Source organism: Daphnia carinata, chromosome 5 (assembly GCF_022539665.2).
Source record: "Daphnia carinata strain CSIRO-1 chromosome 5, CSIRO_AGI_Dcar_HiC_V3, whole genome shotgun sequence".
Taxonomy (NCBI): Eukaryota; Metazoa; Arthropoda; class Branchiopoda; order Diplostraca; family Daphniidae; genus Daphnia; species Daphnia carinata.
Window position 1 is genome coordinate 7,075,589 of NC_081335.1, and position 72,089 is coordinate 7,147,677.

At 39.9% G+C, this 72,089-nt stretch overlaps 3 protein-coding genes and 4 long non-coding RNA genes across 10 annotated transcripts in view; 4 read left to right on the forward strand and 3 right to left on the reverse strand.

Moving 5' to 3' along the window:
• The window catches only part of LOC130703006 (uncharacterized), a 20,415-nt gene extending 16,988 nt beyond the window's left edge, over positions 1–3,427 (reverse strand). Inside the window, exons 1-2 of the mRNA XM_057524627.2 lie at positions 3,130–3,427; positions 741–870 (exon numbers count right to left, since the gene is read on the reverse strand). Coding sequence (XP_057380610.1) covers positions 741–870; positions 3,130–3,288 — 289 coding nt within the window. The 5' untranslated portion in view covers positions 3,289–3,427. The remainder of the gene's footprint in view (positions 1–740; positions 871–3,129) is intronic.
• A 5,442-nt stretch (positions 3,428–8,869) lies between these two features.
• Positions 8,870–9,688, forward strand: LOC130703065 (probable methyltransferase-like protein 24). The gene has a single exon (XM_057524685.2). The coding sequence runs from the start codon at positions 8,903–8,905 to the stop codon at positions 9,686–9,688; it is 786 nt and encodes a 261-aa protein (XP_057380668.1). The 5' UTR covers positions 8,870–8,902.
• Positions 9,689–29,718: 20,030 nt separating this feature from the next.
• On the reverse strand, positions 29,719–33,081 carry LOC130703066 (uncharacterized). Its single transcript, XM_057524686.1, has 3 exons — positions 32,989–33,081; positions 30,562–32,828; positions 29,719–30,493 (listed from the first exon to the last, which is right to left on the reverse strand). Exons 1-3 carry the CDS (start codon positions 33,079–33,081, stop codon positions 29,719–29,721), a joined length of 3,135 nt encoding a protein of 1,044 aa, XP_057380669.1.
• A 7,697-nt stretch (positions 33,082–40,778) lies between these two features.
• Positions 40,779–42,576, forward strand: LOC130703018 (uncharacterized). 3 transcript variants are annotated; one of them, XR_009004515.1, is made up of 8 exons: positions 40,779–40,967; positions 41,046–41,143; positions 41,209–41,367; positions 41,519–41,734; positions 41,801–41,927; positions 41,993–42,115; positions 42,197–42,464; positions 42,540–42,576. It is a non-coding gene; the product is annotated as an uncharacterized LOC130703018 (long non-coding RNA). The 3 variants fall into 3 exon arrangements; XR_009420991.1 differs by lacking the exon at positions 42,540–42,576 and having other exon boundaries at positions 40,790–40,823; positions 40,891–40,967; positions 42,197–42,465; XR_009004516.1 differs by lacking the exon at positions 42,540–42,576 and having other exon boundaries at positions 40,780–40,967; positions 42,197–42,465.
• A 2-nt stretch (positions 42,577–42,578) lies between these two features.
• Positions 42,579–43,007, forward strand: LOC130703019 (uncharacterized). The gene is made up of 2 exons (XR_009004518.1): positions 42,579–42,702; positions 42,776–43,007. It is a non-coding gene; the product is annotated as an uncharacterized LOC130703019 (long non-coding RNA).
• A 19,577-nt stretch (positions 43,008–62,584) lies between these two features.
• On the forward strand, positions 62,585–64,808 carry LOC130703017 (uncharacterized). 2 transcript variants are annotated; one of them, XR_009004514.2, is made up of 10 exons: positions 62,590–62,622; positions 62,690–62,766; positions 62,845–62,942; positions 63,008–63,162; positions 63,318–63,533; positions 63,600–63,726; positions 63,792–63,914; positions 63,996–64,263; positions 64,339–64,503; positions 64,577–64,808. It is a non-coding gene; the product is annotated as an uncharacterized LOC130703017 (long non-coding RNA). The 2 variants fall into 2 exon arrangements; XR_009004513.2 differs by having other exon boundaries at positions 62,585–62,766.
• Positions 64,809–68,228: 3,420 nt separating this feature from the next.
• LOC130703034 (uncharacterized) lies at positions 68,229–69,810 on the reverse strand. The gene is made up of 4 exons (XR_009004523.1): positions 69,757–69,810; positions 69,528–69,695; positions 69,281–69,412; positions 68,229–69,070 (listed from the first exon to the last, which is right to left on the reverse strand). It is a non-coding gene; the product is annotated as an uncharacterized LOC130703034 (long non-coding RNA).
• Positions 69,811–72,089: the final 2,279 nt, after the last annotated feature.

The following is a 72,089-nucleotide window of genomic DNA, read 5'->3' on the forward strand; positions in this document are numbered from 1 at the left end:
TGCCACTGTTCGGTATTTATCAAGTGTATTTCACGTTGAACCACGTGCACCTGTGGGGGTTGTTACTAATCTTATCTTTTGACTTGTCGACCTTAAATTTTTAAATTGTTTATATTGAAGCTTATTATTGTTTACGACTTACTTTTCTTACCCAAACATTATTCTTGAATTTTACTTTCAGTAATATTGTTCTATTTTGTTTTCAACATCGATGTTAACAAGAATTCTCATTTGAAATACGTGGCAGCAAGTACAAGTTACCCCGTTAGAGAGCCTAATTAACAACAATTTATAAATTTTTGCAACGTTTATTTCGATATTGAATTCTTAAACATAGATCCAATAAAAAATTTCTACTAGAAAGCTGATTATAGGAGAATGATTATGGATAATTATTATTATTGAATGATTATGGAAAAATGGGAGACGAAAATATATAGAAAGTGCCGATTACACCCACCATCCCCTATATTACGTGGCGAAATGGAAAGACATGAACCTGCGAATCTAAGATTGTGTGTCATACACCACACGTGAAGCGTAAAAGAGATAATGCAAAGAGGTTTGAAAAACAGTCGATGGATTACAATTGTATTCCGTTGATCTTAAGTGTCTTTCAGAAATTTAGTACGTAAAAAGCTGATTTAGTTGGCTAGCCTTTTTTAAGTAAAAAATTATGTGTTGGTTTGCGGCGACTCAAAACTTATTCTGTCTCGTGTACTAAATAAATTTTGTCTTACCAATAGTACATTGTTGTAACTCAGGTTGTTCTCCTGCTATCTTGGTCCATTGTGATCCATAAAATTCTTCCATCAGGTTGTAATTTTGGGGCGTTTGTGGTTGCGCGTTCAGCATTGTGCTACGATTCACCTTAAGTCAAAATGATGGGATGAAAATTTCGTCAATAGGAAAAAAATCTTACTTCGTGGATTCAGCATAAAGTAAAATTACTTCTCGAAGAGCACGGTGACAATTTCGGTATACTCACAATATTTGGTTTCTACCTTTTTCTAGTTTTCTCTTACCTTATGCAGTAGAACCAAAAAGGAAGACAAATGGTTAAAACAAACTTTAAACCTATAGCTACCAAAGGACTTAGATATACTCCACTATATGGTAGACAAATGCGTATCAGCACAAATCACAACAAAAATGGAGGGGTGATTCCAAGTTAACTTTGGGCATTTTGCTGGACACTAATACAACAAAACTAAAGAATTAAAGGTGCTTTTCTTCAGAAATTTTGTACACGAATTTTGTTTCTCCCTCTAACTTTGCCATACAGTATTAACTTTATTTTTACACAATTGATTTCACTTGTGCTTTTTAAATGTGTTATGGTATATTACATTTTTTTGTTATTTGCAAAGATTTTGACTATTAACGATGGAACATAAAAAACTGGAAATAATTGTCTACAATAGGTTTCTATTACTGAAAATAGGATGTAACTATAACAACGTTTTCGTACGCGCTAAATGTCACTGTTAAAAATAACAAAAAATTTTAGTGTGAAAAACCCCTAATATTGTGTTTTACCAGAAAATAGTTAACTCTATAAAATTGGTGACAAATTGTACAAAAACAAGAGGTTTGGTTTATCAAAGCTTGGTGGCTTACACTCCAAACTTATCAGAATTAAAAAAAAAAATTGTTAGCGATAAAGCAGTAACCATATATTATCGAATTGGTAGCCCAGTATGTTACCACTATGTCACATCGGATAAAAATTAGAACGCTATTATCTATTAAAACTGGATTCAAGTGTGTTGGATGACGAAAATTTTGAAAATATTTTGAAACGTTTCATTTTAAATGCTAAAGTTTTGTTTTCGAACATTGCCGATTTATAAAAATTTATTTGGTAAATCTGATAATTCTAACTTGGTTAAAATTGATGTAGGCAAAAAAACAATTAGCGAAAGCGAATATGAAAAAACGCAATTAAATTCATTTATTTAAATTTGTATGATAACACTATACATACTGTATAAATTGATATTATAAAGTATGTTTTACGCATTTATACGGAAATTTGGATAACAATTGGCTGAACAAAAACAATACTAAATTTTAGACTTCATTCTTCCAATCTTCCTGATTCACAAATTATTCGAAGCTTATGCTGGTGTTACAACCTCTTTCTAAATCTATCCAAAGTTTCCCGAAAATTTTCCTATCACACTTCTTGTCATATTTGTAAATGAAAAAAAATAATTGTCATCAGTGTACCAAATGTGGTACAATGGTAAAACATTAAAATAAATTTAAGGAAACCAAATATGTAATTCTGGGCTCCAGTTGCGTGGAAGAAAAATTTGTTTCAAAAAAGTGGTTTTATCATTACATTTTTTTGGCGTAAAATCCACGAATTTTCGGGGTTCAAAACCAGAAAAATTGCCATTGCAATTTTTTCGAGGCTAAAATCTACGAAACACATATAATTTCTTTCGGGGTTATACCCCCGGAAAGAATTATGAATGAAATAAACAGTGGTTACTAGAAATCCGGCCTAGCCTACTGCCAGAAGATACTGGTACGAAGCATAAAATAAAAGCTGAAAAACAAATAACTTTTTACGTGTGTGCTCCGCCAATACCTCCCGGTAGTAAACCGCGTCTCGGAACACCAGCGGATGAGCCATACAAACAACAGTGTTTCATGTTCCCCCTGAATGGGTGTTGATGAACAATTACATATAATTTAAAAGATGTCTAGAAAAACAACAGTAGACCTATGACGAGTTTGCAGAGCAATGAACACCAGAATCCTTTAATACTGCTTAAAGTAATTTATTTGAATTCCTTATTAGTAAAGTTTAAAAAAGAAAAAGGCAAAAGGTGTAAAAATTTTTTTTCTGCGACGTCTTGAAAACTGTTAAGGTCGCCAATTTGAAATTTTTACTTAAAATAAAGAACTCATTTCCCTATTACTCTTATTATTTTGAAGGATTCATTTTTTTAGTTAGGAGCTTGAATTTTTGTTTCAACTGCACCAAGTTTCAACTGGCCCAACCATTAGTTATGCGCAAATTTTGTATCACAATAATTTCATTGTATAAAAAATTTTATCGCGTCTTCAAGTACCAGGCGGTCAGTTTTGAGTATTTTTGTCAACACATGAACATACTTGCCGATTTCGCAGTTCTTCTATGATCAATGAACACTTGCTGGCGTCGAAATTTATCTTGAAAGGATTGAAATGGTACAAAACAGTAAACAACAAAGGAGCAATTAGTATTGTTTGTGTAACTCGTCCCCAACAACGAAAAGGCAAGTATTTCCACATGTTTAAGACAAGCACTAGGTATGGGTTCTTGAATTTTAAATGAACTACAAAAACTATGGTATGTTAACAAAGGCAATGCGTTTGTTGAAGTTCAAGAGCAGTGAACGAAAAGCGAATGAAACTGTTAAACCGAAAGAAGATGCTGAACTAAACAAGGCTAGATGCTAAACTGGTCTACCATACACCGCTCATACAAAATCAAAATTTTAGAAAACAAAAAATTTTCTGGAACTAGGCGGGGTTTTGGTGAACCCACTCTAAGAGCATTTTACGAACAGATAAGGGGGAGTGAGGCTTTTCAGCCTAGGGGCACTTAGCTCATGAGAACTATTTGAATAAAAATTTGAAAATTGTGCCAACGTGTCTAGGGGAGGTAGGGCGCAATTGGAACGCTAGGCAATTGAAACAAAAATTCTACCACTTGAAGTATGTAAGAGATTTATTTGTAAAAAATTTGAGGTAACAGGAATTAGGGTTGTACATTTTTAGAAAAATTGGAGGCTTTAGACTCTAAAAGTTTTCGAGTTATCCCAGAAAGTTGTTTTTTGACTGTCCATTTGTAGTTTTTTCGAAGATAATTTTTTCGTTTTCACATCTAAAACGATGGAGGAAATCATTAAAAAAGGTCTTGATTCATTCATCGTTCATTAAGCTATAAATTGATAACATTAATTTTTTCCTAGCTAAATTTTATTCCCTATAAACATTAAAACTCCGTAAATACCCATGCTAGGGGCAATTGGAACACCGTTTTCCAATTGCGATTTCCGTATGCGCGTCCCGCTTACTGTAGTCTGGCAACGGTGTTTTAGCCCTATGCAGCGTATTAGCTGTAATTCAGGAAACTACCGAAATTCATTAAATAATATTTAGTTACTACATAAAGTTATAAAACATCTTAAAAAATAAAGATTAAAATTCTTTGTATTTCTGTAAAAAATTCATCAAAATACATATCCCAGATTCTGAGATATCGTCATTTTAGTTTCTTCATAAAACCGGGAGCTCTCTTATGGGGAAACCCACGTTTCAATTGCCCAGACGCCCTGTTTCAATTGCCGAGCAGGATTGGCAATTGAAACATCTTGAGGTACCTCCAGTTTTTTACCCCATAGCAGATGTTCATCTTTGCCGAACCCACCCAAAAAAATATTGTTATGTAGCTGAGATAACTGGCTACAAATCTATATATTTTTTAGTTTAGGTACGTCGTAGGGAACAAAAATGAGGTTTTAGTTTCAACCACGCCCTACCTCCCCTACCTTTGCCATCCGTAGAATCAGGATTTTTTAAAATTTCACCAACGGTTTCGAGAAATAAAAAATAAACAAATTTTCCGCAACTCTACTGAAAGATTTAACGCAAATTATACTTCTAAAATATTTTGTTTTTTAAACAAGGAAAAATTGAAAACAAAATTTTGGTAAAATAGAGCATTCTGATTACTATTTTTTCTTTTTATTTACTTTTCCAGTGTGATAATTAATTATTGCATAGTATTGATTTTTCGTCGACACTCTAGACTGGAGCAAGTTTTACCTTCCAAGATGGGGCAAGTTGCCTTCGGTTTTTTATAGCTTTCAAGACCTGAAATAGTTGTCTGACAATCAGTTTTATGTGGTAGTTGTACAGTGTAAAAAAATTAGATCTCAAGTTCATAAAACCATGAAACCCGAGAGAAAGTCTCCGGCATAGATGAAGAATTGCTGTTGTGATGAGGTACTGGAACCTATTACGTTCACCTTAGTAACGGTAAGGTAGTGGATAAAACTGTAAAAAAAAATGGAACATAAAAAAAAAAAAAAATTTCTTATGTGTATCGCGCAATACCTTCCATTAGTAAGCCTGGTCTTGGTTAACCCGATGTCGAGCCTTCGTCTGAATAATTTTACGTTTAAGTTTTTACGTTTGTTTTTGTATAGAAGCTCAATACAGCGGGCTACAGATCGGTTTCTATAGTTTCTCCAGTTCTATTACAGATCAATCATTTTTTAAATTCCATTCCGTTTTGGGGTATAAACCACCAAATTTTGGTTTTTAAAACCCTTTTATTTGTTTTACAATTCTAATGTACTTATTCCGTCAGTTTTGGGGGGTTTTAACGCCTTGTCTGCTTGAACACAATATTAGGGGTTTTAACACCCAAAAATAGTTATGATAATGGAGTACTTCTAGGCTACAACTACTTCTAATTTTTAATTTGGCACTAATGTTGAAAAAGCAGATGATAATATTTAAAAAACACAAAAACCGCATTAAATTTTTGTAAATGGAAGTAAATTACCATATTGCTGTAAAAATAAAAATATGTGACTATCAGTGATAAATTCAGGGCAACAAGAGCAACATGGAGTGATCTTTTAGTTATATCCACTGTGATTTGCTGATGAATGCTGAAAAAAAAAATTACCGTAATAAAAAAGTTATGGAATACTTTTGCATTACCTAATCATAACACTTAAATTATAATCACAACTGTAGAAATAAATAAAATTTTCTATTAACAAAAAGCACTGTAAAAAAAATTTGGGCAGCATACTGTTAATTTTGGGTTACGGCTTTCGTCGGTTAGAGGCAATTAGTATCGAGCGGAGTTTGCGATATTCACAGAGATAATCTCTAGTTAACAATGCGATTAATAGTCCAAAAATTGTTGGAATCGTTGAAAAATCAGTTTTTGTTGATTTTTCTGTGGGGAAATCAGTTGAAATAAATCTTTACCGAAAATTTTCACCATTTTTACCACCAATTTCGGTCAAGAAACTTACCGAAAATCGTAAAAAAACCCGTCGATTTTCGCATTCGGAAACGTACCGTCAGTTTTCGTCGGTTAAATCGTACGTCCCATGCCCACCGCTTTTAGAGTTTTGGGTACGAAGACCCCTAACAAAAACCAATAGTGTAATGGAGGGTGGGCGAATTAGCACCTGGGCATGTTGTCATATCTCGTTTTTCAGGAATACCAATATGTAATTTTTACAATCCTACAAATAGTAGGAGTTATTAACGTTAGAATTCCATATCTTTTAAAAGAAAAATCAGCACAAGTTTAAACGGTGCGTGATAAAAAATATTAGAAAATTTTCGTTCTAAAATGGTGTTACTGACCTTTTTATTATTTTCGCACAGGTAACTTACGAAAACTTTTCAAATTTCCAAAAATATGCCCACAATAAACATTGTTTCTATTTTCAAAAAACTTGAATTAGGTTTTCTTAATATATAATTTTAAATAGCCTTCTAAAAACATACATGTCTAATACATCCCCATTTCGGAGCTAGGCGCCTGTGTGAAATATACGCGTCATCGTAACAAATCACGATAAGTGCTATTTAGACATTTTATTCAGTACACTGTTAATTGGGGTTTCGGCTTTGATCGGTTAGGGAGCAATTAACAGTGCACGGAGTTTACGATATTCACAAACGGAATCTCTGGTTAACATGCTTCGTTCGTAAAAGAGCAATGAAAAAAGTTAACAGCAAGTTGTTTCCGCAAAGTTGCATTTAGTTAATGTTTTTCGTCCGTTTTCGTGTGTAAAAACTGGCAAGCGAAAACAGTTCCTGCATCATACCCCAGCAAATCCAACATTGGAAAGAAGGCTAAACAGCATCCTTTGTCATTTAATCCAAAGCGTCTATTGTAGGGGAGGTAGGCCACAATTGGAACGGTAGGCAATTGAAACAAAAATTATACCACTCGAAGTATGATAGCGATTTTGTTCAAAATATTTGAGATAATAGGAATTAGGATTGTTAATTTTTAGAAAAAATTTGAAGCTTTAGACTCAAAAAGTTTTCGAGTTATCCCAAAAAAATGTTTTTACGGCCCATTTGTAGTTTTTGCCTAGGCAACTTTTTCTGTTTAACCCTTTAAACTATAGACGAAATTCTAAAAAAAAAGGTCTTAAATCATTCCTAATTCATTTTTCTATAAGTTGATCACATTATTTTTTTCCTAGCTCGTTTTTATATGCTATAAACATTAAAACTCCGTAAAGACCCATGCTAGGGGAATTTGCAACACCGTTTTCCAATACGATTTCCGTATGTGAGTCCCCCTTACTGTAGTCTGGCAACGGTGTTATAGCCCTATGCAGCGTATTAGCCGAAACTACCGAAATTCATTAAATAATCTTTAGTTACTACATAAAGTTATGAAGTATCTAAAAAAATAAAGATTAAAATTGTTTCTATTACTGTAAAAATTTCATCAAAATACGTATCCCAGATGCTAAGATATCGTCATTTTGGTTTCTTCATAAAAATGGGAGCTGCCTTATGGGAAAACCCACGTTTCAATTGCCCAGACGCCGTGTTTCAATTGCCCAGAGGCAATTGGAACATCTTGAGGTACCTCCAGTTTTTTGCCCATAAGAGATGTTTACCTGTGCCGAACCCCCTCAAAAAAATTATTTTTAAGTAGCTGAGATAACTGGCTACAAATCTATATATTTTTTAGCTTAGCTGGACGATTTTTGTAATCGTGGGGAACAAAAATGAGTTTTTTGTTCCAACCATGCCCTACCTCCCCTACATATCGCCTGCACAAAAAAAAAAAATATAAAAAAAATTTACAACATTGATTAAATTAATTAATTAGTAAAATTTAATTATTGTCCTCAATAACAATTGTGATGTATGTTTGAACATGCAAGATATACTATTATAAAAATTTAGTCTTCTTACTAGCAACCGTTTTTCTTTATTAGTGCCCGTATTCTGAAGCTAATTTAGGAAATTACCAAAATTCATCAAATAATATTCAGTTATTACAGACAGTTCTAAAATATCTTAATATCTTAAATATCTTAAAAATATAGAACAAAGTTTTTTATATTCTAGTAAAAATTTTGTCAAATTATGTATCCCAGATTGTGCGATATCGTCATTTGGTTTCCTCATAAAAACGGAAGCCTCAAAAACGAAGATCATGGGAAAGCCCACGGTTCAACTGCCCCGGCGCCCTGTTTCAATTGCCCAGAAGGATTGGCAATCGAATCATTTGAAGTACTTCCAGTTTTTATCCATAACAGTGTCACCTGTGCTGAACCCCTTTCCCCCCCAAAAAAAAATTATTTCAATGTAGCTCAAATAACTTGCTACAAAACTATGTATTTTTTTAAAGCTTAGTTTGACGAGTTTCTTACGCGTGGGGAATAAAAATACTTTTTGTGCTCCAACCACAACCTCTCGCCTGTACTGTGCAAATGTTAAATTGCAAAAAGACCACAAACCGATATAAGTCCCAGTCAAAAAGATACATTTTTTTGTGCTAAATTTTTTTAGAGGTTTTCCTGAAGAACGCCCTTCAGGTAAAAAAAAAAGAACACCTATGGCATGCTACATTTTGAACCACCAAATGCATTAAATAGTTTTTGCATCATTTGTAAGTTAGCATACTGAATATACAACTCACGAAGTTATCATGTCACTGTCTCCCAGAAGCTGGCATTTCGGTAACCGGATCACTATCACAAAAAAAAACGTTTTACTTCCCTTTTGTATTTTAGTATTGTGCATCGCACTTCTTATCTTCGGTTGGGCATGGTATCCCAATACAAAATTTGTAACAAACAATCGTATCAAAAATTGGCGGAGTCAGTTCTCATCGATGGAATGGCAGTATAACGTAAATTGTGATTCTTGTGTCACCAACTGGGATGCCCATTTAGCATCCGACACATTAACTGCTGATGGACTCCTACAATACTTTCTGTGGACCAATCGATCTTCTTGTCAGTTATCCCATGACTTTGGCGGTGTCATGATGAGTAACCCTTCAGGATTGGCTGGACAGAAGGCCGTATGTATTGATGCAAAAATAGCGCCACAGCCTGGAAAATGTCTTGTTTACTCTTTTGGAATAGACAACGAGTGGTCTTTCGACGAAAACATGGCACGCTACGGATGTGAGGTGTTTGCTTTCGATCCATCAATGGGGCTAAATAAACATAATCATACTCCCGGAAACGTACATTTTTACAACTGGGGCCTAGGCGACCGCGATGAGTATGACAACCATTTCAACTGGACAATCCGTTCCCTCTCCTCTGTCTACGAAACACTTTCTCCCGTTCATGGCAAAAAAATTATTGACTACTTGAAAATCGACATTGAATACTCAGAGTGGATAGCTCTGCCAGATATCATAGCTTCGGGTATGCTGTCTAAAATCCGACAAATGGGCATGGAGATCCATTTAGATAATCAAGATACCTTAGAACAACTTCGTGAACGGGCTATGCTTTTGAGATCGATTGAGAAAATGGGTATGATTCGCTTTGATTCTGAATATAATCCGTGGTTTGTCAGAAACTTCACGAAATATTCGTTAACAGGATCTTTGGGTTATGAGATCGCTTGGTATAATACCCAGCTTTTACATGTTCTCACTTGACGAAATCACATTAGAAATAAATTTGGTTGTTCTTGAACCTTCAAATATTTTGCTATTTATTTTCAAGTGCTACTATTTTTTTAAGTGTTAATCGTTACAACTTTTGACACCTAACTAACATGATTAACAGAAGAAATACAGCAATGAGAGCTGCAAAAATAGAAGTAAAACATTTATTCTTACGGCAAATTTGGAGAGAAATAGGAACAAAATGTTGGACAAAGCTGACGACAAAAAGAGAAAAAAACGCTCTTCGTGAGCGACGTAAGCTGAGCTGAGAAGAGCGTAAGCTTTTTTACAATAAAAAATATTATATTATAATATAAATTTATTTCATAATATAAAGAAAAATGGGTCCTGAAAACCTTCCGTGATACCATTCGAATGTAAAATTTCAAATTTTGCCTACGTGTACACTGCGTGTTTTTCGCTATAAGCCAGGGAGTTTTGACAGTTGTTCGGGAAATAAAAAACATTTCTCGCATATCCCGATACCCGATTTTGTTTCAATTAGGCTACGTTTCAAATAATTTGTACCACAACAAAAAAAATATTTTAAAGAATTAAAAAGTTAATGCAGAGCTGTGTTTGTAATTTTGTCTTTGTCTTTATGTTTTCAGGTGATAATTTTAAGTTACGAAATGTAAGTTTTTCAACAATACTCTTGAGGGTGTCGAGTTTAGCCGTGCAACACGGGTAAGCTGCCTTCTAGATTTATAGTTGTTATGACGAGAAATCGTTACCTGGTTATCAGCTTATGGTTGTAAAGATATATTTCTTAAAACGGTTGAACCTAAAGTCCGTAAACACCACAAAATTGTTTGGAGAAGGAATCCCGCCTTGGGATGAAGAATCATTTGTTGCGATATGACAGGCGAGGGTGGGGCTAGTTAGCAGAAGGGAAAGTTTGACAATTTTGAATTTTGAAGAATCGAATCCAACGGATCTTATTTAGGTAATTGGTAATCAAAGGTGTTTATTTGCGCAAATTCCTGTAACATTTTAAAGCTTTAATAGTAAATAGTTCAATAACGAAAAATAACGAAATTTTTAGCGTCAAATCAAAAATTTTTCCCGTTCGTTCTTTATCAATTAGGGGAGGTAGGGCGTGGTTGGAACAAAAACTCATTTTTGTTCCCCTGGATTACAAAAATCGTCCAACTAAGCTAAAAAATATATAGATTTGTAGCCCGTTATCTCAGCTACACAAAAATATTTTTTTTTTTTTTGGGGGGGGGGGGGTTCGTCAAAGGTGAACATCTCTTAGGGGTAAAAAACTGGAGGTACAGTATGTTCCAAAAAAATCCGACTTCCCCCCTTTAAAAAAAATGCCCCCTATCAACGTATACCTAAGTTACTTAGTAGTTTAGGGGGGTTATGTTAGGATACGGGAAAATGCGGAAAAAAAATGCAGTAGACGTTACCATAGAAACGAGACATGAATTAGCTAGTGTCTTGAATCTCTAAGAGGTGAGACAAATTGCCGGCAGGCAAAGCCAAAAATTTTTACAAATCTACTACAAATTGTATTTGCAGTAGGCTACGGGAGACAGACTTTGGGATGGGAAGTCTCGCTTCCATGGTAACAAATTTAACGAATCATGGCTTACGCGCCTTTTTCTAAATATTTGTTCTTATGCGTTAAATTAGCATAAAAACGGGGGTTCGATTATAAAACTGATACAGTTCATATAAATGTTTCGCGAAAATAGCGCAAAACAATTAATTTTCGGGAAATTTGATTCGTAGTTGTGAGTACCCGGTTAGGCCTAACGATACCACACCCCTTCTTTCTACAACAGTTAATGAACTGATGAATAACTAATGAACTGTGGCAGTTCTATAATCCAACCCCCGTTTTTATACTAATTTAACGCATAAGAACAAAGATTTTGAAAAAGGCGCGTATGCCATGATTCATTAAATTAGTTACCATGGAGACGAGACTTCCCATCCCGAAGTCTGTCTCCCGTAGCCTACTACAAACACAATTTGTGGTAGATTTTTAAAAATTTTTGTCTTTGCCTAACGGCAATTTGTCTTACCTCTTAGCGATGTAAGGACGCGAGCTGATTCATGTCTGGTTTCCATAGAAACGTCTAGTATAGTTTTTTCCGCGTTTTCCCATATCCTAGCATAACCCACCTAAAGTACTAAGTAACTTAACTAAGTGTTGATAGGGGGCATTTTTTTTTAAGGGGGGTAGTCGGATTTTTTTGGAACATACTGTACCTCAAGATGTTTCAATTGCCAATCCTTCTGGGCAATTGAAACAGGGCGTCTGGGAGATTGAAAAGTGGTTTTCCATAAGGACTCGCGTATTTATCGGGGAGCTCCCGTTTTTATAAAGAAACTAAAATGACGATATTTCAGAATCTGGGACACATATTTCGATGAAATTTTTACTAGAATATAAAAAACTTTTTTCTGCATTTTTTAAAAGGTATTTTAGAATGTTGCCAAATTGCAAGAAAGAGGACGCGCATTGGTGTTCCATTTGCCCCTAAAATGGTTCTTCTCGGAAATTAATTTTTTATAGGACACAAAAATGAGCTAGGAAAAAAAAATGTAATCAGTATATAGAAAAATGAACTAGGTATGATTTAAGACCTTTTTATAATTTCCTCCATCGTTTAAGGGGTTAAAATGAAAAATTGTCTGGGCAATAACTAGGAATGGACCGTAAAAAAAACTTTTTGGGATAACTCGAAAACTTTTAGTGTCTAATGCCTCTAATTTTTTCTAAAAATGAACAACGCTAATTCTTATCATCTCAAATTTTTTGAACAAAATCCCTGTCATACTTCGAGTGGTATAATTTTTATTTTAATTGCCTAGCGTTCCAATTGCGGCCTACCTCCCCTACATATTTATGTAATATGTGAATTAAATGAAAGAAAATGTCAATAACCTAGATAATTTATTTTTCTACTGTGTAGTTGCAATGGTCTTATCTTGAATAAATTCTAAATCACACTGAAAAAAATTTTTTTTGAGGGGGGGAGGTGGTTAGAAGGTTATAACGTTCTATTCCTGTTTTTTTTCCTGTTTATTTTGTTTTTTATGTTTTTTGAGTCTACATTTTTTCGTATTGCTAGAAAACTACTTAATTGAAAAGAGCTGTGGTAGTTTCAAAGAAAGTTAGTTCTTCCTTTTAAATTCCCCTGTTTATTTTCATTTTTAGGACTAGTAGTTGAAAATTTATAAGTGACTTAAAAAATGACCTTCTGTTGGGGGATAATGGGCAAAGTTTTGGGGGTGATATCGGACGCAAACGATATTTTTGGGGCGGGGCCTAGGTTACTTAGTTACGGAAGAGAATTGCAAACAATGTCTGAAACCTGAGAGTTCAAAAATGTTGTATGCTATCTCCTTTTGAAAATTCTTTTAATAATAAATACTTGATACTAAACAAGCCCTTCCTATTTTCTTTTTTTTCAAGCTACTTTGTCCATTCCACCCCCACCCCAATCAATCATTGACGAATTCCTATGAAATTAAATTCAGTTTAGGATTTTTAAAACACATACATAAATAGCTTAATGAATCCTAACGTCATACTATTTTTGCGAAGCATGTATCTTCAATACCTTAAGTTTTAAGGACTATGTCTAATGTGGTACACCGGATGTCCAATTTCCCCCCCTTAATATTTTTTCCTTCAATTTTTTCATTTTCAAAAAATGTGTACGACTAAACTACAAAAGAAATTTGAATGAAAAAAACTTTGAACATGTATTTAAGTACACTTTACAATATCATACTTCACAATATCAATATCAAAGCGCTAAATTTCATTTATTTTCAGATATCAGTAAATGCAAAAATACCTTTTTTGTCCAGTTTGGGTCCGATCTCCCTTATACGTAAAAAAGGGTTGAAACGTTTGAAAAATCAAACGTTCGATACTACGGTATTGGAAAACGAAAACTTTTGGTTTAAATCGAAAGGTTTGAAACCTTTGGTTTTCGTAACCTTTCTGAACAATGCAGTTATAAAGAATGTTATTTCACTAGACGCTGGGTTGTGACAAGTCGATACCTGGCTCCATGAGGCATGCCGACAGTGTAATCTGACGTTATCGAAAGCTCAGTGTAATTATGATTTTGGCTAATTACGAATTTTTTTAAAGACGGCTATCACGTATGTAAGAAAAACTGAACGGTGCCAATACTCAAACAGACACACTTTAAAAGCTGTGCATAAGTGTTAGTCAGCAGCGACCCTCAGTATTTCAGAGGCAGAAAGAAAACAGTTGAAACAACGAAAAACCTGGGGCAAAAATATATAAGAAATCTTCGTAATGTTTTTGCGTCATGTGTTAAGAGTTTTAGATAGATAGGCTTTCATGGGAACAGTGGTAAAAAACGGGTTTCATTGTTCCATGAAATTCAACAATTGGGCATACATCAAGTGCGTTTCACGCTCAACCATGTTTGAAACTATCTAAATTCATCTATTAACTCATGTCTCTTATGTTTTATTTTTGTTGTTGTTTTCATTGACAATAATTGGTGTTCTACTCTGTTACTATTCTTGAATGTTATTTTTTTGTATTGTTGTTCTGTTTTGTGATCAACTTCAAGATTTGGCAAGAACTCCTATTTGAAAAACATGAGGCCTACCTGCCCCGCTACTACTACCACCTTACCTAGTTATAGGGGCACGTTGATAAAATTTTATAACTGTTTGAAAATTTCGATACACTCTCAGTTTTTGCCTTCTACCATTTTCCTACCTTTTGACTACCATACGTGGTAGAACTGAAAAGGTAGAAGAATGGTAGAAAAAATTGTCTGCTTTCAGAAGGTAGGAGATTGGTAAGGTATCTACCAGTCCTCTGCTATTTGGTAGAGCACTAGGTGTCTACCACAAGGAAAGAATTGGTAGGCATGAAATGTGAAACGACCTCGCGAAAATGGACGACGGCCGAACATTATATGGGGGAGTAATAACTTGACGACAATGTTCGTGAGATGTACGCTTTGGTGATGTGGGAAAATTACAGCGATGTTGAAGAAAAGTATTGTTGTGTTGGCGTTGGCAAAGACATTTGTGTAGGCTACATCCTCGTCCAACAAAGTTGTATCAATTATTTTTCTGCTGAAATACATTTTCAGATGTGGTAAATTTTCTTTCAGCTTAAGGGACTCATAATGTAGTTAATCATAGTACTTATTCAAATGTTTTTCTGACAAAATAATTAGATCGTTGAAGTGTGTTTGAAATCCTGTTCGCAAACATAAAACCACAAGTTTGGTATAAGAGACCTGTGGATGCAATATTTCCATTGATTTTGATGTACTATATGCCGTATACCAGAATAATATTTGGCAACAAGTGTATTCAGTTAACCATACCTTTGTAAACCACCGATACTAAATATAATGCAAAATAAAATAAGTTGTTGTGGGACTCGTGAACTTTTTTGTCTTTCACTGCTTTTATTTACTCCTAGGTTAACGAAGAATGTAGTTAGGTAACAAATTTATCTATCTTTCACAGTTTCTTAACATAGTTAAATAGTAAGTAAAATACAATAAGTAAATAATACCTGGAATGACAAATCGAAATCTGGGAATAACATAAGACCCTAATATGACTATTGTCCGCCACCAAAGCAAATTTATCCAGAATGAGATTTCGTTTGGGTTTTTAAAAATTAATGCAACATATCCAAACACTTACCAAAAAAGGCTATACAATGTTCTGAAAAAAGAAAAATAATAAAATTGAACGCAGTAAACTTAAATTTTTTTCTGAGAAGCTGCTGTTTTGACACGCGTTACCATGGAAACCCTGACAGCTACGAGCTAGTACCAGTTCAACAATTGTTACCCCACTTAATTTAAAAAGTAACATACAAAATTGTTTTCTTAGTTATGTTCAGCGATCTATTACTTATATCAAATTGTTCTTGGCTTAAGTTACTTTAAAATATTACAATGTTATTATTATATAAAATATTATGAAGGTTTACATTGTGTGTTTAGGGATGTACAACTAGAAGATGTGTGTGGTCACCCTGATTACTGTTTTTTTTCATGAGGTTTTCATTAGTCTTTAAAGTTTTTCGAAGGAACTAGTGTCGCTCGTGACTCATTATTTGTAATAGTCATTGTTTGATGTGTTCTGCATTTTGCATTACAGCTTGTGCGTTTTTTTATTAACAGTGTTATTGATAGTGGTATCGAATATCGATTGTGGGTTTTTTTCGTACCGTGATTATTAATAGTGATTTACAATTTTGTGACGAACAACCTACTGTTTTTGGGGAGTCGTGCAAGTTCACGTTTCTTTGTGAGGGAAACGGATTTTTTCTACTATTCAAAGGTACATACATTTTTTTATTTTATGGAGATATTTTATGTTATGTGATTTACCATTTAGTGACCAATAACCTGTTTATTGGTTGTGGTTCGTGCAAGTTCACGTTTGTTGGTGAGGGAAACGGAATTTTTCAAGGTACATATATTTTTCTATGTTATTGAGATATTTTAGCAAATTCACATTGAGGGTCTTATTTCTTTCTTTATTTTAATTAACTTTGGTTCTTTTGTCCGTTGTAGGGGCGTTTTCTCCTTTTCCGCATGGCGTCTAATTATCCAACTTGTGCTCCGTGCCTCATTGATGTTTCGGAGCTTAATGCAATTGATTTAGAATCGTTTTTGCTAACCATCAACTTCGATTCAAGTATTTCGGCAAAACTTAAAGGTATACTATAAGTCTCCAACTTTTTTTTTCTGCTAAAAACATAAGTTTTTCCAACTATGGCTTTTAATTCTGCGGTGTCGGACATTGAGGGGTTTTCTTGTTTTCAGTGCATTTCAAAAAATTTCACCCGTACTTTTATCAAAGGTGAATTTAGAAATTTTACTTCTCACTTACGAGCTATTCATGCCATGCATACTTCCGGTGATGCAAGAGGAACTCTACTGGTATGCGCTCAGAACGGGTGTCCGGAGACTTTTAATTCTTTTTCTAATTTCAGAAATCATTTAATGCGGTGTAGTAAAACTCGGCGTAAAATTAGTTCAGAGGTTAGACAAAATATCAGCTTTCCAAATACCGACGAGGATGTTCATGTTATTGATGTAACAACCATGGAAAATGACATTGCAATGTCAAATGCAACTATTGTTGTTACTGAAGATAATATAGAATCAAAACAAGTTGTAAGGGATTTAGCAAAGTTTATGTTAAATTTAAGATCAGAACATTTAATTTCAAACACCGCATTAGATTACATTGCAAATAATTTGGGCGCCATTTTAGAACGAGATGATGAACAGCGTGAAAAAACCGGATCTCTTACGTCGATTCTAAGAAACTTCAATTCTCAAAAAAAGCGATTAAACTATTTCAAAGCACATTTCGCTTATGTTGAGCCAAGGACGGTGTTTCTATCAAACGAAAGTAATGCTCCTGTTCGAATTAATTCTAAGGGGGAATCATTTCCAAAAAGAACAAAAAAAACTTTCCAATATATTTCTTTACGAGAAACTTTGAGCATATTATTTTCAGACAACAACTTCCGCTCGAAATATTTTGGAGAAGTAACAAGCGAGGATGGTTTCATTAGAAGCCATCGCGACAGCAACAATTTTAAAAATAGTTCTTTTTTGAAACGTTTTCCCTTTGCAGTTCGCTTCCAAATTTTTTTTGATGAAACTGAAGTCACAAATCCGCTTGGCAGCAAGACTAAAAAACATGAGTTGGGTATGTTTTGCTTTCGAATAGAAAATTTGGCTCCATTAGAAAATTCGCGTCTTGTAAACATTCATCCTTTTGCGGTTTGCTTTAGTAAAGATTTGAAAAACAGCGAATTCAAATTTATCATTGACGAATTACTAAAAGAAATGAAAATTCTTGAATCTGACCAAGGGATGTTATTAGATGTTTCTGATTTACCTGGATTTCGTATCCATGGTACAATTTCTTCTGTTTGTGGCGATACAAAGGGCATTCATGAATTGTTTGGGTTTTCATCGCCATCTGCTACGAAATTTTGTCGACTTTGCCTTTTGAGCAGAGACCAAATAAAACGTAACTCAAATACGCATAGTTTGGAAATGCGAACTAAAGAGAATTATGACGTTGCTGCAAGAGAGGCAAAGTTGACAAACGGTCAATCCACTCCACTTACTGGAATTAAATTTAATTGCCACTTGAACAAAAGTGGTTATTTTCACGTAACCAACAATTTAATTCTTGATTGTATGCATGATTTTTTGGAAGGAATAGTTCCATTTATTATTATGCTTGTGTTTCGTGAGTTTTCGAAAAATACTGAAAACTTTTTCGTAGCAGAGGAATTGAATAATCGTTTAAAGCGCTTTAGTTACAGCTATTATGATAAGAAGAACAAGCCTTCGCCAAAATTTACAGATGTTTTAATTCGAAAAAGGGGAAATTATAGTACAAAACAGCGCGCGTCACAAAACTGGTGCTTGATCCGAATGCTTCCATTGATCATTGGAGATTTAATTGAAACTGATGATCCCTACTTTGAGCTTATTTTAATGTTAAACAGAATAATGGATATTGTTTTTGCCCCAAGTATCGCATTGGAACACACTGTGATACTAGAGGACTTGATTAATCAAATATTTTTCTGTTTTAACAAACTATTTAAGGACATCAACCCTATTAATAAATTTCATCATTTAGTTCACTATGCAACCGTCATAAGGGAGAATGGTCCACCGGTTCGATATTGGTGTATGCGTTTTGAAGCGTATCACAACATATGCAAACGAGTGGCGCATTATAATTGCAATTTTGTCAACATTGTAAAAAGTGTTGCCGACCATCTCCAGACCGTGTCTTGTGCTGCAATTTTGAATACTAACATTTTTCATTCTGAGGACTTTGTTTTGGGTCCTTGTGATAAAAGTAGTGGAGCAAAATTCGTTTTTCTAAACTTAAACCCTGAAAAATTTCAATGCGATTTTAAAGTTCCCAAATGGGTTAAATGTAAAGGGAGGGAGTATCGCACAGGGTCCGTTATTTTGCTTCACCCTAGTTACAAAACTGACAACGGGTATCCTGAATTTGGACTTGTCCATAAAATGGCCGTCAAAGACAGCGCATTATACTTTGCTGTAATTCCATGCAAAACAGTCTGTTTTGACGATCATTTCCATTCATTTAGAGTTGAAAAATTATCATATCTTGAAGGCCTTGCTATTGTAGAATTTGAAACCCTGCCTGATTGCGAGCCACTATGGATACTCCAAAATTTCAAACAATGCGATACAACAAATTTTGTTTCACCGAGGCACTGGGTTTGAATTTTGCTTTAGGTCAATTAAATTTAAAAACAAAGAATTGCAAAATTTTTTCGTCTTCCTCTATTTGGTTTTTTTAAACTGTCACTGCACTAGCTGTACTAACTGGAGCCAAAACTCTGTTTGTTTCTAGATTTTCTAATGATGTTTTTGTTTTTTCAGGGGAAGATATTGATGGAGAATGCCTTCTTTCATTGACTGAAAAACAAATCGATGGCTTAAGTTTGTCCCTCGGCCACAAAATCAAATTGCAAAAACGTGTGAAAAATCTTGTCGCCGAAAATGCTTCTGCCTCAATGAGGAACAATGAAATCATTCCTGAATTATGTGCCAATGGCACGGTAATCGAACTTCAAGGAATTGACGACGTAACTCACGTAAATGAAAGCATTACCGACGCACATGCAGATCCTATCAGCAAGTCTGATGTATACATAGTCAAACATATTTATTAGCAAGCATAAGAAGTAATAATTTTTTTTTCTTGTTTGGTTTCAGGATACATTTCCAGTTATTTCAATTTTGAAGGAGTCGTCAGAAGGTAGAAAAATTGTTAAATCATTTATGGATCGCAACGAAGCGTATTTAGAAGTAGATGAACGGAAAACGTTGGTACGAATACTTGTGAGCCATATGTGCATGCTTTCTGGGAAAGAAGATTTATATCCACCGAGCAGCCTCAAAGAAGAACTTGCAAAGGCAATTGTTAAAGCTTTTCCATGTTTGGCTGTCCCTTGTTCTGACGGTTCTAGCCTGACGAACTATACTTACTATTTTAATCCAAAATTAACTAACGGTTTCATCGATACTCGTCTGAAAACTATGCGGTCGAAGTCCGAAGTGTCAAGGAAAAAAAAAAGTCTGGAAACCAAAGACTGCTGCTGCCCGGCTAAAAGGACAAAGTCCAATCGCAGGCCGGACAACGAGCTTAATGGTGATAGAGACCCCGCTTTCAATGAAGATGAAGATATATTCAAGGTAATTGGTTTGTTAATACATTCAAGATTTCATTCATCTTTCAAAATTATCTGGTTTTCTTTCTTAGATTGAATGGATGAAGACACATTTACCTGAACAGGGTTCTAATGAAAACACAATTCAAGAGCATATGGCGTCTACATATAACTACAGACAACATCAAATTTCTGTAGGTCAATGGACCACTACGCAGATACTTGCGGAGTATCCTCGCTTCCGTGATTGCCAAAATTTGGTATACATAGACTTATGCATTTATGCCTTTTCTAATACGCTTCTTAATACATCCATAACATCCTAGATTTTCCGTGATTTCCTACTGGCATTCCCGAAGGCGGGACACTTTGAGGAGACTTTTATTTTGGCGCAAGGACCATTGGTAATAAAATATGCCTTGAGATCAAATGTTCCCATTCCAGACACGGAAGATGGTAATGTTTTTTTAAATTTCAATGAAGGTCAAACATTTAATGAAATTAAATTTAGAATGCCTTAAACTATTGGTTCTAGTAATGCGACTGATTCCATCTTTAAAGAAGATTCGCGTTGTTAGCCAGGATTCAATCATTGAACGAGTGGTTTATTTCATCAAGGTATACACCTAGTATTTTTGTTATTGCTTCATAATTTCACTCATTGTTTTCAAATAGGCTAATGAAGACATTTTATCAATTATCGAGAAAAAGCCCCATCTCAAGGAGTCACCTTTTATGTGTTGTGTAGGTTCGCTGAGAAACCCAATCTGTTTTAGCATTGTCTGTGAAGGGGAATTCATATCAAGCGGTACCAGCTCAATTAAGGCGTTCAAGAACCTCTTCGCGTCGTTTCATATGTTTCGTATTAAATACCCTACACTCCTAAGCACATTTTATTATTTTTTTTATTCTTACGTTTTCAATGTCCACCCTGGTAGAATTCGTCCTTCAGTCGCAGATTTTTTTACACAGTTAAATGCATAGAAAGTGGGCATACAGAAATTGAAATAGCCTACACTGGATCTCATTATATGATAATTTTTCTGAAAAAGCATGTTTCCCTATATGTTAAATGTTTTGACTTATCTAGATATGTTTATGTAACTAACGTTCAAAGCGCATTTATGTAAATTCAAAACTATATGTTTAGTATTCTAAATACCAAGAAGTTTCTCTATTTTACATGGTTCCCAGAGCAACCCGGAAATTTCTGTGGTTTTTTGTATTTTGCAATAAAGAGTATTTTTCAAATCAAACCTTTTTCGCGCGTATACTAAAAATTGAAAAAAGTGGTAAAATAGTAGGAGAAAAAGTGGGAGAAAAGTAGAAAAATAGAAGGAATATGGTAGTGTATGTTCCATGGTAGTATGATCTACCAATGCAGAATTTTTTAATGGTAGACGCATTGGTAAAGGATCTACTTTTCTCCACTTTTTCTCTACTATATAAAAAACGACGACTTTTCTACCAAATGGTAGCAAGTACTACCATTTGGTAGCATGTTTCATTTCGCTACCAAATGGTAGCCAAAAGCAGTGAAAAAGTAGAAATCAAAAACTGAGAGTGTATTAATTCTTAAATATAGATCAAATAAAAATTGACGCAACAGATAATGGCGTTAACGAACTAAAAAACGAAGTTGCTACCCCGAAAAGTGGCGCTGTTAATTGTTTATGTTTTCGTGAGGCTTGAAACGATCACACTGTTAATTTCGGGTTACGCCTTTCGTCGGTTAGGGGGCAACTAACATCGAGCGGAGTTTGCGATATTCGCAAAGGTAATCTCTGGTTAATGCTCTTCGTTCGTTAGAAACAAACTGAAAACGTTAATCGCGAGTGATTTCCGCAAAGGTACATTTGGTTAATGGTTTTCGTCGGATTTTGTGTGTGAATATGTAAAGTCGTGTGGATGAAATAAGTAAAGTCTGCTAATTCCAACTACTCCCCACACTCTTACCCCGTCCAATCGTCTTTTAAATTTACACATGCCAAATTGGAAATCTCACAATTTTTACATTTGCAGGAAATATAAATTTTGTGCAATGCAATTAAAAAACAATGCAATCATAGATATCCCTCAAAGCAACTCAAAGCCCTTTATTAGACATTAACAATTCCGAATAGGTGAAAATTTCACAAAGTTTGGCAGCACTGCTATGCGGCTTCATCTTCATCTAAAGTGACGGTGGAGCTTTGATTTTATAGTTCATGGAGAACGACTACTTTGTGTAACTCGGTACGTACTATTTCTATTTTGATGAAAAGAACTTTCTCTTTTCAATTTATCTGTTGTTCTTTTTCTGTTACTTAAGGTTCATGTGTGTTTTGTAATTTTCTTCAAAACCATAGAAGATATAACTAAATCAGTTACCATTCAGTCATTCGATGGTAAACAAAAATTTGAAGTCGAATTTAGGAGTAGTAAGTCATCGTTTCCAATCAATCAATCATCTGTTAAAAATACGTTTACCTTGCCATACATAACCAGCACAACACCCAGCTGCTCCAAAATATTAGTCCAGGATTTGCATCTACATACCAGTAAGTTAATTCTATTTATTCTCAACTATCATGTCGTGTAACTTTTATCTTAACTACAGGTCCGACCAAGGCGAACACTTAGGAACGAGAGAAAGTTATGTAATTTTAAAAATCTTGTTTTTGCGTGTGCGTAGTTCTTCACTGGTCGTGATTTTCGTGATCGATTTATTATTGATTGTTATCGGATAATAAACTCAGTTGTTTCCATAAAAATTTTCCTTTTTTTTTATTTTAACATCCTTATCCATGAGGATAAGGATGCATTTTTAGCTGTATATTAATAATTATATTGGCCAATTTCGATGGTATTTTATAACGAGTTTCGTCGAAGAAACTTACCGAAAAGAGTCGGAAAAATACCGATGATTTTCGTTTCCGGAAACGTACCGTCGGTTTTCGTCGGTTAAATCATGCGTCCCTTGTCCACCGCTTTCAGACTATTTTTCGGTACGAAAACCGCTAACTAAAACTAACAGTGCACACATCACAAAAATAGTTTGTCTGTTCTCTGACTTTTAACTCTCGTGAGTTGCAGGTTTGCTGCATCTTGGAGATTCAAGTAGAAAATATAGGTATGTCATATTAATAAGTGAGTTAAAATGTGTAAAACTGCTTGCCTTTGATTAGTAATACAGTGTATATATTTGTTTCTCTTCGCCTTTTAGGAATCGAATGTGAAGCCGTGAATTGCACTGCTCGTACACGGACAAAAATAGTAGGGGAGGAAGGGCGTGGTTGGCACATAAAACTAATTTTTGTTCCCTACGATTACAAAAATCGTCCAACTAAATTAAATAATATATAGATTTGTCACAGCTACATAACAGTATGTTTTTGGGTGGGTTCGACAAAGATGAACATCTGCTATGTGTAAAAAACTGGAGGTACCTAAAGATGTTTCAATTGCCAATTCTGCTCGGCAATTGAAACAGGGTGTCTGGGCAATTGAAACGTGGGTTTTCCCATAAGAGAGCTCCCGGTTTTACGAAGAAACTAAAATGACGGTATCTCAGAATCTTGGATACGTATTTTTGTGAATTTTTTACATTAATACTGTAGCGCCAATAGACATTTCAGGCGCCCCGTGCTTTTAGGTAGGAGGGGGGATGTAGCGCCAATGGACTTTGTCGCCTATCGCGCGATGATAGGCGATCCGCAAGTCAACCATTGGCTAGCATTTGTCGCTCTGACCGGATGTCGGGAGCTTTAAGGCCCCGACTCTGACAAGTCAGTTCAGTTCAGTTTTTAGCAGTTCAGTTCAAGTAGTTCGGTTAGCCGTCGAGTAGTCGAGTTAGTGGAGTTGTTGTGCAGTAGTCTATCTGTAACCTGTCGTCTTGTGTGTTTTGGTGTACTGCATCTTGTCTACGTGTTAATACAATACCTTAACCCAGTGGAGCTGTTACATGGTGGAGATGCTCCTGCGTTCTCAACTGGTCAGCTGTACGTTTAACTCAGGTAGGCGTTTGTTGTGAGGGGTCTCTGGAAGTCGAACTCAGCAATTTATTGTTGGGCACGAGGCCACAACAACGGTCTGATAGAACGTGTAATTGACAGTGGGTCGCGGTGGGTCCTCGTTTTGATGTCACACGGGAGAGGTGTGATTCCAGACGCTGGGGAAAGGATTCGTAGGCGAGCAGCTGAAGAGGCGGTGAAGGAGATTCAGACCTATTACACGGGCTTGAGGCCAACGGCACCTCTAAGTGCAGTGGCACGGGCTTCTACGAGATTACAGGAGGCAGGTACAACATCAGTGCGGTCTAAGGGGCGATCAAGAGGTCCCCCTGGTGAGGTGAGTGAGATCGATAGAGGTGCGTGCGTAGCCGAAAAGGTTTCCCAACAAGGAAGTATCCCAGATTTGACACAGTTTGAGTTGGATTCCGAACAACAGGGTGAGGAATTCGTGGAGGCTCTGAGTCACCAGGTATTCGAGAGTCAGGAAACCAGGTGGGCGGCGGAAAAAGGGGGATACGAGCCTAGGGTGGCATACGAGCATCGTGAGGGTGCCCGTGTTGTTGGGACCGCGGTCGTCACACGAGCCGGAGCGGGAGAAGAGGAGCGACAGGAAGAGTGGGTTGTCGACCGAGGCCGGAAATTGCAAACGCGACGACCAGAGGTGGACGACGCTGTGTCGCACATCCCGCAAGTAGCAGGGCCCGTAAGCCAGTAAAGGATCGTAATACAAGCCATTCCGGCGGAAAGCAGGCAGTGGAAGGTGGAGGCCGTTGGCAGCGATCAAGGGTCGCGAGTTCAGCGGACTATTGCAACGAATTCGCTCGCGACGCAGGAGTTGGTGACCGAAAACCAGGAAGGGGCGCGTCCAGTATCAGTGCAAGCGGAAGGCGCCGGTGACGGAAGAAGCACGGTAGGCGTGGAAGCCGACACCACTGGTATCACCGAGAGATCGTCAGGTGCTGAGAGTGAGCAGCTGTCGAGAGAAGAACGTGACGCGGCGGAAGAGCGAAGAGCGGACTTTGAAAGAGGAAGCCTTCGCGAAGGTCTACGACCTCGAGCGTCTAGCACGCCGCACGCAGTGGTGTTGTTCAGGCCGGAAAGAAGTGGACTTAGTGTCGGGGGTTCACCAAGACGCCAGTCCATAGCCCAGGAAGAGGAACTAGCTTGGGATCTTTTTCTGGCAGAGGAGGAGGACATGGCGGAGAGGCCGATCTTCCAGTATAAGGAGCCAGAGAAATTCCGCGGCACGGCGAAGGAAAATGCTGTGAAGTGGATTGATCGTTTTGAAAGGATCGGTCGCCACAACAGATGGACCAATAATGACTTGGCGAGAGCGATAGACGTGTCGCTCGAGGGAGCGGCTTACAAATGGATTGTAGGCCTTGAGGCGCGGAACGCTCGTCCGGAGCACTGGGAAGACCGAAGAGAGAGATTCGTGGCAGAGCAGGGGCAGCTAGCGCGCGAGAGGGAAGTACCTGGGCTCAAGTCGTTGTTTCTGAAGCAGTTTGTTGCGGTAAACTTGAAGCGACAACTGGAGAGGAAGCTGCGGATGAGAGTCCAGGGGAAAGACGAAGGCATAACGGAGTATTACCACGACGTTATGGATTTGTGCCGCATCGTGCAACCATATATGGCGGAAGAAGTGTGCATTGACCACCTGTTCAGGGGGTTAAGCCCAGGGCTTTACGAAAGACTGTACGTGCTCGGAATCACGACCTGCGAGGAGTTTCTGGAAAAAGCAAGACTCCATGCAGATGCTGTGAAAACGGCCTATGAAAGAGGCTATGAGGATGCGCGCCGGGAAAATGAGAAAGCTCCCATCGGGGGAGTAGGCTTTGACAAGATGCAAGAGCTCCAACGGCAGATACAGGAGCTGCGCGATGAGCTGGCGAAGGCGAGAGGGCCGTCGGGAAAGAAAACCAGCGGCGGTGAAAAAAGCGAAAATAACCGGAAGCCGAAGAAGAACTCATTCCGATGTTATAATTGCGACGAAGAAGGGCATATCGCAAGGAATTGTCCAAAGGAAAAGAAGCGAGACGGCACGCCAAAGCCTACAAAGCCTACGAAGCCGGAGGGGGCGGAGCCAAAAGCAGCCTGTGCTGTGATTGGCGGAGAGCAGAGCCAATCAAATGGAGCGACCAATGGCGGCGATCAGCAGCCCACCGAAAAAATTTGGATTGGTGGATGCCCCGTTGAAGCTTTAGTGGACACGGGAGCGGTAATTTCTGTAATTACGCCGTCATTAACAAGCAAATTGAAGTTGAGAATTACCCCATGGGATGGACCCATGGTGGTGACAGCCGATGGCCAACCGATGCAACCAAGAGGGAAAGTTGCCCTGACGGTGAGAAATAAGAACACGTCGGTGGAAGGAGAAGCTGTCGTGCTGAAAACTTTTGGACCCGACTTCATCTTGGGAAGGAATTTACTGAAGCTCTTTAAGGAATTAAAGATCTGCTTTAGCAGCCCTCCGACAGTGGAGCTTGGGGCGATCGACATTGGAGCAGCCGGAGGAGGAGATGCCTTGAGGAAGGTGACCGCAACAGTGTGTGTCACGGTGCCGAAAAGGAGTGCTGTGCCGGTGAAGGTGTCTATCCTGGAGGGAGGAAGTAAAGATGCAATTATGCTCCTCCGCCCGTCGAAGATGCTGCTCGAGAAAAGCGGCTTATCAGCGAGTCACGCGTTGATTGACTGCACCAAGTCGGATGCAGTGGTTCACGTAATGAACTTCGATCACCCAGATCATGTGATTGTGGAAGGGACATTGCTTGGGCAATTGGTGGCTGTCGACCAGAGCAGCGGTCTTCCGCTGGAAATGGAAGATGGTCGTGCAGCCGGAAGGGGCAGTGAACGGCCTGGAAAACGAGCCCCGGCTATGTTCGAGGAATGTGTGGCGAAGTCACTGACAGGAGAAGATCGCATGGACCTCATTTCACTTTTGATGAGTTTTCAAGATGTGTTCGCTGAAGGCAGCGATTGTCTTGGACAGTGTACTGTCCTGGTCACATCACCTACGGGTGATGCGGCGCCGATCAAGCAATTACCAAGGCGACGCGCCTGGCAGGAACGGGAACTCATTAAGGCGGAGGTAGACAAGATGTTACGGCAGGGGGTTATTGAACCTGCGCAAAGCCCCTGGTCATCGCCAATCGTCCTTGTGAAGAAGAAGGATGGGAAATGGCGATTCTGCATTGATTACAGACGGTTAAATGATGTTACGACGAAGGACGTATATCCACTTCCGCGCATCGACGATGCATTATCGAAGCTGGAGGGAGCGACGCCTGCGACTACGGAATAGGCGCAGCGTTGATGCAAGACAGGCACGGGCACGCTATGCCCATTTGATTTGCGAGCCGAGTGTTAAACAAGTCAGAGAGGAACTATTCAATCACCGAGAAGGAGTGCCTGGCCATTGTATGGGCCATGAAGAAGTTTCGCCCATACATCTGGGGAACGAAGGTGGTGGTTAAGACAGATCATCATGCCCTGTGCTGGCTGATGACAAAACAGGAGCTGAGTGGCAGACTGGAACGATGGAGTTTGTCGTTGCAAGAGTACGCCATAAGCATCTGCTACAAGAAGAGAAGTCTCCATGAGGATGCAGATGCCCTGTCGCGTTACCCAATACAGGAGAGGGTGGAGGAAGGGGGCTCTGCGTGCGTCCAGAGAAACGGAAGGAAGCACTGTCGTGGGTTCATGATGAACCTACGGCGGGGCACCTTGGACAAGCAAGAACTCTGGAGAGGGCTCGGCAGAGGTTTTACTGGCCGAAGATGGATACAGCAGTTATCCGGTATGTCAAGGCATGCAAAAATTGTCAGACACGGAAGCCGGATCAAGGGAGAAAGAAGGGACTCATGGAGATTACTCAAGTGGGAGGACCCTTCGAAAGGATCGGGATAGATGTCCTGGGTCCATTCCCGCGATCACGAAGCGGGAATACAAACGTGATCGTTGCCATAGACTACCTTACTAAGTGGGTAGAAACAAGGGCCGTACCGGATGCCACGGCTCGGCAAATAGCAAAATTCTTCGTTGAGGAAATCGTGTTGCGGCATGGATTTCCGCGGGAGGTGACGTCCGACCAAGGGAAGTGTTTTACGGCAGAAGTAACCCGTGAGGTGTTCGCCCTTCTACGACTCTCACATCGGATGACGGTGCCTTACCACCAACAGGCCAATGGTCTTGTGGAGCGGCAAAACAAGACGCTGGTGACCATGCTGGCGATGTATGTGGACTAAAGTCACGAGGACTGGGACGAGTTCCTCGGCTTTGTCACATTTGCCTACAACTCGGCGCGCCAGGAGAGCACCAAACATACACCATTTGTTCCTATGGATGTGGAACCAGTAAAATAGATTGCTAGACAGCTCGCTCTCTCTCTCTCTTGCCATAGAGTTTATTCGAGACTGATGAATGATGAGTGATGAACGGTGAGAGTATATACAGAATATGACGATGTACATGAGACGCGTGTGGTACCTGAGAAGGATCAGCATGGTTAGGAACGATAGGGGAAAAGACAGTAAAGTATAAGTCTACCTGAGAAACCAGAAAGCTTATCGGGTAATTTGTTTAACACACACACACACATGCACAGAGCATACAATACAGATAGCTGAGACCTGCTAGGCTTCGAGAAAGATGGGAAAAGAGTAAAGGGAGTCGCACTCACGACAGTGAAATTCTCCAGAAAGAGCAGAGTTACCTAAATGGCATCAAAGAACTAACGCAACATGGTCGAATAACAGACGACATTAATAAAGATGAAAGGAGGGCAATAACGACAGGAGGGGTAGGCGTAGGTGCCAGATTAAATTATTGCGATTTCGCGGAAACATCCTCCCCCGAGGCCGGAACGGCTGAGTTAGTTTCAAGCAGGCACAGTTCTGTAATTCCGCGGCGGAAGACTCCGGACGGAAGTTGAACCTCCACTGATCTCACGCAGCCGTCAGGGCCCGGAAATACTTGGCCGACATGCCCGATGCTCCATACACCTCGTTCGAAACCCTTGTTGATTTCCAACACGACGTCTCCAATTTCCAGATTTGGACGGCGAGTTTGCCACTTCTTCCTCTCAGCCAAGGATTGTAAATAGACGGTCTTCCAAATATCCCAGAATAAGTTGAGGGCGCGTTGCAGATATCGGTAGTGATCTCTTGGCTGTGCATCACTATACAATCCGGCGGGTGGGTAAGCAGTGGGAGCTCTATTCAGGAAGTCGTTGGGCGTCAACGGGCGGAAGTCGGAAGGATCCGACCTTGAGTAGATCAATGGACGAGTATTCAAGAGCCCAGCTACCTCGTAGAGTAGAATACGCAGAAGATCTTCTGATGGATAACGAAAATCTCCTTTCTCTTGCTGCAGAGCGTTGTAGAGCGCTCTCTTTGTAGACTTGACTACAAATATGACTAACACGACTACAATGACTAACATGACTACAAATATACTACGACGATGAATATGGGCTGGTAGAGCTTGCTGCACGGCTTGGGTCATACGGGCGCCTAACAATGCGGCGTTCAGCTCAAGTTTCGGCACCGATATGGTCTTTTTTGGGGCAAGCTTATTGGTCGCCTTCACCTGCCGAATCACCACTTGGCCACTGGAGAAAACACTCCGGACATAAAGGACGGCCGCATACGCCTCTTCCGACGCGTCGCAGAAAGTATGAAGTTCCGACGACTCAAGGGTTTCACGATTTGGAAATAAGCAACGGGGCATCGCAACTCGGTTTAGACATTGTAACTCTTTGAACCAGAGAAGCCACCAGCTCGCGTCTTCTTCACCTACTACGTCCATTGTTGTCCGCTCTGTCCCAGCATTCTGAGACGGATTTTTGCCTTCACGATAATCGGCGACGCGGTGCCCAAGGGGTCGAAAACTCCGGCTACTCGACTGGCCAGCTCCATCTTGGTGAATTTGACATCGGGCGCTTCGGCAACTTTAAAACCCAAAGTGTCGGAATGAACGTCCCAGAAAACCCCTAGGACCTTTTCCTCACAATTGCTCCCCAACTGATGAATATTTGATGAACTCAGTCCGGTGCTGACGGTCATCTGCTGCAGGAAGTCGGGCGAGTTGGACACCCAACGTTGTAGGTTCAAATCCGCGTCCGCTAGCATTTTTCTCACGGCGGATGCTTCTTGTACAGCTTCTTGAACGGTTGGCGCGGAGCTCAGATAATCATCCACGTACATCCGTTCTCGAACAGCAACGGCCATCTTTTCCTCTACTCCAGCGTCTTCTGCAATCCGCTGGATCGTATGAATGGCTACAAACGGGGAATAACTTGCTCCGAAAGGCAACCTATCCATCTTGTACGTCACCATGTTGCCAGATGATTTCTGTCTCCATAAGAAACAGAAAAATCTCGCATCTTCCGCAGATAGACGAAGGCGACTAAACATCGCCTCAATGTCTGAAGCCCAGGCACACTCTTCCTGCCGGAAACGGGTGATAACGGCCGCCAGCGCTGGTTGCAGTGCTGGTCCTCCTATGATGGCGTCGTTGAGAGCTTTCCCTCTGAAGGGGCGGCAGCATCGAACACAACTCTCAGCTTCGTCCCTTTATAAACGCCGTGGTGGGCGAGAAAATATTTCGCGTCAGCCGGATCCTCCACACGGGATGCGTACCCTTGGTCCAGGGTCTTCTGCATGGCGGCCTCATAGTCCCGTTCGAGTTCCGGCTGATGTTGAAATCTCCTCAGTAGACTCTGGAAACGATTGACGGCCATGGCTCTATTGTTCGGGAGGTCCGGTTCCCCCTCTCTCCAAATGATAGGAACCTCGTAACCGACGGCTAATTTTCGTGTCTTCCCCTTCACGAGCGCCATAGCTCTCTGATTATCGGGAGATAGACAGCCTTGCTTGAATTCCGTTCCGAACGCCTCCGTGTCGCAGAAGCGACGCATCTCAGAAGTCAACCGGTCTAATTGGGTCCGGCCGGCAATAATGAAACTGCGCACTGCCAGGGCATGAGCCTCTCCGTTGGTAACGCCTCGAATAATCCATCCGAGACGAGTCCTGGACGCGATCGGCTCGTAATCTTCACCTTCTCTCGACTCTCGGGCGGCAAGTAGGTGTAGATGGTCCGTCCCGATGAGGATGTCAACCTTGCCTCTTACCTCTCCTACTGGCAGATCTCGTAAATGTGGCCACCGCATTTTCTCTTTGCTCCAGTCGGTTGTCGGAGCTGGACTTGCCACCTTCCTCATGGTAGACCCCTCGAGAGTGATGATCTCGCCGGATTCGGCACGTAACTGGAAGTGTATAAGCTCGGATGGGTAACGTGTCACCACGCCACCAGCACCATCTACGGTAAGGACCTGCGGAGAGCCTCTGATTTTGAGTGATGTGGCAAAGGCGCTGCGCACCAGGGTAGTGTCGCTCCCCTCATCGGTGAAGATGTTGGCCCAGCACCAACCCCCGTCGCTTCCTTGTACCTGCAGTCGCAGCATGCCCAGCGCAACTCGATGTTCTTTCTCCGCTCGGGCCGTAGATGGATGAACGGTCTTAACCGGCAACTTCTCTGAATCGTGTAGTAAAGGGTGGTGGGTGTAGCGACAATCGGTGTGTTTGCATGGACGGCTTGTTGGACATTCACGGACAGAATGCTTGCAGCTAAAACAGTTGAAGCAAAGTCGTCGTCTCATGCAAAACTGAATCTTCTCGCCAATGGGAAGTGCCTTGAAGTCCTCACTATCAGACAGCCGATGCCCCTTCTCGCACTTGAAGCAATAAGGTTTATTAGACTGCATGCCGATACCTCCTTCATGAGTTTTTGATGACGCCTGGTGGATTCTCGTTCGCCGCGGGTTGAATCCTTTGTTCATCGGAGCGGAGAAATTAGCTTGACTGGCAGCGATACTATATGCGTTTTGGTAGGCTGATGCTCTCGAACAGAGCCAGGTTCCAAAATCGTTCAGACTCCGTCGCTCCAGGCGGCCGTGTCGCTCTTCGTTCCAAGCGAGTCTGTCTTGAAGGTTCAATTTCAGGCATATTTTCTCTATCACGTCGGCGGTGGACATCTCCCCAATTCGGCTAAGATCGAACAGATGGGAGCGAACTCTTTCGGCAAATCTTTTGAATGCTCCGGCTTCACCTTTAAGTTCCAGTCGGTCGAGAGCCTGAAGATGGGCCGCTCTCATGACGTCGCGACGCCCATAAGTCTCTTTCAAACGCACCAACGCTTGAATATAGGCCGTCTCGCCACCGCCTAAACCATACACCACGTCAAGACATTCGTTTTCCAGATATAGCTTCAGGAGGGCCAATTTTTCCCCTGGCGACTTTGGAGTGTCGTGTACCAAGGCCCGGAAGAGGTCAATCAATTCGAACCACTCCAAAGATTTCCCTTGATAGGACGCGAGTTCCGCCGAGACAGCAGAACGGGCAGAAAGGTTGTTGGAGACCGGGGGTAGCAGACCGGCGCTGTATTGGTCAATCCAATCGTCAGGTGTTTCTTGTTTGTTGTTGATGCGCCGTTGCTGCGCAAGCCATTCATTCACCAGAGGATCTGCGTTAGCCACTTGCTGGCTGACGGAAGAAAACTGATCCGGATCCGTTGGTCGACCGGTCAACTGCCTTAAGGCCGCCTGGGCCGAATGGCACTCCTCCCGAACATGGTTGGCGCGTTCTCGAGCTTCATCACATCTCCTTTGGGCGATGGTCAGCTCTTCTAGACGGGCCTGCTCTCTACGTTGAATCTCAGACGGTGGGACAGTAGGGGCTACCGGAACGTTGTCGACGAAGTCAATCCCAGACGCAGCTTCACCTTCTCTGCTAGTCAAGTAGGCCTTGGCTGCTTCGGTGATCTCTCCGGCTCGAGTTACGTGCGTGAGGTGGAGGTTATCTTGACGTTCTGCCTCTTCGTCGTCCTCCAGAGCCGACAAATGTTCCGTCTGTAGAAGGGACGCTCTGAGCAGAAGCTCATCACAGTGACGAAGTAGGCCCAGTATTGCTCCTCTTGAGCCTCTACTAGTTATCAGAGTCACTATTCTTCTCCCCGTCGTAGTGATTTGTCGACGGAGTGTCCTCCTCTTTAAGTTTTGCTTCTCTCGCCCGTGCTTCCGTCCGATTAGTTGTAGACGCAGCGTCCTCTTCTTCAAGTCTTGAAGCCTCTTCCAGTGGTTGTTGAACAACTCGGTCGGTCATGGTGTAAGTTCCCGGCTGTCTGACGACGAGATGTAGGCTTGTGTGGTTGTAGAGGATTTAGAAGACTTGGCCAACAAGGATTGCTGGGCATTAACTGATCACAGAGGCCTGGAATGAGTGTGGCCAACAAAGGGTTGTTGACTCCGGTTCGAAGGACCAAATGTTTCTATGGATGTGGAACCAGTAAAATAGATTGCTAGACAGCTCGCCCTCTCTCTCTTGCCATAGAGTTTATTCGAGACTGATGAATGATGAGTGATGAACGGTGAGAGTATATACAGAATATGACGATGTACATGAGACGCGTGTGGTACCTGAGAAGGATCAGCATGGTTAGGAACGATAGGGGAAAAGACAGTAAAGTATAAGTCTACCTGAGAAACCAGAAAGCTTATCGGGTAATTCGTTTAACACACAGACACACATGCACAGAGCATACAATACAGATAGCTGAGCCTGCTAGGCTTCGAGAAAGATGGGAAAAGAGTAAAGGGAGTCGCACTCACGACAGTGAAATTCTCCAGAAAGAGCAGAGTTACCTAAATGGCATCAAAGAACTAACGCAACATGGTCGAATAACAGACGACATTAATAAAGATGAAAGGAGGGGAATAACGACAGGAGGGGTAGGCGTAGGTGCCAGATTAAATTATTGCGATTTCGCGGAAACACCATTTATGCTGGTGTATGGACGGGAAGCAGTGATTCCGACGGACCTGCTAGCGGCGACAGGCCCGAGTCAATCCAAGCTTGTTGATGCAGAGGATCTGGTGAAGGCAATGGCGAGCTTGAGGGAGGACGTGAGGGATAGACTGTCCCTGGTGCAGCAGCGCCAGAAGACGCAGTACGATACCAGAGTCAGTGAGACACCGGTATACGAACCTGGTGACCTGGTATTAGTCTTCCGGCCGCAGAGGAAGAAAGGGCTAGCGGAAAAATTACTGCACCAGTACGTGGGCCCATTCAAGGTGGTCAGGCAGATTACTGATTTAAACTACGAGCTTCGAAAGCCTTGTGGGAAGAGGACCATTGTGGTCCATGTTTCGCAAATGAAGAAGTTTGTTGTGGAGTCGGAGGACGAATTCGATGGCGTGGTGGAAGCTGAGGAAGTGACGCGTACTGACAATCCTGAAGGAACGCCAGAGGACGACACCACGGCAGTGACCGAGGAACCCAGGGCAATGGTGGAACCTGAGGGGGTGGCGCGTGCGGGCACAGATCCTGAGACATCGCTGGAAAGCGATACTGCTGCGGTGGCTAGTCAACCCAAGGCGAAAGGCGCAAGGGGGAAGGGGGAAGGCGAAACGCCGACCGCGGGGAGTAATAGAGGAGGAAGATTGTAGTGGAGGTCTACAAGTGGAAGAGGAGCCAAGGCCTGGGTTGCAAGAGGAGGTGGAACCGCAACCAGGTCGTCCGACCCGACAAAGAAGGGCACCAGGATGGATGAAGAACATGCTGCTTTCATCAGCGATCTGTACCATTGGACAGATGATCCAAGCGCATGAAATGAAAGGAAAGTTCGTGGTGACAGTAGGAGCGGTGTTTCACCCGGAGGGAACCCTGGCGCTAGGCGATTCTGAATGGATCGTCATTTACGATGTACCAACCAAACGGGCGGAGCAGGTGATCAAGCGTGTCATCAACTGGGTGGACGAAATGCTTCGAGCATTTGACAAGGTCGCGACGGCAAATTTCCCAATGGAAGTAAAGCCATTCTTGGAGGGACCTGCGCTCGATTTGGTAGAAATAAGTCCAGAGCGGAGCGTCGGCGGCAGGAGTTCAGGGAGCTGGAGAGAGCCCTGAAAGGTGATGGAACCCGGAGGAAACGCGGGATGTTCGACGCTGGAGGCAAATTACTTAGCTGGTTATTTGGGACCGCTACCACCCAAGAGCTAGAGTCGGTGCATTCAAGGCTCGAATCTTTCGACAAGAAGGGCCTGGAAGTAGTGCACCTTCTTCAGGAGCAAGCGACACTCCTGAATGTCACGCTGGGACACCTGGTGGAACATGAAGCAGAAATTAACAGCTTGATGGCGGCGTCGGGACAGATGCGCCGCGAACAAGCTCAACTGAGAAAGGCCTTCAACGAGAGCTGGATACACCCGGCGAGGGAATTGCTTTATCTCCAAAAAGTCGCGAGGTCGATTGAGAAAGCTAACCGCGCACCGGACTGGACGGCGGAAGTCCTGCACGGCTGGCAGACGGGGCTGGCGGAGGCAGCAGTAGGGAAGCTGTCACCCCTGATGTGCCCCCCCCCCGAATGTACTGAATCAAGCGTTGGAGTCGGTTCGACAGGCGTTGCCACAAGGATGGGGGCTGACACCGGCCCTTCAAGGGGGTAATGGCTGGAGGGCTTACCAAGAAGCTAGGGTGGAGACGGCACTGGCAAACGGCAACATCCGGTTGTTTATTCATTTACCGGTATTCGAATTTAATTACGCTTTGCAGATTTACAGTGTTTTCCCGATGCCAGTGGCCACCAGTAAAGGGAAATCGATGTCCCACTCCTACGCTGGATTGGCTCCGTATCTGGGGGTGTCGCCGGATCGTCAACTGTTTGTGGAGTTCAACGCTGATGAAGCGCGGAAATGTGCGCCGTTCATGGGCAGTGTGTGCCCTTTCTTAAAGCCCATTGACCGGAAAGGAAGAATGAAGAGCTGTACGGCGGCCGTGTTTCTTCAGGAGCAGGGAGCCATTCAAAAGAATTGTCGTTTGGACAGTAAAAAGTGGGCCGGCATAGATCTGTTTTATGTCGGAGGACGAAAGTGGGGCTACGCGGGGAAGGACGATGTGACTATAGTGCTCCAGTGCCCTGTTAAAAGGATCGGCGGAATAGGTTTGCCGCAAGTTCTGCCAGCAGCAGGTGTGATAAAAATCCCAAGACTTTGTTCGGCAACCTCAGATGACTGGGTTCTGCAAGCGAGCTTCCGACAGATGCTGCCAATGAATGTCACAAGTGTCATTGACGAAGAAGCGGTCGGGATGCTGAGCAGCTTGCTGGTGCCGGTGATGGAGCAACCGCAACCAGCCGAAAAGAGCCCAATAATGGAGGATTAGCGCTTCGCCCACCAACGCGTATAGACATAGCAGGGGCGACTTCGCATCTGAAAGCGGTCGAAGGCCTTCGCCGACAACGGGAAGAAGAGGAGAACGTTAAGCGGCAACCATTTGAAAGGGTTATTGGATTTCTGTTTCCAGTACCTCTTATTGTGTATCTGATGTTTGAATATCGGAGGTTGAGGAACCATGTCGATATCCTGTTATTGGCTCGCGTCACTGAAGTGCGAGAGCCCAAAAACGGGGACAAATCCGATTCTAGCACGGTGGCGGGAACCTCGTCACCGAACAGGCAATAGCCCTATTAAATGTAGGCGCTTTGGCCAGCTGAATGTTGGCCAAACCAGCAGAAGTTAAATGTGTAGTTTTGTACCCTTTCCTTTATGGGGTTGTCAACATTTCAGGCGCCCCGTGCTTTTAGGTAGGAGGGGGGATGTAGCGCCAATGGACTTTGTCGCCTATCGCGCGATGATAGGCGATCCGCAAGTCAACCATTGGCTAGCATTTGTCGCTCTGACCGGATGTCGGGAGCTTTAAAGCCCCGACATCCGAAAGACTCTGACAAGTCAGTTCAGATCTGTTTTTAGCAGTTCAGTTCAAGTAGTTCGGTTAGCCGTCGAGTAGTCGAGTTAGTGGAGTTGTTGTGTAGCAGTCTATCTGTAACCTGTCGTCTTGTGTGTTTTGGTGTACTGCATCTTGTCTACGTGTTAATACAATACCTTAACCCAGTGAAGCTGTTACAATACAAAGAATTTTAATCTTTCATTTTTAAGCTATTTTATAACTTTCTGTAGTAACTAAATGTTATTTAATGAATGTCGGTAGTTTTCTGAATTAGGTTCAGAACACCGTTAGTAATCCAAAGAACGGTTAATAATATGGAGATAAATTGTCCAGCTTTACATCACAATTGTTGTTAATGTCGGTAATTTAATTTTTAAAATTTAATTTCTTTAAACAACATCGTAAATAAAAATACAAATATTTTGGCAGACGATAAGTGTCAGCCGCCCAGCAGACGATAAGTGTCAGCCACCCGCCAGACGATATGTGTTGATGTGTATTATTTACTTTTAAGTAACTGGAATAGGAAAACAAAGTATGTAAATTTTTTCAAAACAATTGGAGGAACTTTAACAGTAAAGTCTTGTTTATTGGGGCATCCGTGACATCAGACAACTTCTGAATTGGTATTCGGCATAGTGACTAGAATAGAAGCAATGCAACAATTGAGACGAAGAACTGACATGTCTACGTAAACGTTACACAATCAACGTAATAGTGTAAATGACAAGTTAACATGACTTTTACTTACATGCAGTTAAAACACATAAAAATTAGCAGCATCATCAGTTACGTAAGCTTCATGTGCCCAATTTTCACAGCGAGTACATTTAACCCACTCCTCACGATTCTTGTCAGCGGAAAAAGGATTCTGGCAAATTAAACACAACACATCATCAATATTTTCTTTATCCATTCTGGGTCGCTTAAATTTCCCGTCCCTGGCATTGTTTTTAGACCTTCCCTTTTCTCGTGCTGTATCAACTGAGATGTTGTCATTAAATGCAAGTTTTTTTCTAGACATTTGTTTCTTCTTTTTTATTTCAGCTGCATTTAACGCTTTCCTTTCTGGTGTTTCTGTCAGAATGGATGTTCCTCTCTTTTATCCTCGATTACCAGGTTTTCTTGGTAGAGCTGGCAGGGGCAAAACTATAGCTGGATTAAATCTGAGGGTGGTATTTACGTCATCTATTGAAAAACATGTTGTCGGGGGCCTTTCTAACGGGACGTCACTATTGGCGTTAGGATTTACAACATGGGCTTCTTCGTAGGAAATTTCATTTACTAAAAAAAATATATAGAGCATTATTGGGTAGAACGTTAGTCTAAGACATAATTTAAGGATTACCATCTGTGGATACAGTAGGTTGTGTTCATTCTAAACATCGGTCGCTGACATTATAAGGTGAGAAATCATCCTCAGTGAAAATGTCACGATCAAACGGACAAATTCCGCAAACCTTGAATCCGTTAACTACATTTTCTTGTCTAGTTGCTTTTGGTAATGCAATACCAACTATACTGGCAATATGCTCTATTTTCATTGTCCGGTCTGGATTATTCACCATCCATGCGGAACAAGCAGAGCTAAAGTATTTTTTTAACGGTCCAAACACGGAACGGTCTAAGGGCTGGAGTTTGTGAGTGCAGTGAGGAGGCAGCGTGATTAGTACCACACCATTTTCCCTACAAAAATCAATCACCTCCACCCGCAAGTGTGAGTGGTGGTTATCAAGTATTAGTAAAATCTTGCGTTGCAGAATAGGTTTGGAGCACGCCACAAAATGTTTGATATAAAATAAGAAATCAGGCTGGAACATCCAACCACTTCCATTGCATCTGCCAATGCACCCCGTAGGTCCTCCATGAAGGTAAGTCGGATGGTCCCTCTTTCGTGGATACAAAAATATGGGCGGAACAACACTTCCGGTTGCACTAACCGTTAGCCCTAGTGTGACAAGTGTGTCCCGTTCACTTGACGTCATTGAGTCCACTGTCTTGCAACCTTTGGTAGCAATCACTTTACTAGGTTTGTGGCAAGTTGTGAGTCCTATGGAATTGTTAAATGATGGTTCAAATAATAATACTTAGATTATACTAAAATATACCCGTTTCATCAAGTTATATATGTCTGTTGGGGTAAACTTGTACTTCTGTAGAACACTGTAGAGATTGTCAAAAAACATTGAAACCGTCTGTTTGTTAAATGCAGTTGCTCGTGCATAACTGGTGGCCTGAGCAGTTCTTACTGCAAGACGAGGATGTCTCTTCAAAAAACTCCTAATCCAATCCTTACCGGCAAGCCCATCTATGCAATGTTTGGTGAGGTTATAACAATTATTACATTAATAATTGAATATGAATTACCTCGTTCCCAAGTAGCAGGGCATCTCAGTATGAATTTTGCAGCAACCTGGTATGCTAGTTTCCGTAGATCAATGGCTCTTAACCCATGGTACCTTTTTTGAGCGTCTACAACATACTTTTCAAGTGATTTTTCTTGTTCAGCAGTGAAAACTTTACTAGCTGGATGGTAGCCTATTCTAGGTGGTTCGCTATTTCTTTTTCTCACAACGAATCTATATAACGTCGGTACAGATAGACCAAAAGTTGTTGCAGCTCCCCTATATGTCAAGTTATGATCAATTATCGAATTTACGGCTTCTTCCATGACAGAGATAGGTGTTCGTCCCCTATCTGACACTCTATTTTTGGACATTGTTTTTCGTCACAACACAAAATACACAACAACATTCAAAAACAAATTTTAAAAAGAGCTCTGTTAATACGCTGCGTAGGGCTATAACGCTGTTGCCAGACTACAGTACGGGAGACGCGCATACGGAAGGATCGCAATTGGAACAAGGTGTTTCAATTGCTCCTAGCATGGGTCTTCACGGAGTTTTAATGTTTATAGGGGATACTATAACTAACTACACGTTTTTAATTAGAAAGCTCGGCTCACTCGTATCCTTTTGGTGCATGCGTTACGAAGCTAAGCACAGCTATTTCAAGCAAATGTCTCGCGCAATGGGAAATTCTTTTAAGTTTTGTTGCAACTGTTGCCCCCTGTGGTCTGCGTTTCAAGTGCCGCCATCTTTTGTTAAACTTTGTAACCATGTTTATCTTTCATTATTGATACCTTTCCACCCTTAGAGGTCAGGTCGAACCTTAGTCGACTTCTGGCCTCTCTTTTATTCAGACTGGGAGTCGGGATTTGGCCCGATGTCCGATAGGATGCTAAGAGGGGGCTCTGCTGTTGCTAACCGCCCTCGCGTAAGTCCTTAAGAAGGAGCTCTGCATGACTGCTGGCTTCCCTTCGCGAGTGTTGTAAATAGTGTATGTGTGTGTAAATAGTATTATGATATGTGTATGTGTTTTGTTTGTAAGTCTTTGTTGTATTTTGGTAGCCGGAGAAATAGGACCTGGAGAAATAGGACCCGGAGATTTAGGACCTACAAATAGGACCTGGAGAAATAGGACCCAATCTTCAAACATTTTTTGAAGGGTCCTATTTCTCCCTATTGAGGGTCCTATTTCTCCAGCCTTGAGGTCCTATTTCTCCATCTTAAAAAAATTAAATGTGTAATGGGCTTATTTTTCCGATATGTTGAAAAAGAAACCGAACGGCTTATATTGGTTTCTGCACTTCAAACACCGTTATCAATATGACGCCTTTTCACTGCATTATAACTTTTTTAAAAAAATTTACATTCATAATATTTTTGCAGGATTATATGCTTTTTCTATTGCTTTTTAGAGCTCATTTAATAGAAAAGTAATTTTGTTTATACAGTATTTGGATTTTCGCATTTCACTGGTGTTTTCAGGCCTACCATCACCCGCCCTTTACTAGTGTCGCTATTCACTTTTTTTTTCTTCGTGCCTCAATGAGGATTCTTGGGAGGGCACATAAGTACCTCTTAATACACAGATAACTAAGAAAATTATTATATAAAAATAATGTAAGAAACGTTAATTTCATAATAAAACACTGTTTGCCCTTGCGCAAAATATTGTTTTTTACGATATATATGGCAACGGTTACTACAAGCAGACGACTGTTTCAAGCTCGAAGTGTCAACATCCTACAATTCTATGAATCGTTGAAGTTGCTTATTGTAAGCGGTGTTTGTTTGACAGGTAAGTGGCTAGTTTCAGTAAAATTAAAAATTTTCTATTACCTAGGTTTGGCAGTTTTGGTACATTTCAAATTCATGTTGGCATTAGCACCACAGAAGAAAAAAATTTACTTGGAAGGAAAGGTATTTAAAGTGTAGACATAATTTTATTAGTTGCAGTTGGAAATTTGACACACATTACTAATCCGAAATGTTTCTTAGGTGGTTACTTTCAAGGAGAATCATGAAACTAGAGCATGATTTACCATGAACCATTTGGGAACCAACTTGTTAGCTGCCTTATAGCTATCATCCTTCTGGTAATCTAGATTTTCACAGATTTTTTGTTCGTGAAATTTATGTAATCATTTTTCTTATCGTTCAGATGAAATAACAGCATTACAGCTGTTAGTTACGTCAAGACATTAATCTCAAGATGCAAGTACTGAGCTTTAACGGATTTCAATTTACAGAAGCAAGACATCCAATTCTGTTGTTGAGGAGAAAACCAACTACACACCCAGCTATGAATGGACACATATGTGTAATTGAATCTAAATTAATTTTATTTTTATGGTTTAAAGGCTTTTCGTTCTAATCTTCCTGCTAGATAGTATCTGAGAGCCATTCTTTAATTATCATTTCACTTAGATGCATTTTCAACTAGTAACTACATTAATTTATTATCGTCTTAGGTAGCAAACCGAAATCGGTACCATCGCTGAGCAGTGCCCAAGAAAATGTCCAGGAGCACGTAACACTATTCCTTATTATTGATTTCCATGATATCAATATTGGATATGGATCACGGGATCTCATGTTGAAGGCGAGGGGGAGGAGAACACCCAATCCGTTAGAAAGCTGAAAAAAGAAATGACCGTCGAAGAAAGGCACTTAATCCGTGCCCAAAAGTATAGGATACATAAACATTTTTACGTTTTGCGTTTAATTATTTAGAGTTACTTGTGTGTGAAAAGGCTACAACTCATCGAATCGGACTTTTATAAGCATGCCAGCATTAATGAAACGGCGCGGACGCTAGATCTTGATCTCGATGTCGTTGTCGTTGATCAAATTTTCAACTTTTGGGTTCTTAAACGAAAGGTGTGTGCTCCCAAATTCATGTGACTCTACTACAAGCAATCAATTTTCTTTTTTAAAATTTCCAGTCCAACCGAGACAGACCATTGCTACCGCCCAAAACCACTGAAACGGAAAGATTAAGTCAGCAACAACAGCAAGATATGGAACGTATGAAATTGTTTGTACAGCTACGACAAGACCTAGAGAGGGTATGAACATACTTCTCATTAACTTTATTATTTTATCTCGTTAAATGCAGAGTTGTCAGTAAAAACTGTTCTTCGCTGTAGGTTCGAAATGTGTGTTACATGGTCAGCCGAAGAGAGAAATTATCACGATCGTATTTTCGATTGCGAGAACAAACCTTCCACAAGCAACAGCGATTTTGTCTCTGTCTGATCTACAAAAAACTATCACCCCAGCAGAACTGACGCCAATCATGGCTCCAATGTCTATGACCTTGTATATTTACGTGGGGAAACGATCCAAAAAGAAGGCTTTGAACAAGTCATTCAACTCATAGCAGGCGTACAGTCGAACATCCCCGCAATGAAAAAGGTTTGGCTTTTCCGTAATTATCGATGACAAGGAAACAGTTCTCAATCTGTGTGCGTTGAATTTATTTGGTTGCAGGATAAAAATGGAATCGTTGGTCGTCCCAATCATTTAAGAAGACAACCCATACAAACGCACGTACATGAATGGGGGCGAAAGTCGTTGATTCCGCTCGCTATCTTCCATCAGTGCCGAATCGGCTACCTCTGATACTGAAACAAACAGTAGATGGAAGAGACCGGTATTTCAAATCATCTTCCTGTTCGAGTTTCTACGCCGATCACAATTTCCCATTTTTTATTCTTTCCGTCCAGGTGAGAACACCTTCGCAAACATCAATTACCTCGGTCGACAGCGATTTCGATGTAGCCATTACACAGCTTGGTTCCAAAAAAGCCAGTTCGAAAACTAGTGATAGAGCTGGCAAGTTCATTTACACCGACAGTGAAGAAGAAGCGGGACCTTTTAGGCTTTTGATGTTACCTGCTAAATTTTTGTTTAATTGTTTGTATTTTGTAAAAATAAATGTAAATCAATTACCAAAAATTTATGGTTTTATTTTAATTTAAACAAATTTTCTTGCGTCCTTTGGCTGCCGCGATCCGGACATTCCGCGGATGTTCCAATACGTACGTTCACTGAACGTACGGATTTGCCATCCTGCAGACGTCCAACTAAGGACGTCCGTAGTACTCCCAAATAAGGACGTTACCAGGACTTCCAATTAATTACGTCCGTAGGACGTCCTCCAGTGGACGTCCCTAAAACCGGACATTAGGACATCCTGGTGACGTACATCTGCCGTCAGAATAGGACGTCCCGATCGGCCAGCCAGGACGTAGATGGGATGTCCCTGGGACGGACAAAGGCTAGTAGGGTATGTATGTGCTATAATCTTTTTGTTTAAGGAAGGCAAGCCAGCATATGCCATCCAATTTCAGGGGAAAAGCAGGACTCTGATAAAATGAAAACTCAACTTAAACGGAAGTTAGATAAGTGGGAGAAGAAGAAACTAAACAAACAAAGGAAAAATAACAGATGCCAAGGTAAACTTTGATTTCGACAAAAAAAAATAGACCTTCAACTAATTTTACTTTTCTGTATTTTAACAGATAAAAGAATACTAAGCGCAATAGGTTAAAAAAAATGTGGAATTGATTGCGAGCTTGATAAACCAATTAGGAAAGAGAATAAAATCAACATCACAAACGAGAAAGAAGTTGGTTGAACGCATCGAAGAACAAGAAAAGAGAAAGGAACAACAACAGAAAAGGGATAAATCAACATTAAGAAAACGAAAAATGAAAGGAAAGCATAAACTGAATAAACTAGCGAAAAAAAAAAAACTTATCGTATGAATTGCCGATATTGACATGGATGAGCTGCCTCGTGTTCCATTATTTACAAGCCGTGCCATGATAGTTTTGTATAACAATACACTGGCATGCCTTCCATGATCCGAGCGGAACTCATTATTTTCGTTCTTGCCACGTAGGTCTCTATTTATGGTTTTGCGGCATATATTTTTTTTATTAAAAAATGTGCTTGTCTTAAATAATATATATATAATTTTTTTATTATTTATCAGTGTATTAAGGAGTACTTAGGGGAAAGCATACCCCTCGTCTCCGGGAATTCGCATGGAATAAGGATATCAGCCAGGGGGGAGGGCGATACTAGGACTGGAAACGCCACTAACGAAAGGTCAAGGGCAAAAAATCAAACACTGTGTAAAAATAAACATAACTTTTATACATGAGCTGTGTAAAGCAATAGATAATGCGTGTAATCGTGCAAAAAAAATACAAATATGAATTCAAACAAAAAAGTTATGATGGACTGATTACACGAGCAATTGATAACGTGGTTTGGAGTGCGGAAAACTACATAAGCCGTCCGGTTCTTCCTTTATAACAGCGGGCTTTAGGGCTATTTCCCAAGGAGAAATAGGACCATTACTATGGAGAAATAGGACCCTTATGAGGGAGAAATAGGACCCTTCAAAATATGATTGATGATTGGGTCCTAATTCTCCGGGTCCTATTTCTCCAGGTCCTATTTTGGGGTCCTAAATCTCCGGGTCCTATTTCTCCAGGTCCTATTTCTCCGGCAATCTTGTATTTTCCCTGTGCAATTGTATGAGTAAATGAAGAAACTGTAACAGTTTGCCCTTACATTGGCCATTTGTCATCAAATATCACAATCAAAAATCCTTTATTATTTCTTAGCGTTAAAGTAGCAATCCCTCCCAAAAAAATTTTTGCTTGTCTGGTTTCTAGAAAGCATTCTGGGCTATTTGCCGAAAATTTTTCCATTCCATGTAATAATATTCGCGAAACTTCTATTCGTAGTTTACCATGAATTACTATTTGTCCCACAAAGTATAAAAAAAGATACATGGATGAGATTTCGCAAGTTAAATCTGGATCTATAATTAAGTGTTCTTTCAAAACCCCAGCACAAATGCCTCTCCGTGTTGCAACAAACGGTATGTATCAGCTGAAATTGATAATTTAGTAAGTACAGTAAACAAAATGCAGATTGTTCGTTCATTTTCATAGAGAGCACACTTTTGGTTCCTTCAACAATGTCAGTTGTTTCTACATGTGCTACTTCACATGGTACGGATGGTTTTTCGGAAATAAGCTTACGACGATCACTTTACCGTATGGTGAAAATTTTTCCCACGCTATTTAAATTTTCAAAATAATTCTGTTCTTTTAGGAGAATGTGTTAATGGCCATGTTTCTACTTTAGATATTTCACACGGTATTGAAACTTTGAAAATGGTTTAACGTACCAATTTTTTAAAATGAATGTTGATTTTTCAGATAATTTTCCTATTCTTTCAGAAGAATACGTTGTTGGAGTTGTTGGAAATGCTTCCACGCTTCATACTTCACGCGGTACGTAAGTTTCTGAGAATAAGTTTACGATATCAGTTTAATTTCATTAACGTTATTTTGGCAGATTCCTTGTTGGGAAAACTTTGTTTTTTACAATTCTGTTGAAACCAGTACTGGCATGGTTGATAGTAGCTGTGATGACAATGCTCAAAACATTAAAAGTGTGGCGAATGACCTTAAGAAGAAAAAACTGCTTTCGCAATCACAGCCGGATCCACCAGCAAAAAAAAAGTGTAAAACCTCTGTTAAAATAAAAAGAAATTCCATCTTCAGTGCCACTGCCAGCCTCCTATAAATTACCAAATCGCTGTAGGCCAGACATCCAACAGAAGTTGGATGATCCAAGTGCAGTGTTCATGGCCAAAGATCAGTCAATTTTACTTCGTGAAGTGGCCAATTCTATCCAACTTTACGCTTCAAAGTCTTCGGTGTTTGAAATGGATAACATCGTGGCATAAATCTTGGTGAACTATCCACGTTCATCTACACTTCCAACTGCTGAAGCAAAACACGTAAGTATACCAGTGTATAATTGTATTGTCTCATTAAACGTCTTTTTTTCATTGATGCAGAGTGACTTGATTTATAAATTGAAAAAGATCATGGAAAGACGGTGGACAGGAGTTCGCAGCAGTAAGGTATCAGCTAAACATAAGAGCATGAAGTTAAATGGCAATTATTCCGGCCCTACCAAATACCCCCCAATGGCAATGGGTCTGCACTCTACCTTTTTAAAAATGTATCACTTAAAAAAATTGTGCACGAATTGGTTTTATATGACAACACCGCCATATCTTACGGTAAAAATGTAGCCAAGCTGTAAGAGATTTATAAAAACGGAACGGCCCCATATAGTACTGCAGTGGAAAATCTCGTCAAACTTACTTTCTCCATCAGAAGAGTTCGAGTTATGAAATGGATACCTGAGTCAGGCAGAAAAAGAAATTGATAGACAGCCACTACCCATTTTTTAAACATCAAACTTTTGTAAGGATTAAAAATAAATTCAAGGCAATTGTTAAAATACAAAATATCTAGTGATTGTTAACTGAAATATTTTGATTACAGCTTTTCCTCGAGTTTGAATTAATCGTTTAGAAATCATGCGAGATTTTTCGAGAAATGTGGACCCAATCGGTCAAATTCATCGTTGAAGCAGCAAAAACTACAAACAAACAAAAAGTAGCATCTCTATTATTTTCCAAACTTTTTCAAAACATGTCGCCTGGTAAAAAATTCACTAAAGAATCGTAAACGTAATAATAACTACCTGTTTTATTTTTTATTTTGCCCAAGAAATGTGTTCGAGAGCTCAACTTGAATTATTACCATTCTTGGTTCCTGGAAAAAGAAGAGGTGATAAAGCAGCTCGACATCTGGTCGATTCCGTAATGGTAAGATGAATTACCCCTTACCAATAAAATTTTATCTGACTATTGTTTTAATTAATAGGAATCAGCTAATCTTGCAAGTTGCATCGAACAGGAAACAAGAAGAACGCCGTTCATCCTATACATATAATCCACCTCATTTTGGAGTGTAACCATTTATGAGATTCCACACAACTGCGGATGCTGTTATTGGATTAATGGCAACCTACTACGTTTTTCACTTTAAATACAGCGACAAAGTTCAAAAGGCATTGGTGTTTCTACAGTCTTACGTTTTAGGCGTAAAGGACGAAGCAACTGATACTTGTGCATCTTTCCATTCCTTTTCCGCATTGGTGGATAAAATGAATGCTTCTTTATTGTGTTTGTAATTCCACAGAGTTCGAAATATATACTTTTGTGTTCTGTAATGAGTCAATATACACTTTCATGTATACTTGACGGTAGCCTATGCTATCCTTGACGTAGGTGTGACGCGTAGTGTACACACTACGTCACCACCTATCGAATATGAGCCGCTCTGAGTATGTTTAGCGCAGCGCCTCCATGACACGGAGTTGGGAATGGCGCGTGGTATACAGCCTTCGCGCCATGACCTTGTCACGCCCCCGCCGTCTAAGCGTGATGCTAATTATCACCATGACGTGCGCTGCTGTAGCCCCTTACTGCTATATAAGCCCGTGTTTCTTAATCATTCATCGGAGTTGCCTTTGCTCTCTCACTGTGTGCACTTGTACTGTGGTATAATAAACGGTTATGAGAACCTTACATTTGGAGGTCCCAACGAGACATTCAGATATATAAAAGGTTCACCGTAATAAACCCTAAAAGTACATGCGTACCACATGAAGTAAGAGCAAAATATACGAGTCCGAAGTTGACGTAGACGAGGTAAGCGAATGTATAGCACTTTTAAAGATATACAAGTAGTGGCAACTCTCGAAACCAACCCGATCTACCCAGACTTACCCGTCGTAACATTACCTCCACTATATCCTACCTTACCAACACAAAACTCTGAGACACAAACCCTCAAAGAAAATTTTGCTATAAAGTGGAAAGAGCTCGTAGAGCTAGAATACAACTATCTCCTCGAGAAAACTAAAACATACCAAACAACTTCAACAACAACAAATATAAAACAATTGGAAGAAAGGAGAAAACTCTCCCACAGAGAGCTAAACAACGCTCTACAACTATACACTCACTCACTAATAAAGCAAAATCTCGAGACAAAAGACGACACCACCTCACACGAGTCAATCAGCAAGACCACTGAAGTCTTAAAAAATCAACTAGCGAAATCTGGCGAAGAAAATAATTTCGTCGACACTCTTATCCACCAGTTAAAAACAGTCCACGGCAAAGAAAAAGAATTCCTCAGCCAAACGTTAGCTGTCCTTCAAAGTGAAACTCTACACCAGCAAGTAGAAGAGCAGCAAGCAAAAGATCAGATTACCGCAGAAAATACCAATCTACGAAAACAGATCGAAAGCAACAAGAAAAAGGCAAAGAGTTCAAAGTACACGCTCAGCAGTTCCCTAGAGCGCCTGCAAGAAAACAACGAGTCCTTGAAAAATTCACTTGAAAAAGCAAATACCCGAATTGCAGAATTGGAGAGTGACTTACAAAAATCACAAGAAGCTGAAAAATATTTCGAAGACCGGCTGAAAAAGAGAGAAGAAATTACCGAAAACGTTGAAAGAGAGGGTCAAGAGACAATTAATAAACTCGAAGCAGAAAATATCCAACTACAAGAAAAACTAAACAGTACCAGAAAACAGATAGCAGTAAACGTTGAAAGGATAAAAGAATTAGAAGCAGCTACAAACGAAATAAAAACTCAGCTGGACAAGTCAAAAGCAGAAAAAGTCACGCTAACTAAGACGCAAGCAGAAACTGTTCTTAAAAATAAAGACCTTGATCGAGCACTTCAGCAAAATAAAAAGCAGACAGCAGAACAAGAAAATAAAATATCCCGCCTGGAGAATCGTATCGCAGAGTATAAACAACGAGAACTTCTATTCATCGAAGCCGAAGAGACCCATACTAAACAGGAACAGCCCGGGGAAGTAACAAGATTAATTAATGAAATACACGACCTATCCTCGTTAAGTGAAGTGCAAGATAAATCACTACATTTTGAACTTGAAGCTGAGCAAATAATAGAACTGCAAAAAGTTATCGAACTATTGGGAAAACAAGTTGAATCCCAAAGTAAAAATATAACCTCCTTGGAAAAAGAAAACTATCATCTCATTGGACCATGGGTAAACACCACGACGATTCCACCAGACCGGATCTAGGAAGCAGAAAATATACCGCTGAAGAAGAGGCCATGATGAGCATCACTCAACCCATTGTAAGAGTGCTGGGAGAACTTTTTTCGAGGGAAGACAAGAAATCCATCCCGCCATTCAAGGGTAAAAGCACCGATAAATTAATAACCGAATGGCTCAAAGCAGCTGAGCACGTGGCCCGAAATAACAACTGGGACGACGAGCAAAAGCTACGATTCTTCTCGGACCGACTTAAAGGAGAAGCCATGGAATGGCATGAAGCTTACGTCGACGAGAAAGGAGACAAGCTGGAATATGGAGAGTGGAAAGCAGCAATAATTGAAAGATTTCAAGATGCATTTGACATAGCAGCGCTGAAGAAAAAACTAATGAAGCTAAAGCAGAAACCTGAAGAAAATTGCAGAGCTTTCGTGTCGAGATTAAACAGCCTATACGACACCATAGAGGGAAAGGAAGAAAAACTCGACCACGACAAAACAATAATAGAGGATCAACTATTTAATAAAGTAAAGAAGATGAGAGATACGACAAAGATAAAAATATTACTTCAAGGGATCTTACCCAAAGTAAAAGCGGAGCTATACCTCAGAATGCCAGAAAAATCCGACGACTTCGATTCGCTTTGCAAACAACTGTTCATATCAGAACAGATATTGCACGAAAAGGAAAATAATGAAGATAGAGAAATAACGGCAGTAATTGCTGGAATTACAGACCGTGAGAAAGAACAAGATCACGAATTGTCTAAACAAAAAACTGAACTAGAACAACTTAGCCAGAGATTATTAGAGTTGGAATGTTTTAATAAAGATCGTGAATCATCACAGGAAAACAGTGTGCAGATTGCAGCCACCGACCGTTACGGCAACAGCGGACGGCAGTCGAACATACGCCAAGGTAGACCAGGTTACCCCAGAGAACAGTACTCAGGCAGAGTCCGTTTCCGAGATACCTTAGACCGCAGCAGAGCGTCAAGTTATTCACGCAGTAGAGAACCAAGTTTTTCAAAAAGCAGAGAAGCGAGCCCGTTTAGGAGAAACGAACCTACACAACGTTGGAGGCATAACGCACCAATAAGGGATCGTGAGCCAACATACACAACCGGCTTCCGACACCAACGAAACCACCCCTATACACATCAACCGGGAAGATACCAACAACCTTTCAGGACTAACAACCACGCAGATATCAGGTACCCGCAGCAAAACGATAGCAACCGCCAATATCGCAGTGCAGGAGTCCGTACCCCAGTAAACAGAGATATAATTTGTCATAAGTCTAACAAAAAGGGACACGTAGCAAGAGAATGTTGGACCAATATGGCACTTATGAATTATGCGAATCACCAACAAATAGAATAGATAAGGCACTAACCCGCAGTAGCATAAAATCGGATAAATTAGATTCTAACATACCCCAACTAATACGCATACCCATTAGAATTTATGGAATAGTACTTAGAGCTTTGATAGACACTGGAGCAGCAGCCAGTCTAGTTTCCGCGGATACCTTACTCAGCATAAATGAAAAGAACTAAAACAAATAAAAAATAAAAATACACCCACGTTTAGGACCGTATCCGGTCAGACACTAAAATCAATAGGGCAATATGAACTAACAATTACCATAAGTAATAATCATTTAATCAATCATTACTTCTATGCCATAGAAAAGCTGAACGAAGATTGCATTTTAGGCTTAGATTTTCTATCTAATAATAACGTGAAAATTAATACTAGAAATAGAGAAATATGCTATGACCATTTAGGCGTAGAACATAGCTATAGGCAGAGTATACCGTTATATAACCTAACCTTCGAGAATGCGGGAATTACCATACCAATAATACCAGTACTTACTAACAATCAAGAGGGAAAACTAACAGCAAAAGATCGCCGTAACTTAGGACCTTTTAGCCAGTGTGATATCTCGAAACAGGACAAGACGAAAGCGCTAGATAGCCAACCACCACAATTCAATATCCCAGAATTTGAAACTGAAGTCTTAACGAAAGTAAAAACTTACTTAACAAACATGAGCAATTATTTGCGGACAAGGAATCAGACCTTGGTCTCGTATCACGAGTAAAACATTTTATAAATACCGGACATGACATCCCGATTAATCAACGACTCCGTAGAACACCCGAAGCACTGAAAGAAACCGTAAAATCTAAAATTGAAGTAATGCTAAAAAATAAGATAATAAGGGAGAGCTACAGCCCGTTTGCCGCAGCCATCGTAATGGTACCCAAAAAGGATGGAGAGATGCGTATGTGCATCGACTATAGGCCGCTAAATAAAATAACAATTAAAGATAAATACCCTTTACCAAGAATTGACGATACTGTGGATGCATTGTGCGGGTCTATGTATTTTTCATCATTGGATCTTTTGAGCGGATACTGGCAAATCGAGATTGAAGAAAAGGATAAATATAAAACAGCTTTCATTTGCGAATTTGGACAGTACGAATTTAACAGAATGCCATTTGGGTTAACAAACGCACCAAGTACGTTCCAAAGAGCAATGAATAACATTCTGAAAGACGTGCTGTACAAATTCGCCCTAGTATACTTAGACGATATAATTATATTTAGTAAATCGATTAAGGAACATCTATCGCACCTAGATAAAGTTTTCGAGCTTCTGGAAATTGCGGGACTTAAACTAAAAAGAAAGAAGTGTGAATTTTTTAAAGAAGAATTGGACTATCTCGGATACATCGTTTCTAGAAAAGGGATAACACCAAATTTGAAAAAATTAAAAGCAATTATAGATTACCCCGCTCCCAAAAATACAAAAGAATTGAGTTCATTCTTAGGTTTGGCTAGTTACTACAGGAAATTTATCAGAGCTTTTGCTGATAAAGCTCATCCATTGACTGCACTTACGAAAAAGTCAGCAGAATGGAAATGGGGAGAGTCAGAAGGGGACGCCTTTAATTGTATAAAGAACTGTCTCATCACTAGACCTATCCTGAGTTATCCGGACTTCTCGCGCGAATTCATCATCTATACGGATGCCTCAGGGTATGGGATAGGGGCAGTATTAGCACAAATGCAATGTCCACCCCACTCAGCGGATTCAGGTGAGACTAACGAACCAGTTCCCAGTGAATCAGACGACACAGAAGTCGTCATTGCATACAGCTCTAAACATCTGAATGACCGCGAAGCCAAGTGGTCCACCACAGAGAAGGAAGCTTATGCGATCGTTCATGCAATCAACGTATTTCGAATCTACCTATACGGACGTAAATTTACAGTATACACCGACCACCGACCGTTAGAATGGTTAATGAGTAAAGCGGAACCAGCAGGACGACTAGCTAGATGGGCACTCAAAATCCAAGAATATGACATCGTAATTGGATATCGACCAGGTAAATCGCACCAAAATGCGGATACCCTTAGTCGTACCCCAGTAGCAACTATAGCTAGTGTAGACGCAAGAGCGATTAAAAGCGAAATTAAAGAGGAAGAAAGCGAATGGGTTCGACTACAGCATAACGATATAAATTGCAGAAGAATTATAGGTAATTTAATGAAAAAAAAAGAAGCAGGGAACCAGAAAGGAAGAGAATATAAATGGATATAAGATAAACGAAAAAGGTGAATTAGTAGACAAATATGGAAGGCTAGTGGTACCAGGAAATACAATAAGAAAAATAATGGAAGAAAATCATGATCACATGTTAGCAGGACATTTAGGAATAGCAAAGACTTTAGCGAGACTACAAAGACAATATTTTTGGCCAAACATGAGAACAGATGTTACGACATACGTTAACAGTTGCTTAAGATGTGCAAGGCGTAAAGCCTTCGGCGCAACGATAGCACCATTGCAACCTCTGCCACCAGTTGACAGAGTATGGCAACGCATTGCAATGGATATAGTAGGACCAATTCAAGAAAGTGTTAAGGGATATAAATATGTTCTAGTTCTGTCTGATTATGCCAGTCGTTTCGTTTTTGCATTTCCAATGAAAAACCAGACCGCCCAAACAATCGCATCCATTATGGTAAATAAAGTGATAACGAAATATGGAGCACCCGAGATTGTGCTAACCGACCAAGGAACGAATTTCCTTTCGAGTCTTGTTCAAGAAATGTGTAAACTTTTTAAAATCAAGCAGATAAGAACTACCGCCTACCATCCGCAAACCGACGGACTAGTAGAAAGATTCAACAGAACTCTGTGTGATATGCTAGCTTGCTACGTAGTAGATGAACCAGAAGAGTGGGACAAATACCTACCATTTGTCACCTTGGCGTACAACACATCACAACAAGCTACGCTAAAGGACACCCCATTTTACCTTTTCTTCGGAAGAGAACCAATTCTACCTAACGACATAAAAATAAATCGGAACTTCGAGCACGACGAAGGCAGTAGTGGATTATACTATCAAAAATGGAGAAACGCTCAAGACCTGGCAAGAAGTCACCTCTTCAAAGCACAAACTAAACAGAAAGGATACTACGATGAAAGAGCAAAAGGAATTGCGTATAAAATTGGTGACTTAGTAATGCTAAAAGCTCCACCATCAGCAGGTAAATTCATTAACAGATGGAACGGACCGTTCCGAATCACACGAAACTTCTCAGACATAACTTACGAGGTCGAAAACATTGAAAATAAAAAACAAAAAGCAACCGTTCACTCTAATCGCCTGAAACTCTATATCCCTCGAGAAAGTGTACCAAACACCACAGAAGCACTAAATCCAAACGTGAAAATCGAAAGTAAAAACAAACGAGGTCCTGGAAGACCACGTAAAAATATAACAACAGAGATTAGCAAATTTGAAAAAAGAAATGAACCCCACGAATTCTTTATCCCGGATCACAAACCAAAGAATGTCCTATGCCGAACCAAGCACCACAACCAATTCGAGAAATGCCCGCTATAATCTTAGGAAAAGAACTAATTAAGCAAAAAAAAAAAAAAAAAAAAAAAAAAAAACCTGTAGTAATAAAATTACTTTTTTTTATAAAACAGATGGAGATAATCCTACTAGTAATTTGCGTGTTAGCTACCCTTGAAACTTCCCAAACAATTTACGTGTCCGTATGCGATTGTAAGAATGTGAAAACAAGAGGCATACTGGATATAAATTCACCCTATTATTGCGATAAAGAAAATGTCGGAACCAGGGTACATTTCCCACGTTTCCCCACTAGTTATACCTTAATGACAAAACAAAAACCCATTAAAACATGGAAAGGATGGACTTGTAAACAATGGATAAAAACAAAAAAAATTACGGGATCCTTTTGGGTTGGATCATTCGACACGGTTTTCTCCCAAGAAACAAAACTGATTTCACCGTTAGAATGTTGGGAAATGGTTAACGATAAGAGATGCGGAGGCAATATTATGCAGGCCACCCCAACCTCATTAAGTTTCACAGCAACCCCAACGGGAGAGGGTGCGTGGTATGCCATTAAAGAATATCGCGTCCTAAATTGCCTTGCAGAAGAGATAACATTAAGACAGGAAACCCCTGAAAGCCCAATTGAAAGCCCTTTTGGATATTTAAATGCTACCCAACAAGACGGCCAAATCATTCAAAATCATAATACAATAGTATGGGGAGATAAATCTAGTAATGTTTCCAATTCCCAAATAATCCTTAAAGGTATCGGATATCTAGAATTGACCCAAACCACAGAAATCGTAAATACCAGTAGACTCTTAGATACCAGTAGACAAATTGAAATATCATTCTTTAACACCCCTGATAATAATAATAAAGAACTAGCTCAACCCAGCTTTAAAGTAGTCGGCATCCCCCTAACCTTTTTGATATTCCCCGCCGAAACAACAAGAAAGTTATACAAAATACATAAAAACACCCTACCCTCCTGTAAAAATCAAACCAATATCGACTCATGGTCATGCAATGAGTTTGCAGAACCGAGGAATAGTAAAACGAAAAGATCCATAAAGCAAGAAGTCGAATTCCTTTTAAACGATCCACTCGAAGAAGCTGAATTGGGAAAACGACTCTACAGCATTTCTTATGCTTGGGGATGGATTCGTTTAGGCCATCCAAAAATAACAAAGATAGAAGAAAACGGCGTAATACGCAAACAAGATTCAATCGTTTACATCAAGATAATGTACACCCAAAAACAAGTGACCACCCATAACCAATTCGACATAGACGAAAAATTACCTTATGGAACAGACTTCGAATACCTAATGGACCACACCTTACGAATCCGAAGAACCACCACGTGTCTAACGACATCGGAGATAAACACGATCATTACGGGACAGTGCGGTGAACGGACATCGCGCTGGCTATTCGATACAAAAAACCACCAGCTAATATCAATGGAAAAACACCTATGCATCACACTACGAGACGAGGACGAAGGAACCCAACGCTCCTTAATCCTGCAAAAATGCAGCAGACCTGACGATATGGACGACAACCAGCAATGGGTATTTGAAACACTGAATTCAAACCCAGAAGTATTAGAGAACTTCCCAGAAACATCCATCGACGAGCTGGAAGAAATAAGACTAGAACAGAGAAGAGCAGTAGCGACAACCATTAATTCGCCGATTTTTGGAAACTTAATTAAATTCAACCACGGACATGGAAACATCATATGGGATATGATCAGCTGGGGACTACTTAAAAGCGGAAGACCACCAAATGAAAAATGTGTAACATACAACGGAACTAACACAATGATGACGCTGGAAGAATGCGACCGAGACTGGATCAAATGCCAAAGAAGCCTACAAAAATTGCTAACTAGCAATGACCCACTAGTACAAACTCAAACAACAGTCGCAAACTGCAGTAGGACATTGGAACGAGGTCAAGCGTTCGAATATTCAGCGGATTTCACAATCAGACCTTTCAATACCAACAACTGTATCAAGGCTAATACAACGATGTTAGTCTTACAGGAATGTTCAAGTACTAGCTCAGTATGGGGAACATTCGAACACACAGGACAATTTATGGCAACGGATAGAACGGGATCACACACCTGCCTCAGACAGAAAATGTCTGACACTGAAAATAGGAAAGTTAAGCCTAGGACATTGCCACGAAAGGAGCAAGAAACAACACTTCAGCTTCGAGTATAAAAATCCTCACCAAATAAAAACCTTGCCAGCATCAGCTATCATTGCTTTATATACGCAACAACCGTTCGACGGGAAAACTGTACCACGAATCCCACCGTTAAACAAACATGAAAATATCAACTCAGTTTTTAGAAGTGAAACGGAAGAACCCCCTACAACAACAGCAAAATCAGTTGGCACATCAACCGCCAAACCGACTACGACGACAACGCATCGTCCTATTACAACGAAAACTACAACGACACTTAAACATACAACGACTAGTAAAGCTGTGCCTACAACGACGACGAAACCAACAACAACGACAAAGCCATCCACAACGACAAGGCTAACAACAACGACATCAAGGTCCACATCCACCACGACAAAACCAACTGCAAAGACAACCTTACCGACGGCAAAACCTACATCGCCTTCAATAACCACACGAATGGTTACCGCAGCGACATTCAGCATCACTATCGCAAAAAATGCTAATCCACGACCAGTAGAGGAAATCCCAGAAACAATTCCCACCTCAACGATCCCCACAACCAAAATCACAAATACACCGACTACAGAAAACACAAAACGCAGCCCCAACACCACCGAATTGGAATACCCGACACCAAGTGAAAGCGACACGACGACAACCCAAAAGCCAAGAAGCGGAATAACAAAAAGAGAAAAGGAAATGACAAACGATTCATCATCACTACGCCCTAAGGAAGATACCAAAACGGAATTATTGGTGTCCACGAATGACCTAAACGATCGGCTGAAGTACGAAATAAGTAAAATGCACGAGCAATATAAAATAAACATAGAGACGGAACACGAAAATAAATTGGCCAAAGAAATCAGAGACGTATACTGCCAATTAACAAAGATGAAAAGAACACAAGCAATTATATTGGCCCAAACGAATGGCCTGCTAGCAGCAGCTGCCATAGGCCTACCTACATGTTCAAGACTTTATGGTTTTGGGCAAGCCATGACGCTACAACAATGTGAGCAAAAACGAATTCTACTATCGGCGAAAGAAACGAAATGCGGATTCCAACCGTCCTTCAAGTATGGAAAAATGAATTGCACAATTGGAACAGATGGGTGGTCTATTCACCCATATTCTGATTGTTTCTGGAAAACGCAACTAGTGAACATCAATGGATACCCGCATTCATGGGAACATAACGACACCAACGGTGATTGGGTAAAACAAGACGCAACAATCCACACACCAAATCTTGATCTAATCGCGGAATTTGACGAACTTCATCTAAACAATTTCGATTATACACTTAAAAGTCACCCAGCCCATAACGCAATGGAGATGGAACAATTAAACATACTGAACGATTTAGTCGGAAAACTGCAAGAAGGAGAAGCACGATCACTATCGGACATTGTAGTATCAGAAGCGCAAGAAAATAAAATTGGAAACATGTTCTCTTGGTTCGACACGTTAAAAATCCTAGGTCTAACATCAATTGGGTTTATACTATTCATAATATGCCTGCGAGTATTTATCGCATGCAACCCATGCCCAAGATTACTAAAGAAAATCAATTCAAGAAAAGTAACCGCGGAAAAAATGACAACACAGCTAAACGCACCATCATCACCACCCGCACCAGAAAAAGAAAATATTTACTCAGCCGAGGAATCTGGTTGGGAAAAAGGCAGACAAAAAACCTGCACAGGTAACCATACGACATGCTCATATGTCGTTGGGCATGGTATGGTGTGGGAAGACTTGTGCAAATGCACAGGGAGCTTGGACACAGGGATTTAAAAAAAAAAAAAAAATAAAAAAAAAAAAAAAAAAAAAAAAAAAAAAAAAAAAAAAAAAAAAAAAAAAAAAAAAAAAAAAAAAATAAAATAAATAAAAAAAAAAAAAAAAAAAAAAAAAAAAAAAAAAAAATTTATAATAAGTGAAAAACACAAGGCATTAAAAGAAAGTAGTATATTACATATATCAAAGTAAAAATACAAACACAGCAAGTCAAACAGTAATAGACAACAACAATAAATAAAGCTTATAGTAGGATAGTTCTGCTCTAATAGACACCTAATATGATACCCCATTTAAAAGATAACCCAAATAAAAGGCCGAGCTAATGATGAAAAGCCGACAAACCAAATGGGTACTATAAAAGATGATGTACACTAACACTAACTTCAGTTTGGAAACAAATCTTAACAAGAGTCAACAGACACTTCAAACAACTCCTGACTTTCTATTCCTAAAACCAAGATGTCGTCTACAATCAACAACGAGCGGGATCCAATTAAACAGGAACGCCCGTGCTGGGTTGAAGATCTAGTAAACGACTGGATAGGAACCGATGAAACTCAACAAGCCATAAAAATCGAGAAAGGTCCGACGTCTGACATAGGGCCTGAATCGTGCACCGAAGTAGAAATCGCCAAACATGAAATAGAGGAAAGTGGTGACGATGACCCAAATTGGCTAAGAAAAATGATTGAGCAGATCAAGAAGGACGGAGATATCGCGGACAGCGACACAACGACAGTAGAACTGCCAGACTTGCACCGCAATCGGGACGAGAAACAGTCAAATTGCAATCACAGTAAAGGTGAACCGCCACAAGAAAACACAAGTGAAGGTGAAGAATCCATTAGTAGCGAATACGACGATGGACACTACACCACGTCAATGGAAGACAGTAGCAGCGACAACGACGACGTGTATCATACGACCGGAAGCTTTGAAAGTACTTCAAACGCTGGGCCGTACGAATATGAAAACGAAGAAAGTGTGTTTAACAGTGACGACGATCGGAGTAAGATGGGACACAGAGGTGATTACTACGACACACCCGCAAGCAACGAAGAAGGAGGACTAAACCACGCCCAAAAAGAGCACATCACTCGCAGTTGCCGTAACTGCATGCTAAAGACCTTCCCTCCTTTAGTGGCCGGCGATGCAGCCAATCAACGCATCGAGAGGCTAGCCACCATAGCAGCCGAACGAGGACAGTTCGTCTTCGAAATAATCAACGCCCCCCGAGAAACGCTTAGAAAATTTCAGAAAGGAAAAGAAGAGGAGGGAAGAGCAACAGGGAGGAGCGTGGGAAGCTTGTTGGATACGAAATTCCCAAACGAAAGAACCATGCTCCACGAAAGTGTAAATAAGAAAAGATACGACGTCACGGAACTATTATTGACTTTCGGCGCAAACATCGACATCACAGAAAAGGGTGAAACAATAGCTCACCGAGCCGCCGCAGACAACAACGAACACTTACTCAGAACCCTGTCATTCCACAGGTGTCAGTTTAGCGAATGGAACTGTCTAGGGGAAACTCCCCTAATGGTGGCCATCGCATTAAAAAACGAAGAAAGCATCGGTTTTCTGTGGATAACTCCACTGATAAAACAGTTAAGTCGCGATGGAGAAACGATCCTACACTATGCAGCGAGATTCAACAGCAAGAAAGAATATGTCAACAGTGCATGCATGCACGGTGTAAACGTCAACCAGAAATCTCTGACGCGCCGTGAAACGGCCCTTATTGCAGCCGTACGATATGGGAACCCCGAGATAGTTGAAGTGCTGTTAAGGAACGGCGCAAGATATGACGAACCAGACTATCTTGGAAATTATGCCACGGATTACATCGGCGAGAGAGAAGAAATAGCTAAAGTATTCCTTAACAGAAATATAAAACCGAGAAGAAAAGGCCAGAAAACGCTGATAATTCATTACGACCGAGAAAGGAGCTGCAAGAGGAGGAGAGGAGCCGGTTCACCATCGGAAGAAGATTAACTACAAGAATCGCCGCACCCACCAAGTAGAACCCAGAGTACAATATTTTGATTAAAATAAATACATCCTAGATATCTTGGAACGTAGATTTAGCCTCAAAGAAAAAATGTAACCCAAGAAAGCTTATTCGTATAAACAATGTTGAAGTGTGTAATTCCATTTGTACACGCCTAGGGCATAAGTAATATCTAGTGTGTAGCATGGAGTTGGAGGACCAATTCTTATCGATAAAGGGGGGTGGAATGTAATGAGTCAATATACACTTTCATGTATACTTGACGGTAGCCTATGCTATCCTTGACGTAGGTGTGACGCGTAGTGTACACACTACGTCACCACCTATCGAATATGAGCCGCTCCGCATTGGTGGATAAAATGAATGCTTCTTTATTGTGTTTGTAATTCCACAGAGTTCGAAATATATACTTTTGTGTTCTGTAATGAGTCAATATACACTTTCATGTATACTTGACGGTAGCCTATGCTATCCTTGACGTAGGTGTGACGCGTAGTGTACACACTACGTCACCACCTATCGAATATGAGCCGCTCTGAGTATGTTTAGCGCAGCGCCTCCATGACACGGAGTTGGGTATGGCGCGTGGTATACAGCCATCGCGCCATGACCTTGTCACGCCCCCGCCGTCTAAGCGTGATGCTAATTATCACCATGACGTGCGCTGCTGTAGCCCCTTACTGCTATATAAACCCCTGTTTCTTAATCATTCATCGGAGTTGCCTTTGCTCTCTCACTGTGTGCACTTGTACTGGGGTATAATAAACGGTTATGAGAACCTTACAGTTCTATCTCTTAACTAAGATACATTATCAATAAATATCATTTTCAGTTGGATTTACTGCTATTATTTCAAATATTCATATAAATAATTAGTACACGAACGGGTCATTTGTTTTTACTTTTTGCTAAATATGTGTCTTAATTTAGGTGTTATTTTAACCATTTTCGGAGAACTTTTACCAATGTCAGGGAACTTCCCCGAAATTTTATTTTAGGTGATATTTCCACCGAATTGGCAGAGTCTGACTTAGGTGCGAATTTCACCGAAATTCGAGGCTATTTTTAACAGGGTAATTTTTTAACACCTAGATTGAAGTAATAGAGGCAAAACCAATTGATTATTTGTTTCGCTTCTTATGCTATTTCGAAAAGACAATTCATGTCAATAAAGTGGGTCTTCTACTATTGAAAATAACCTACTTTATTTGCCCAACTGGCTTAGATTGGTTAGTTGAGCTCTTCTTTCTCCCAATAATTTCTAATGGCTATGCATAGCTCGTTTGCTATTTGCATTTGGCAAATCGACTTGATATTCTATCGTGGTGGAATACTAGCTATTTTTAAGCGTAGTAAGCAATTTGCATTTTCCTGAAAATATCTAGGCTTATATTTTAATTCGTAAATTGTTGCAACAAAAGGTATAACTCATCTTCCAAATCTTCCATTACAAGCTTATTGATTTGAAAGCCATTGCAAAGGACAATAACCAAATAATTTACTGTCTAATTTTTTCAAAGGCAGTTTGTTCATCAGTATCCCAAAAAAGGTTTTCTGATAACCCTTAAATACAAAAAAAGAGTTAATGGGTTTAGAAATAGATCCAGATTGTTTAATAAATTTTGTTTATATTTTCGTCAAATGAGGATGGTGTTTTAAATTTTACTTTTTTGTGCAGTTTTTCTAGACCGGATAAAATACCGTCGGTCGAGATAACATGACCGAGATAATTGACAGAACGTTTAATGAATTATTTTTTTTAAGCTTTAATTTTAATTTTGCGTTTTTCAACAAATCAAAGACTCGCATACCGCGTAAAATGATCTTCAAAAGTATCTGAAAAGATCGTCCACCTATTTAAATCAACTAATGCTTTACGTCTTAAAACGTCATTCAGTACATAATTCATTAGTGTTGAAAAGGGTAGCCGGAGAAATAGGACCTGGAGAAATAGGACCCGGAGATTTAGGACCTACAAATAGGACCTGGAGAAATAGGACCTGGAGAAATAGGACCCAATCTTCAAACATTTTTTGAAGGGTCCTACTTCTCCCTATTGAGGGTCCTATTTCTCCAGCCTTGAGGTCCTATTTCTCCATCTTAAAAAAATTAAATGTGTAATGGGCTTAATATTCCGATATGTTGAAAAAAAAACCGAACGGCTTATATTGGTTTCTGCACTTCAAACACCGTTATCAATATGACGCCTTTTCACTGCATTATAACTTTTTTTAAAAAATTTACATTCATAATATTTTTGCAGGATTATATGCTTTTTCTATTGCTTTTTAGAGCTCATTTAATAGAAAAGTAATTTTGTTTATACAGTATTTGGATTTTCGCATTTCACATTTTCTTACTGGTGTTTTCAGGCCTACCATCACCCGCCCTTTACTAGTGTCGCTATTCACTTTTTTTTTCTTCGTGCCTCAATGAGGATTCTTGGGAGGGCACATAAGTACCTCTTAATACACAGATAACTAAGAAAATTATTATATAAAAATAATTTAAGAAACGTTAATTTCATAGTAAAACACTGTTTGCCCTTGCGCAAAATATTGTTTTTTACGATATATATGGCAACGGTTACTACAAGCAGACGACTGTTTCAAGCGAAGTGTCAACATCCTACAATTCTATGAATCGTTGAAGTTGCTTATTGTAAGCGGTGTTTGTTTGACAGGTAAGTGGCTAGTTTCAGTAAAATTAAAAATTTTCTATTACCTAGGTTTGGCAGTTTTGGTACATTTCAAATTCATGTTGGCATTAGCACCACAGAAGAAAAAAATTTACTTGGAAGGAAAGGTATTTAAAGTGTAGACATAATTTTATTAGTTGCAGTTGGAAATTTGACACACATTACTAATCCAAAATGTTTCTTAGGTGGTTACTTTCAAGGAGAATCATGAAACTAGAGCATGATTTACCATGAACCATTTGGGAACCAACTTGTTAGCTGCCTTATAGCTATCATCCTTCTGGTAATCTAGATTTTCACAGATTTTTTGTTCGTGAAATTTATGTAATCATTTTTCTTATCGTTCAGATGAAATAACAGCATTACAGCTGTTAGTTACGTCAAGACATTAATCTGAAGATGCAAGTACTGAGCTTTAACGGATTTCAATTTACAGAAGCAAGACATCCAATTCTGTTGTTGAGGAGAAAACCAACTACACACCCAGCTATGAATGGACACATGTGTGTAATTGAATCTAAATTAATTTTATTTTTATGGTTTAAAGGCTTTTCGTTCTAATCTTCCTGCTAGATAGTATCTGAGAGCCATTCTTTAATTATCATTTCACTTAGATGCATTTTCAACTAGTAAATACATTAATTTATTATCGTCTTAGGTAGCAAACCGAAATCGGTATCATCGCTGAGCAGTGCCCAAGAAAATGTCCAGGAGCACGTAACACTATTCCTTATTATTGATTTCCATGATATCAATATTGGATATGGATCACGGGATCTCATGTTGAAGGCGAGGGGGAGGAGAACACCCAATCCGTTAGAAAGCTGAAAAAAGAAATGACCGTCGAAGAAAGGCACTTAATCCGTGCCCAAAAGTATAGGATACATAAACATTTTTACGTTTTGCGTTTAATTATTTAGAGTTACTTGTGTGTGAAAAGGCTACAACTCATCGAATCGGACTTTTATAAGCATGCCAGCATTAATGAAACGGCGCGGACGCTAGATCTTGATCTCGATGTCGTTGTCGTTGATCAAATTTTCAACTTTTGGGTTCTTAAACGAAAGGTGTGTGCTCCCAAATTCATGTGTCTCTACTACAAGCAATCAATTTTCTTTTCTAAAATTTCCAGTCCAACCGAGACAGACCATTGCTACCGCCCAAAACCACTGAAACGGAAAGATTAAGTCAGCAACAACAGCAAGATATGGAACGTATGAAATTGTTTGTACAGCTACGACAAGACCTAGAGAGGGTATGAACATACTTCTCATTAACTTTATTATTTTATCTCGTTAAATGCAGAGTTGTCAGTAAAAACTGTTCTTCGCTGTAGGTTCGAAATTTGTGTTACATGGTCAGCCGAAGAGAGAAATTATCACGATCGTATTTTCGATTGCGAGAACAAACCTTCCACAAGCAACAGCGATTTTGTCTCTGTCTGATCTACAAAAAACTATCACCCCAGCAGAACTGACGCCAATCATGGCTCCAATGTCTATGACCTTGTATATTTACGTGAGGAAACGATCCAAAAAGAAGGCTTTGAACAAGTCATTCAACTCATAGCAGGCGTACAGTCGAACATCCCCGCAATGAAAAAGGTTTGGCTTTTCCGTAATTATCGATGACAAGGAAACAGTTCTCAATCTGTGTGCGTTGAATTTATTTGGTTGCAGGATAAAAATGGAATCGTTGGTCGTCCCAATCATTTAAAGGAAGACAACCCATACAAACGCACGTACATGAATGGGGGCGAAAGTCGTTGATTCCGCTCGCTATCTTCCATCAGTGCCGAATCGGCTGCCTCTGATACTGAAACAAACAGTAGATGGAAGAGACCGGTATTTCAAATCATCTTCCTGTTCGAGTTTCTACGCCGATCACAATTTCCCATTTTTTATTCTTTCCGTCCAGGTGAGAACACCTTCGCAAACATCAATTACCTCGGTCGACAGCGATTTCGATGTAGCCATTACACAGCTTGGTTCCAAAAAAGCCAGTTCGAAAACTAGTGATAGAGCTGGCAAGTTCATTTACACCGACAGTGAAGAAGAAGCGGGACCTTTTAGGCTTTTGATGTTACCTGCTAAATTTTTGTTTAATTGTTTGTATTTTGTAAAAATAAATGTAAATCAATTACCAAAAATTTATGGTTTTATTTTAATTTAAACAAATTTTCTTGCGTCCTTTGGCTGCCGCGATCCGGACATTCCGCGGATGTTCCAATACGTACGTTCACTGAACGTACGGATTTGCCATCCTGCAGACGTCCAACTAAGGACGTCCGTAGTACTCCCAAATAAGGACGTTACCAGGACTTCCAATTAATTACGTCCGTAGGACGTCCTCCAGTGGACGTCCCTAAAACCGGACATTAGGACATCCTGGTGACGTACATCTGCCGTCAGAATAGGACGTCCCGATCGGCCAGCCAGGACGTAGATGGGATGTCCCTGGGACGGACAAAGGTTAGTAGGGTATGTATGTGCTATAATCTTTTTGTTTAAGGAAGGCAAGCCAGCATATGCCATCCAATTTCAGGGGAAAAGCAGGACTCTGATAAAATGAAAACTCAACTTAAACGGAAGTTAGATAAGTTGGAGAAGAAGAAACTAAACAAACAAAGGAAAAATAACAGATGCCAAGGTAAACTTTGATTTCGACAAAAAAAATAGACCTTCAACTAATTTTACTTTTCTGTATTTTAACAGATAAAAGAATACTAAGCGCAATAGGTTAAAAAAAATGTGGAATTGATTGCGAGCTTGATAAACCAATTAGGAAAGAGAATAAAATCAACATCACAAACGAGAAAGAAGTTGGTTGAACGCATCGAAGAACAAGAAAAGAGAAAGGAACAACAACAGAAAAGGGATAAATCAACATTAAGAAAACGAAAAATGAAAGGAAAGCATAAACTGAATAAACTAGCGAAAAAAAAAAAAACTTATCGTATGAATTGCCGATATTGACATGGATGAGCTGCCTCGTGTTCCATTATTTACAAGCCGTGCCATGATAGTTTTGTATAACAATACACTGGCATGCCTTCCATGATCCGAGCGGAACTCATTATTTTCGTTCTTGCCACGTAGGTCTCTATTTATGGTTTTGCGGCATATATTTTTTTTATTAAAAAATGTGCTTGTCTTAAATAATATATATATAATTTTTTTATTATTTATCAGTGTATTAAGGAGTACTTAGGGGAAAGCATACCCCTCGTCTCCGGGAATTCGCATGGAATAAGGATATCAGCCAGGGGGGAGGGCGATACTAGGACTGGAAACGCCACTAACGAAAGGTCAAGGGCAAAAAATCAAACACTGTGTAAAAATAAGCATAACTTTTATACATGAGCTGTGTAAAGCAATAGATAATGCGTGTAATCGTGCAAAAAAAATACAAATATGAATTCAAACAAAAAAGTTATGATGGACTGATTACACGAGCAATTGATAATGTGGTTTGGAGTGCGGAAAACTACATAAGCCGTCCGGTTCTTCCTTTATAACAACGGGCTTTAGGGCTATTTCCCAAGGAGAAATAGGACCATTACTATGGAGAAATAGGACCCTTATGAGGGAGAAATAGGACCCTTCAAAATATGATTGATGATTGGGTCCTAATTCTCCGGGTCCTATTTCTCCAGGTCCTATTTTGGGGTCCTAAATCTCCGGGTCCTATTTCTCCAGGTCCTATTTCTCCGGCAATCGTTGAAAAGTGGTTGAAGCATTACACAAACCAGATGCCATACGCATGAATTCATAGAGATTGTTTTCTATTACAAACGTCGTTTTTTCAATAGATGGATTATCAACTTGAATTCACCAGTAACCAAAGAAGAGAGTGAAATTTTTTTCGGATAATTCATCTAACGTTTCATCTATTGTAATGAATCGTTTTCCGTAAAACCATTCGGTTGGCAACACAAAATATCACATCTTCAATTTTTTTCTCTACGGGGTGGTGCCCCTGGAGAATGAGAAAATTGCATTGCATATGTTTCGAGCATTTCTTTTACTTTGTCGTCTAGTAATTTCCTTCTATTATTGCTGGTAACTTTGTATTGGTGTTGCCGAATAGGGCATCCTTATTGTATATCAACTGTATGATTTATAACGATTGTATTTTTTAATTCTGAAATTTTGCAGGTGAACAAGCCGTGAAAATCATTTGATAATTAAAAGAGTAATTTAAACTCCGAGTCAAAATGGAAATTAAAATGGGCCAAAATTTTGTATTATGCTGTCTTCTAGTTTTTTTACGATTTTTTTCTATTATTGGTCTTTCGAAATAATTTTCTCTATTAAACGAATTATCTCGATTACGCCTAACTAAAATTTTTGCATAATTTAACGAATGATTTTGTGGCCATGATATATACGTTCCACCTCCCTATACTTTTCCAATGAATTTCTGTATATAAATTTCTAGTGGCAAATTTTCTACTGTGGTAAATATAAATGTTGTATGAGGGGGGGTGGCATACAGAATTAACGTTTCATTTGCGCTGCAATTACTAGCGAGGTGTAAAAAAATAGCGTCATCGTTTTGATCGTCGTAGCTACAATGTTGGTTACCCTAGAGATAGCTGGGCTCTGGCCTGCCTTTCTTGGCTTCTTCAGCAAGCAGAAATCAGTGTTTCTGGATTGCACCAGTACGAAACGGTCACCTTGGGTTTTTGTTGATATCTAAATCCTGGCATTCATTAAGGTAGGGATACGTATGGGTTTGCATGAGTTTTGATGGGACCCGCCAAAGCCTTAAAATTTGACGTGCTCAAGATATGAAACCGCAGGTTTGTCGTTTAGCTTCAAAGAACTAAACCATTAAAATTAACTTGTGCTGGAAAATAATGGAGTGAAAAACTATATTATTCAGCATCAATAAATATTCAAAACAAACAAAGGTATCTTCTTGAAAAATTTATAAACCATGTTTAAGTTTAAAAAGTCAGATAGCTCGTTCACTGCTTTACTAAAATGATTTTTTCCCTACTACATACTTGTTTCGTTGGCGTGGCTTTCTGGTTGCTTGGTTCGCCCGTATGAACGATAGCAACCGTTTTTAACAGCTGGGCAATGACGTAGGCTAAATCTGCCCTAGCAGTAAGGCAAACTTACTCCCGTACATCTTGAGAATCATCTACAGGTCGGTCACCTGTTGCACCGTCTTGTTCGTTGTCTTCTTCCAGATCAACGCAGGAGTGTTTTAGGAGCTCCCTTCATGAAAATAAGACTCATGCGTTTAAATAATGGGAAAAATAAATCGATTTCATCTTACCAGCTAAAAATTGCCTATGGACTAACGTATTGCTCCTCCATGCTACGTAACTGAACATGTAATTTCATGGTAACTTTATAAATTACCCACGATGTTGTTCTTACTAATGTCCTAATGACATATTGGATTTCAGAAATTTGGATGTTGTACAAACATAAATTTGAATCGCTTCATGACCTTTATGTGGTGAAAAAAAAAACACTAGTGGATTTGGTAACGACATTAGAGCTGTATTCAACATTTTCATCTAATAAACCATATTCGTATGGAACGACCTGTGAAAGCATAAATATGTGGCAGGGAAATACTCATTTTCAAACGAGGAGATGTGATGAAACAACACTCAATTATCCAGTCATGGAGCTTGGAGGACAAGGGAATTTTCATGATTAATAGTACTTCGATGGCTCAGGGTAATAGCGGGGAGTAGCGTACGTTGTTTTTTTTACTAAGCTGGAGCCTCTGTGTAGTCACTGGGAGCGGCGTAAGTGGTAGTGTAGTAACTGAGAGCGGCGTAAATGGTAGTGTAGTAGCTTGGAGCTGAGTAGTATTTCATTGCCTCGGTGTAGTATCTGGGAGTAGCATATGTTGTTGGGTAGTGTTGCACTTCAGTGTAATAGCTTGGTATAGCATGCGGTAGGGTGTAGTACTCGGGTGCCTTTCTAGTGCAGTATTGAGGAGCATCAGTGTAGTAAGCTGGAGCTGCGTAAGTGGTTGTATAGTACTCAGCTTTCTTTTCGTAATACTCCGCGGCTGCAGTAGTTTAATATTCCACGGCTTTTGTGGTGTAGTATTGAGGAGCCTTAGTATAGTAAGCCGGAGCTGCATATCTCGTGGTGTAATATTCGGGCGCCTTTATAGTGTAGTAAAAGGGGGCTGCATACGTCGTGATGTCGTGTTGGAGAGCCTTAGTGGTGTAGTACTCGGTGGCATTGGTGGTGTAGTAGCTAGGCGGACATATGTCGTGGTGTAGTAAGGCGCCGGAGTAGTGTAGTATTCAGAAGAAGACGATCCCATGGGTCCACCGACGACACGTCTAAATTACAGGTAATGACGTAGCAGCCAATATTCTTGCCCCGCCTTTTAGCAATTCCTCCTTCCCATCAATTTCGATAAATAAAACTGTAATTCAAAAGACGAAGAAAAAAGATTGGCTAGATTCTTTAAAATACTCAATGATTTTTTTAAGTAAATGCATTGCATGTGCACTTTCTCAAGAATATCAAATTTCTTGGTTCCTAAAATAGCAAATACCATCCATAACTAAGAAAAGGAACACACACTAAATAAATGTATAAAAATGAAAACCTAAGGCTATCGTTAATAACCTACCTCAAATCCTAAGCAATTTCAAACCTTCTACAACTGATAGTGCTCAAGTAACTTGTTCATCTTCCGGTGACATGCAACACATGCACAGGCTAGAAAGTCAGTTGCTCAGCTATTCTTTAACTTAAGTTGAATCTAGAAATGCGAAAGAGGAATGATGAACCACAGCCCCTAACACTGTTGTTTACAACCCGTATTATATGAAGCTACAAGGAAAAACATTTTAAATGATTAATAAAATGCAAAAAACCTTTTACTGTTGGAGGTAGAGAGGCAGGTAAACGAGAGAACCACAACTCATAAATCGTTTTCCTAGTGAACAGGTTCCATATAAAATTCGAAGCAATGTGCTATTTGTTTTTTCTTCAATTACTGGCAAAATAAAATTATGCCAATTCCTATATACATATGAGCTGAACTAAAAAAAACAAATTTAGCTTCAGTCTAGAGCAAAGTAATCCTAAACAACAAAAACTTACCTTGTTTTCATAAATCGCAGCGTTTTTACTTAAGCAGTAGTCTAGCAATGGCTGCCGAATGGAATGTTTACATCGTTATGAGAGTTGCCAAATGAAAAAGTTGACACAAATTATTTTAAGAAGCAAAATAAAATACAAGTTTAAATCACGTTAAAATTTTAACGTCATGAATATCTAATTTTTAACATCTAATAACACATAGATATTGTTACATGAGAAACATGTTTTCGCGATAAATAGACTTGTGTTTAGGGAATGAAGAAAGCTGGTAGTGCTGAATACTTCTGTGCATTCCAGTTCAGACCACCAGTGTGCATTCCAGTTCAGAGGACTAACCATCGCAATTAGTGCTCCAGCTAGTGTTTGTGGATAACAGGTTTGTTAATAGAATGTTAAACTTACCAATGACCATAATGAATTATGATTTTGTCTGATCCAGACCTTTACTTTCTCTGGCTTATTCCGCCTTCGTTCTGTCGAAGAATTTGTTGCCATCGGCACCTGTTTTGCCTTACATTTGCTGCTCTCACCAAACATTTTTTCGCTAATTTTCTGCGGTCCCGAGCTATCTTGCCGTTTTTCCGTTGCCTGCAATTTGAGTTTATTTGTGGATCCCCAAAAGGTAACTAGAATTTTTTTATTTAGTGCTGGACTAGCTGGACATAGGAGATCGGGCTTGATACGGCGGCACCGTTTCAAGTGACCGACACTATTAGTTAAGCGTAAGGGCATTGTTGCTACACCTCGTGTGATCAGTTGTTTGACCCAATGCAAGGTCTTAAATTGCATTAATGATTAAGTTTTCATGGGAAACAGGGCTAAAGTTTTTAAGCTTTGTTGACATTAAGTTTTTTTTTATAACAACGAAAAATATAGAAATTCTTATCCTAAGTAAAAAGTATTTTTCCGTCCTCAACAGTCGTGTTGGTATTTTTCTATTGCAGAACTAGCTGCAGGAACTTCCACGGATTGTGGTGATTCGCCTCTATTTCATTCAAGATTATTTCGAGAATGCAAAGGGTTAGTCGTAGTGGGAAATCACAAGCAAAGAAGAGATAAATTCGGCGTGAAGTGGAACGTAACGTCGAACAATTGAATTTTTTTCAGTTTCATCGTCAACCGTCAAATAGTAGTAGTTCTGAATCTGAAGAAGATCAGGTCTGTTTTAGCCACGTCCCTTTAATTGAATCTGAGACAGCTAATAACGTTTTGTTATGCGAGTCTCACGATGACGTGCCCTTGTTTTCTGTTGAGCATATTGGCGACGATAATGTTATCGTTGTCCAAAGTGACTGTGGTTTCACAGATTCTTTTGTCGATTTTGATGTAATTGATGACGAATTGGTAGTTAGTGAAGAACAGCCCCTACAAACGTTTAAAGATAAGTTGTCGTCGTGGGGCATTGATTGTGGGATTCCCCATGTGCATGTAAACAAGCTTTTGGCAGTTATAAAAACACATCATTGCCATTATGATCTCCCTTCCGATGCTCCTACATTACTTAAAACGCCCAGGAAAGTTAGAGTTATTCCTATGCATCCTGGCGAATATTTTCATTTTGATTTACAGAACGGTCTCAATGGTTTGATAAAAAATAGTTGTCTTCCGTCAATTCACACTGCCATTGAAATTGAAATGCTAATCAACGTTGATGGTTTGCCCATCTTTAGTAGCAGCACCTCCAAACAGTTATGGGTAATTCTGGGTATGATTTGGGGGATTTCTGGTTTGGAAAAAGTACCATTCGTCATTGGAATATATTATGATCTTGAGAAGCCCGTAGTGGGTCCTAATACATTTTTGCGAGCTTTTGTAGACGACGCGAAGGGTCTTTTAAGCACCGGATTTACTCACTATGATCGATTTTTCCCAATTAAGGCCCTAATTTTTGTTTGTGACTCTCCTGCCCGCGCTTTTGTTTCTGGAGTGAAGTATCACTCTGGAAAAAGCAGTTGCTCTAAATGTAGGACAACAGGCCTAACTGCGTTTAAGCCCAGTGAAGTTAGAAAACTAGTCCGCCCAAAGGGTCGCGTCGTTTTCCCATGTTGAACAGCTCCACTTAGGAACAATGATTCTTTTCGACAAAGAGACGACCCAGATCATCACAATTACTTTTCAATTGTCGAGGAGTTGGTGTCAGTCGATATGGTGTACGATTTTCCCGTCGATCCTATGCATTTGGTCCATGAGGGAGCCACTAAAAAGTTAATAATGACATTGATTGAGGACAGCGACTATAAAATCAGTCCTTTTAATGTTAGCAGGATTAATGAAGAAATGACAGTTCTTTCGAAATTTACTCCTCGTGATTTTGCCAGAAGAGCTAGAAAATT

Excerpts from the sequence above, each read along its gene's own strand:
- LOC130703066 (XM_057524686.1), bottom strand. The coding sequence starts at position 33,081 with ATGACCGACCGAGTTGTTCAACAACCACTGGAAGAGGCTTCAAGACTT. Across the intron at positions 32,829-32,988 it reads CTAATCGGACGGAAGCACGG|ACGGAACATTTGTCGGCTCT; the intron begins GCGAGAGAAGCA and ends TCCCTTCTACAG. Across the intron at positions 30,494-30,561 it reads CAGAAGACCCTGGACCAAGG|GGACGAAGCTGAGAGTTGTG; the intron begins GTACGCATCCCG and ends GCGTTTATAAAG.
- LOC130703065 (XM_057524685.2), top strand. The coding sequence starts at position 8,903 with ATGGAATGGCAGTATAACGTAAATTGTGATTCTTGTGTCACCAACTGG.